The sequence below is a fragment of the Pleurodeles waltl genome, chromosome 2_2 (assembly GCF_031143425.1).
Source record: "Pleurodeles waltl isolate 20211129_DDA chromosome 2_2, aPleWal1.hap1.20221129, whole genome shotgun sequence".
Lineage (NCBI taxonomy): Eukaryota > Metazoa > Chordata > Amphibia > Caudata > Salamandridae > Pleurodeles > Pleurodeles waltl.
The window spans coordinates 88,159,745-88,231,833 of record NC_090439.1 but is presented as its reverse complement, the minus strand read 5'-3'; positions in this window follow the sequence as shown (position 1 = coordinate 88,231,833).

Sequence of the window (72,089 nt, the reverse complement as noted above, 5' to 3'; positions counted from 1 at the left end):
CTTCTTTATTCACTCTTCCGATTCTATTTTTTAACCTTGGCCCTGACCGTCCATTGGGTCCAATAAAATCTACTGTCTCAGTGGCGGTTCTGAGAGTAAATTTTAACCACATTCTCTTCTGATCTCCGTTGACACTTTAGTCACCTTTGGGGTCACGGCACCTCCATATATTAAGATCTCCGGCAAAGAGCCCCCCCACCAGGGGTGGTGCCCGTCAGACATTGCAGCGCCGGTCTGACGAGGAGCAGTGCCTATGATGAAGCATGACACCCTATGGGTGTGTGAGGCCTCTTGCTCCTAGAATTTAGGACCCCGGTCACTATTTTCTGTGTTTGGAACAGTGTATCACTTATTTTCAATGTTTACACCAGGAGGATATACACTGGACCATAACTCCTCCTGATCCCTCCCTTATTCTCAGTGGAGTCTGTGACAGCCAGCCTGGAGGGTATGCACACGTGCCTCGTTACAGCCAATGAACATTCTGAAGCCAAACGAGGCATACACTCCCCACTGTATGGAGTCTAGCAGTGTCTGAGGGACATAGGTGCTGCCATAAGAGAGAGGCCACAACAGCTGCCCTCCAAACTGGCAGCAGTGTGATTGAGAACAAGCTGGAATCCAGGCACTGGGAAGTGGCCTCCGTCAGGGCAGCCACGGCTGCCTACAACTGGAATGTTGCTGCTATCCTCAAAAATCAGCAGCTCCTCCTTGCTGCAGTGATGTCATATGTTGTTCCACAGATGGCTGCTGCTGGGAGTTATCAGTCCACATCTCCAACCACTGAAGTGTGTGTGTGGCCCCCTCTCCCTTCCCACCACCACCATCAAGGGCAGAGGAGACACCACACACATCAGAGGATGAAAATGCAGAACAGGTCATCTTCACTTGTAAGAGTTCCTATGTAGCACCGGCCTATGTCACATGTGCAGTGTGTTCCCTTTTTCCTGTGCTTGAGATCATGGCAGTGTTAGTACAGTTGGATATGTGCACTCCTCACTGACACACTGTTGACCTGTCTGCGATGGACTGTCAAGGTCTGTCACTTACCAGTTGGCAATATTTGTTCCTCTGCGTTTAACAACACTTACCCAAGCATGTCCCATGATATGTCCCTCAACCATGGACTTGTGTAGTGTCACAATTGTATGGATTTTACAAATTTGGTCAATCAATCAATGAGGGAATTTGAAAGCGCGCTACTCACCTGTGAGGGTCTCAAAGCAGTTGAAGGTAGCTAGGAAGTCATTGACCTGGACATTGTAAATATTGCACTACGACACTTGTAAATAAACACCTCCTACACAAACAGCATTTCTGTGTGTATTGTAACACATCTACTACGCTTAGGAATTGTGATGTGTTTCCATGTCACTAGTCACAGAGTGTCGGTACAAGAGTGCGGGAATATGTGGGCACATACCTACACACAAGGTTCCAACATGGCAAATGGCAATGCTAGTCTCATCTCCTACAAGCAATTCACTGAGTATGTAAAAAATGAAGAACACATGTATGCTTCACTCACTACATATGGCAGGCATAGCTGTGAAACAGTTCTCAGGCAACATTGTCGGCTGGGAGTACCAGTAGAACCCTTTGTGTGAAACAGAGGTATCTAACCTCATTAGTGATTGCCACCAGTCCCTTTTGCAGGTGAGAGGTCAAATGTAGGCTGTTGTCAGATGTGCCACAGTTCCCAACATTCCTACACAGGACCCCAACACTGACAGCTGAATTACCACACCTACCTGTCCAATACAAAGTTAATATAGTCACCTTTAATGGTGGGTACACTGGATGGCTGATGGATGGACAAGTAGATGTGTTGTTGCTGCCATCGTGACAGCTCAGTTGTCAATTGGTAATGCACATATCAAGAGAGGGATTCGGAGGCAGGACGGAATCCCTGGGCCAACACGCATTTTGCATTGTGCACTCATGGGAAGACCATGAGACACTAGCATATAACACAAGATATATAGGAGTAAGCAAAAATGTTTATTAAGTATAAAACTGAACTAATAAAATAAATAAAACCTACCCTAGTCTAATCTAACTATACTTAACCAACAACTACAGATAGCTACCCTAAGGTAAACTTAACTAACACATTAAACACCACACTCTAAAGATCACTTCCCTCCACCCCCCTTAAGTTACAAGACACATGCAGGACAACATATATTAATTCTACACATATACTAACTAAATCTAAACAAATATATATTTTTTTGTATTTTTTTAATTTTGTATGTTTTCCCTAAAAACATAAATACCCCAACATTACCCCCATTAACACATAATACGTAAATAACCTACCCCTCAAATCCACTTATCCTAAATAAACTACATACCTACACTAACCTAACACTAAAACCCACAATAAAACATAACTTAAAAGCAGAAGGAAGGGGGACAGAATTTGGAGGTGGCATTTCTGATGCAACTTAGAGTTTGGCCTTCTTCAGTTTTTTTTTATTAACTTTAGCCACTTGGTGTTGGCGGCTACCCCCTTCTCCAAACTGTCTAACCATTTGAGGACGTCCTTCTTCAGGTCCTGCAACAATTGGGTGTCCATGGCAGCAGGTGGTGTGTCATGTTGCACTGTTGATGTAGAAGTAGTTGCAGCTGAGGTTGTGGGAGTGGTGCCAGATGTGCCCCCTTGCACTGCTGGGGAGATCTGTGTTTGTGGTGCCTTCTTGCCACTTTGGGGACCCCTTGTGGTAATGCCCGCCATTCCTCCGTTACCCTCTCAGCACGGAAGCAGGGAGCCATCCTACGGAACCCAGATTCCACTGCCAGGATATTGCAGTACCTCATTGCCCTCTTTTGAAATGTGCGTAGCTCATCATTGCTCATGTTGGCAGCTGTGAAATGGAGACAGGCAACAATCATTGTCAGCATTGTGCAAAGTCTATACAGATTAGTAGCTTATACTGCTACATCCTATTTCACATGCACTCCAACTCAAATTCCAGAAAAGACAATGGCCCTGATAAATGTAACAACAACGCTGCCTTTGCATCATATTACTGATACTAAAGCAACGCAAAACGTGAAAATAAACCAAACATATAGAAGTGTGCATTGCTTTTGCATTGTAAAGAATAATGCAAAGACAGTGCAAACTTTACATAGATCAGGCCCAAACATCCTCATCATCTGTGTCTATTTACAATCATACATCACCAGGAAATTGGACATGTAAATGGGAGGATGAGATGCTGTTGGTAACCATAAGCGCTCAGAGCTGATAGGTACACATGCAAGCCTTATCAATATGACTGTCACCTACACTGTGAGCATCACATCTAGCTACAAATTTGGTATTCCACTCCCCCTGAGACTAAGGGGGGATGGCCATGCAATCCATCATCTCATCTGTCCTGGCATGCCCACTCATACATGGAGTCAAGGAGTGGACCATATGTTAGGAGGGCTGACAACTCGGAAGCTGTTATCCATAGGTCTATCACATCTACATTCATGTGTCCAGGAGTAGATACCCATGAATACCTGATGTGCCACTACTATTCCTTACACACCCATTTCCATGCCAGCACAAGTTTGGCCTTGACCTGCATGCAAGCCAATTAGATTCCACATAAGTGTAACATACATGAAGTGCAAAAGACTGAGCGCCATGCTGGGGGACAGTTCCAGTCCAGTCCTCTATCTTCATGACAATACAGGCATGCACCAAATTGGGTTCAATATGGTGCATCCATGTGTTGTGAGAATGATGGAGTGTGCCACTACCAATATTCTCACAGTGTTGCACTCTGTCATTCTTAATCACATATGGCCTTACATGTGGCTTGTCATCACCTTGTGTACACGTTGCTGGCCATGTGGACCATGAGCCTCAAAAGATGTGACCCTCTGGTGGTGCATGGGGATCCTTTAAATGGCCATAATGTCAGCATCCAGCCTATTTTGATATCTGATCATTGGACAGCTGATCACATCTGGCATTGTATTCCACACATGACTCACTCACACCAAACCCTGGATTACTTCACAGGACACACTTTGTCACACACTTACTGGATCCATCTGCGTCCTCAAATCACACCACTTCACAGATTGTGTAGGGTAAAAGTCCACCTGTAAGACATGAATGGAAAACCATGCTTAGGGGGTTATTCTAACTTTGGAGGAGTGTTAATCCGTCCCAAAAGTGACGGTAAAGTGACGGATATACCACCAGCCGTATTACGAGTTCCATAGGATATAATGGACTCGTAATACGGCTGGTGGTAAATCCGTCACTTTTCCGTCACTTTTGGGATGGATTAACACCTCCTCCAAAGTTAGAATAACCCCCTTAGTGTCATATCACATCAGTGCGAGTGGACAACACATTTTTGTGTGAACTAGTTGAGAGGAGTGAGCTAGTTATCCTAGTGGAAAACAGTGCAACAGACACACCACTATGATCACACAATTACACAGACACTCAGGTGAGTAAGAGCCACACATCTGAACACTAACACTGGTCCAGAGACTCATCTAGTGTTACACCCTGCAACAACCATATGTGGTACATCAATAGAAGATGAAATAACATGGTATAAGGGGGAGTTGTGTAAAAAAATGACTCTACCCTGGCGCTTTGCAAGACATATGACTCAGGTACTCAAGCTTGTCCTGCAGGGCATCCAGAGGCGCTTTGAGATAGGCATGTTGCTCAATGTGAAGTCTACAATGATCATGCGTTGATTAATCCATGACTGATGTGGCAAAGTTGTGTAATGGTATCCAATGCCCCCTAAAGCACGTAAACCCTCTTTGCTAACATAATTGTAGGGGTAATTTGCGTTAAATGATGACAAAGTTGCGCTATACATGATTGCCCAACTTTGTTGGCACAATCCAGGAAAAATATGGTAGGCTGACGGTGCTTTAGTGTTTCATACATGACACTATGTCGCGACACAGGTGTCTCTATGTCCTCTGAAATGTGTACCTTCATGATGGTTGTGCAGGACTCATCAGACATCTGACCTGCATTGGTATTACTGTTGGAGATGTGAACTCAAGGCTTAGACTGGTACAGATACACTTCATTCTGGTTGCATACAGCCTGTCCACGAGCATTGCATGCAGCACTCCAACTCATCTGCTACTGTCATTCAAGATCAGTGAACAGTAAATAGTATGCCAATGTGAGACTCTCCAACAGGTCCGCTGACCTCAACACCAAGGTGTCTGTACTGATCCTGCACCCTGGCCACCAGATCTGTCCAGCGATGCTTGAGCTGGTGCTCATTCCTGCCACTCCTGTACACGCTCTTCAGGTGGTGGAGCACCTTGCCTCACCGCAGCCACATGGCCTCGGTCCATTCGCCCTAGATTACCTGGCCACCCATCTCTAGCATCATGGGCAGGTAGAGGCATACCAGTCACACAAATCCACCCAGCACTTTCTCTGACTTCCTCATCAGCCTCCCCCTACAGGACATGTTGTACTTGGTCAAACTTGACCCCGAATGCAAAAAAATAAATAAATAAATAAACAGAAACGTAACCTCACTAAATAATTGAACTATCCCAAATGCGTAACTACCCCGAACAGACACCCCATAGTACAAACATAGACAAAAAACACACAAAATCACAACTACTGGGACAAAATGCTCACAATATATAAAAGGACATGACAGGAGGGACAGCACAAGTTTCAAATCACAGCCAAGACACAACTACCAAGCTCCAAAACACAACCACACAGTCAGAAAAGCAGAGAGTGTAAAGAGAAAGTGAAACTACACTCACTGTACCATCCTTGTCGACAGAATTTCCAATTACATCACTTCCTGTCTCTGTGCATCACGTTTTTCTGTTATGCATGTATTTATTTGACACATTTGACATTTGCGTAGGTTTTTTTTAGTTGCATAGCCCACATGCGTCATTTATATAGATGCATGACAGTTATGCGTCAATTTCACTGAAGGCAGCATTGAGAGGAGTGCGAAGGTAGAATTCACGCTAAGGGACCATGTGTCGTTGACTTTGCATTTGCGGATGTTTTAGACACATTTGCATCATATTTTTTGACTCAATTCCTGATTGTGTGTTTTTTTTAATTGTCCTTAGATGTACCCTGAATCAACATACATTTGACATGGGCTGTGCTGCAGTGTGGCATTTTGGGTATGGCCACATGTGGTAGTCCATGCAACAATGTGACAAGGGTGTGATTGGTCTGTTCCACCAATGTGTGTGTTGCAGACTCAACAGCATGCAAATTAGTGCACGGCGTGCATATATATGTCTATGTGACAACGGTGTATCCACATATGTTTGGCATTCAGTTCAATGCAAAAGTTCTGATTTGTGATTTTGTATTGTGTTTTTGTCTCTGATTTGTGATGTTGTCATACAGAGCATAATATTTAAAGCTACATGCACAGGTCAGGCATTGTTGATAATGGGTGAACCATTGCTACCTAGTAAACATTACCTGACAACTGTCTTCATATGTATATTTTGAGTTTACGGAGACTTGTGTGAATCCTGCATATTTGTCTGGCCTGTATACTTCTTTGGTAAATAGGGGCATATTTATACTCTGCTTGCGCCGAATGTGCGTCACAAATTTTGACGCACATTCAGCGCAAACCCTGCTCCATATTTATACTTTGACGCCCGACCCTGCGGATGTCAAAACCCCACCATGTGCGTCATTTTTTGGAAGGGGGAACCTGCCTTGCGTTAATTAAATGCAAGGTAGGCGTTCCCTTCCAAAAACTGACTTTAAGGCCTGTGCGCCTTATTTATACTCTGGCGTCATTTTGACGCACAGGAGGGGGTGGGCCTTAAAAAACAGCACACAGCCTGATGGGCGCCGTTTTTTAACGCCTGGTTCAGGGCAGGCATTAAGGGAGCCCAGAGGTGCCATCTCCTGCCCCCAGGGACACCCCCTGCCACCCTTGCCTACCCCAGGAGGACACCCAAGGATGGAGGGACCCATCCCAGGGAAGGAAAGGTAAGTTCTGGTAAGTATTTTTTCCCATTTTTTTTAAGTGGCATAGAGGGGCCTGATTTGGGCCCCCCTACATGCCACTATGCCCAATGACCCCTGGGCATGGCCATTGGGCAAGGGGGCATGACTCCTGTCTTTGCTATGACAGGAGTCATGTCAATGGGGATTGTGCGTCAAAAAAAATGGCGCAAGTCCGGTGTGTGGCCTGATTTTTGCCTCAGACCTGACTTGCACCATTTTTTGACGCACAACCCCCATTTTCACATACGCCGGCGCTGCTTGGTGAGAGTAATTCTTTTTAGGCGTACCAGTCCGCAGCGCCGGCTAAGGTCATTCCATAAATAAGGCGCCCGCATGGTGCGTTGGAATGGCGTTAGCCGGCGGTAAAACTTTTGACGCACAACTGCGCTGGGGCAGTTGTGCGTCAAAAAGTATAAATATGGCCCACAGTGTGTATGATACACTCTGCCTATATTCTACCCACAATATTTTTTGATCACAAAAGATTAATTATACTAATTGCAATTACCAATGGATGGTGGTTTACAGTGATGGACCTGCTGCCCTAGCTGCATATGGTCTCCTCCATGCTGATGAGCATTCCACAGACGTGTCCGTGCAATGTGTGGGGTCATGTGTACCCTGTGTCAAGATTGTGCCCCATGGCAGTGGCAGGAGAGTTTACTATGGATATTCTGCGCAGCCCCAACATCTACCATTGGTTATTATACCTGGGAAATCCTGATGACCATAGTTACTAATGATGTCTTCCCTTTCTCACACATGTTCCATGCAGCCATTGCAACTATCATACTGAGTTGTGACAGTGTCCAGTTCCAATATGACCTTATTTCTATTTTTTGGCATCCACTACGTCATGCGTGGGCCCCTGGCATACATCCTGTTTGGACATGAAGTAGTTGTGTCTGGTGATTGTAAGGAAATGGCTCCCTGTCGCAGTTACCCCCCACTTTTTGCCTGATACTGATGCTGACTTGACTGAGAAGTGTGCTGGGGCCCTGCTAACCAGGCCCCAGCACCAGTGTTCTTTCACCTAAAATGTACCATTGTCTCCACAATTGGCACAACCCTGGCACCCAGGTAAGTCCCTTGCAACTGGTACCAGTGGTACCAAGGGCCCTGAAGCCAGGGAAGGTCTCTAAGGGCTTCAGCATGTCTTATGCCACCCTAGGGACCCCTTACTCAGCACAGACACACTGCTTGCCAGCTTGTGTATGCTGGTAGGGAGAAAATGACTAAGTCGACATGGCACTCCCCTCAGAGTGGCATGCCAACCTCAAACTGCCTGTGGCATAGGTAAGTCACCCCTCTAGCAGGCCTTACAGCCCTAAGGCAGGGTGCACTATACCACAGGTGAGGGCATAGGTGCATGAACACAATGCCCCTACAGTGTCTAAGCAAAACCTTAGACATTGTAAGTGCAGGGTAGCCATAAGAGTATATGGTCTGGGAGTCTGTCAAAAACGAACTCCACAGCTCCATAATGGCTACACTGAATACTGGGAAGTTTGGTATCAAACTTCTCAGAATAATAAACCCACATTGATGCTAGTGTTGGATTTATTAAAAAATGCACACAGAGGGCATCTTAGAGATGCCCCCTGTATTTTACCCAGTTGTTCAATGCAGGACTGACTGGTCTGTGCCAGCCTGCTGCTGAGAGACGAGTTTCTGACCCCATGTGGTGAGAGCCTTTGTGCTCTCTGAGGACAGAAACAAAGTCTGCTCTGGGTGGAGGTGCTTCACACCTCCCCCCTGCAGGAACTGTAACACCTAGCAGTGAGCCTCAAAGGCTCAGGCTTCGTGTTACAATGCCCCAGGGCACTCCAGCTAGTGGAGATGCCCGCCCCCTGGACATAGCCCCCACTTTTGGCGGTAAGTCCAGGAGAGATAATGAGAAAAACAAGCAGGAGTCACCCACCAGTCAGGACAGCCCCTAAGGTGTCCTGAGCTGAGGTGACCCCTGCCTTTAGAAATCCTCCATCTTGATTTTGGAGGATTCCCCCAATAGGAATAGGGATGTGCCCCCCTCCCCTCAGGGAGGAGGCACAAAGAGGGTGTAGCCACCATCAAGGACAGTAGCCATTGGCTACTGCCCTCCCAGACCTAAACACACCCCTAAATTCAGTATTTAGGGGCTCCCCAGAACCTAGGAAAACAGATTCCTGCAACCTAAGACGAAGAAGGACTGCTGAGCTGAAAAACCCTGCAGAGAAGATGGAGACACCAACTGCTTTGGCCCCAGCTCTACCGGCCTGTCTCCCCACTTCTAAAGACACTGCTCCAGTGACGCGTTCCACAGGGACCAGCGATCTCTGAAGCCTCAGAGGACTGCCCTGCATCTAGAAGGACCAAGAACTCCCGAGGACAGCAGCTCTGTTCCACAAAGACTGCAACTTTGCACCAAAGAAGCAACTTTGAAACAACACATGTTTCCCGCCGGAAGCGTGAGACTTTGCACTCTGCACCCGATGCCCCAGGCTCGACTTGTGGAGAACAAACACCACAGGGAGGACTCCCTCTCGACTACGAGATCGTGAGTAGCCAGAGTTGAACCCCTGAGCCCCCACAGCGACACCTGCAGAGGGAATCCCGAGGCTCCCCCTGACCGCGACTGCCTGCTTCAAAGACCCGACACCTGGTAGAACTCTGCTTCCGCAGCCCCCAGGACCTGAAGGATCCGACCTCCAGTGCAGGAGCGACCCCCAGGTGGCCCTCTCCCTTGCCCAGGTGGTGGCAACCCCGAGGAGCCCCCCCCTTTCCTGCCTGCATCGCTGAAGAGACCCCTTGGTCTCCCATTGAATCCTAATGCGAACCCGACGCTTGTTTGCACACTGCACCCGGCCGCCCCCGTGCCGCTGAGGGTGTACTTTTTGTGTGGACTTGTGCCCCCCCGGTGCCCTACAAAACCCCTTGGTCTACCCTCCGAAGACGCCGGTACTTACCTGCTGGCAGACTGGAACCGGGGCACCCCCTTCTCCATTGAAGCCTATGCGTTTTGGGCACCACTTTGACCTCTGCACCTGACCGGCCCTGAGCTGCTGGTGTGGTAACTTTGGGGTTGCCATGAACCCCCAACGGTGGGCTACCTTGGACCCAAGTTTGAACCACGTAGGTGGTTTCCTTACCTGCAAAAACTAACAAACACTTACCTCCCCCAGGAACTGTTGAAAATTGTACTGTCTAGTTTTAAAATAGCTATATGTCATTTATGTGAAAACTGTATATGCTATTTTGCTAATTCAAAGTTCCTAAAGTTCCTAAGTGAAGTACCTTTCATTTAAAGCATTACTTGTAAATCTTGAACCTGTGGTTCTTAAAATAAACTAAGAAAATATATTTTTCTATACAAAAATCTATTGGCCTGGAATTGTCTCTGAGTGTGTGTTCCTCATTTATTGCCTGTGTGTGTACAACAATCGCTTAACACTACCCTCTGATAAGCCTACTGCTAGACCACACTACCACAAAATAGAGCATTAGAATTATCTCTTTTTGCCACTATCTTACCTCTAAGGGGAACCTTTGGACTATGTGCATGCTATTTCTTACTTTGAAATAGTACATACAGAGCCAACTTCCCACAGTGACCTATTGACTAACAAGTTGCCAACATGGATGTACAAAATATGTAGTGGCCCATAGATTGTGTTCTTCAGTTGTAACATACCAGTGATAAGGCTGTGAGTGATATGTGTGATGGTGGCAGTACAATCTTACACATCACATATGACGTTGTAACAGTACTTAGATTCCTGTTTTTAATATGATAACTTAGCTTTGCCTCACATTCCTATGCTATGTGTAGTGGAGATTGCAGAGACAAAAGCATGATTGGTGGTATTAGTGAAGTATTTATTTACAAAATTGACAAGGTTAATTTGGTGGTTCTTAAGAGTAAAAGTTCTCAACTGTGTGCTGTCTCTGCTGTACCCCAGCAGCTGTGTTGTGCTCTTACCCCTCCATATCGTCACCACCATCCTCTTACTCCTCCTCAGGCAGGTCATCTACCTGGTCATACAGTAGAACGTTTATCCGCACACATATGTTGTGCAGGATAGCAAGTCATGATGATTTTGCACACAATGTATGGGGCATATAGAAGGCTGCCTCCTGTGAGGTTCTAGCACCTGAATCTTGTTCTCAGTATGCCAAATGCCCTTTCCATGAAATTACGGTCCTACGGAGTCCCTCATTGTGTGCACGCTCTGCTGCTGTGCTTGGATTTGCAAATGGGGTCACAATCCACAGCTTTATGCCATAACCCTGATCCCCTGCAAAAGCTAAAAGATGTAGGCTGTTGTTTAGGCTTACAACAGGTTTGTCATGTAACATGGCAGTTGCTATTTCGATTTGGTTGTCACTCATACTTGTTTGTGCAATGGTGTGACTTCCTGGCCTTGTGCAAAGTTTTATTAGCACTGTGTTGTTGAACATGACAATCTTGAGTATTGGCTCAAGACCTGGGATCTATATTTTGGAATCCTAACTGATGCTCAGTATGTATGGACCATGTGTTGTGTAGTGCTCCTTTGTATCAGTGTGCTATCTCTAGAGGAGACATGACATATCCTCACAATAAAATGGGGTCAGATGTGGTGCCAACGTGGGAGCCCTACAGAGCCTGGACGTCCCATCCATTTTGACATGTGTCATTACAGATGAAGTGCAACACTTAGGCCCATTTTAATGAGTAAGTGACAATGCATAACACAGCTCAAACATTGGCACCAATGTGCTGCAAAATTTGACTGTTCAGAAATGCACCATGTATGACATGTTACTAGGCAACCCTTTGTTGTCCCCTGTGCTGGCTCCTAATATGCGCTGTGTACCAAGACTACCAACCTTGCACCAGGTTGCTTGGCTAGCTGCCCTGTGGAGGTGGATGTATCTATGCAGGAAGACACCTTCCTATTTATATAAATTTTTGATGGACAATTAGCTCTTTTTGTATGTGCAGCAGTATGCAGCATGCAGAGGTGGCACATTCATATGAGGTCAAATCACAGTCTATTTCCTTATTGCAACCTGCAAGCGGCACTCCTGGGGTGGTGTTTGATGTTGGTACTGCCTCAGGTTTTAGGTGACACCTACAGCTGTGTCAGCATAGTAATGCTATGTATCTTGTGGTGACTGACCGGCAGCTACACACATTGCAAGCCCCTTCCACACAAAGTGCTGCATGGGAGGGGGCCCGATTTCCAATGTGGCTTCAAGTCACAAAAGAGTGGTCAAACCCACAAACTTGGACATACAGCGCAGGCCATGACAATGGCACTGGGGCTCTTACAATGGACCCTTAGTGGTCGTGAGTGGCAGCTGAAGTTTGTGCAAGCCATCAGGTGTCGAAGGGTGTGTATCCCATTGTTTCAGGATGTTTAACTTCACTACCAGTGTCTCTCCTATCTTCTAAAACACAAATCAGCATTTATACTGTCCACACATGCACAGTGTAAGCTATTGGGTGGAGCTCATCTACTTAGGAAATGTGTCCCTTAGCACAGTGCATGTAAGGTCAGTGATGTCCTAATTACTTCTACAGGGTCCCACTATGGCATCCATGATCTGCACTGTCTAACAGGGACTCTGTCCCATGTTGGGCCATTTATTGTTTACGGTAAAGACATAGGGCCTCATTATGACCCTGGCGGGCGGCGGAGGCCGCCCGCCAGGATGCCGCCGTCCAAAATACTGCGCCGCGGTCAAAAGACCGCGGCGGGTATTACAAGTTTTCCCCTGGGCTGGCGGGCGGTTGCTGAAAAACCGCCCGCCAGCCCAGGGGAAAACGACCTTCCCACGAGGATGCCGGCTCGTAATCGAGCCGGCGGAGTGGGAAGGTGCGACGGGTGCAGTGGCACCCGTCGCGTATTTCAGTGTCTGCAAGGCAGACACTGAAATACTTTGCGGGGCCCTCTTACGGGGGCCCCTGCCGTGCCCATGCCATTGGCATGGGCACGGCAGGGGCCCCCAGGGGCCCCGCGACCCCCCCCTACCGCCATCCTGTTCATGGCGGCTTTCCCGCCATGAACAGGATGGCGGTAGGGGGGGTCAGAATCCTCATGGCTGCGGAGCCCGCTCCGCAGCCATGGAGGATTCACACGAGCAGCGGAAAGTCAGCGGGAGACCGCTGACTTTCCGCTTCTGACCGCGGCTGAACCGCCGCAGTCAGAATGCTCGTTGGAGCACCGCCAGCCTGTTGGCGGTGCTCCCGTGGTCGGTGGCCCTGGCGGCCACCGACCGCCAGGGTCAGAATGACCCTCATAATGGTGTTGTGAGTCAACAAGTGGCACATGTGATGTGGCACTACAGTAGGTGTGGTGCCACTTCTGACAAATCAGGCACATGGTATGTGATGGTCACTGATGTTGTATTCCTATGTGTGTGTGAAGTCAGGTATGTGTTAATGAGATGTAATTGGTATTGGCACCAGTTGCCTGGCATTTGATGTTTGTTCTGGCAGAGACTTGCACTGCATGATTTGAGTGATCTGTGCCTATGTGAGTCTTACATTTCATGAGCATGGTGTATGCCATTGACATTGCTGTGCTATTCTTTGTTTGGTGTACTGGGTGTGTGAAGTATGCGCAGTAGGCATCCTGTGGGCACTTGTAGTGGTTTGTGCACATCTTCTGACTGCAAAGGGTACATATCTGCACCTGTCCTTCACGTGGTGTGCCTGTCATGTTGTGTGTGTGTTACGTACATGTGGGTGTATGTGTTTGTTGTGTACACTGATTGTGCTGTACTGCAGCATGGTGCATATGTGTTGTTACCTGGACATCTGTGTTACTCTGGCCATGTGTTTTTGGAGTAGTGAATGTCTTGTGTGTCTTACAGGGTTAGTGTGTTGTGTGTAAATTGCTAGGTTTGTTGAGTTACCCACAAGTAGGCCATTTCCATATTGCCCATCCTGTTCAGTGTTCGTTAATCCTGTTGTGCCTGAATATAAAGGTGACATGGACACTCCCAGGATACTTGGCCATAATGCTTGTAAATAGTCCCCAGTGGTCCACCATGGCCTGCACATTTATGGAATGCATGTGTGTGCGATTCTGGTATGAATGCTCTGCTGCTGCAGGTGGACAAGTCCGACATGGGTGCAGTCAATTGCACTGAGCACATGCGGGAAGCCATCAAGTTCGTAGAACCCCTGTTTTATTTCCTGCTGCATTTGCTAGGTGTTGGGGAAGCTGATGTGGCGGGGTGTCAGAGAGATAATTGCATCTAACACCTTTGGCAGGATTACCGAGAATGATAGCTATGACACACCAGCAACCAGGGCACCAGTTGTTTGAAATGAGCCACATGCCAGCATGTGCAGGACAGCTAGCAGCTTTGTCACAGGTGGTATATTATGTGGGGTCTGCAGGCTGGCAGTGATCTGTGGCTCAAGGTGGTGCAGCAGGTGTACTATGGCTTGTCGGTTGAGTCTGTATGCTTTATAATATCTTGTTCCCTGAGGACAAGGAGGACTGTCCTCTTTCTGAATATCCTCTCCTTCCTTCTATATTGCCTTTCTGGGCCCTGTTGTGGTGGTGGTGGTTGCAGTTGTTGTTGCTGCCCTCTGCTTTGTCTCGCAAGCTGGAGCAGTAGCACTTCCATGTTGTCCAGTGGGTTGGAAATGTTTCTTCTGTGTGTTTTCCTTAAGCAGTGATGTGTGAGTCGCATTTTAATGCCTGGTTTAACCGAGGCGTTAACATTTTATTCAAATTGGAGTTAACGTAATTTTTTGGGTTCCCCTTCTCAACCGTACATTATTTTTGCCCAGGTGGATAAATATGGCGTTAGGGGCTTAGAGTAATTTTTTGAACGGGAACGCCTACGTTGCATCTCATTGGCGCAAGGTGGTTTCAAGCATCCAATAACTGACATTAACTCCAGTATTTTGACACTAGATGGGTCTATCGTCAAAATATAAATATGGAGTTAAGTTTGCATTTCAAGAAAAATGACACTAATTCAGCACAGAGCAAGTATAAATCTGGGCCATAGTTGTATACAACTTTGACCACAGATATGGTTGTTGGAAAAGGTGAAAGGAAAATGCTTAGAAAGCAGACAAAGAAGAAACTGAAAGAGCCTGATGACTTGAGTATCAATAGTGATGAAGACTCTGGAGGTAGTCTTCTAGATGTATTACCATCTGAACGCCCACCTCCATATAATGAGACCAGAAACAAGAGTGGAAATCAGGGTACTGGTCATAATGGTCCAATTATTTTTGCAACAGCCCCATCCAAAATGACTTGTAATCCTGTGGGAGCCATTTCAACTAGCTCGCCTAGTGAACCAAGAAGTGGGGGCTTGAGAGAGAGTGTCCCACCTGAGTACTGTTGATACTTTTACAGTTCTAGGAACAATTGGCCTGGGAGCTCCTATGTGTAAATCAGATGGTTCTAGCAAAAATACTCACAATTTGGCTGTAGCCAATAATGTTGGAGGGCAGTGTAGAGTTCCAAATATCCCAGGTGTTAGGGTATTTGTCCCTCAGATTCCAGCACATACTAGCACTCCATGTGGAGCAAGTGCAGATACAACTTTGAATATGTCTGGATGTACATTAAAAGGTACGTATCAGAAGGTACCCACCCGTAATACTCCTGTATGAGAACTGACTTTAAATTTGGGAAAAGGTGCTTAATGAAATGATTCTATACCTAAGGTTCCCTTAGTGACTCGATCCATTAGTGAGAAGGAGATCAATGACTGGGTGTATTTTTTTTATTGGAAGCACTCTATCTAGAAAGAGTACGAGTACAGAAATGAGTCAGAGAACTATTCCATTAACACCAAAAGAAATAACTCTAGGTGTGGCAAAGATTACAATAGAATTTGATACAATGAGTATTGATAATCTTGGTCTGGAGCACCAAAAGACTCATCAAAAGGAAGAGCTTGCATTTATGTGGAGGTATATCACTAAGCGAGTGGGCCAAGGTAATGTTAAATTGGCAGAGTTGGCTCAGAAATATGAAGTAGACCTAAATATAACTGAGGCTTTGTAGAGAAGCTATCAAGTGTGTTTCAGTAAAAAAGACATTGCTGATATGGGAACCAAAGGATCTAAAACTTGGATCAAAGAACTAAATCATAATATTAGGAAATGGAATGAATTAGATACGTGGATGACCAAATGGGCGAAAAAGAAGGAGATAAAGAAATATTCAGGTGACCCGCCTCTAAGTGGAGCAGAGGAGGTGTTACAACCTTTCCCTTGAGAAAATTGTCTAGTGGAGGTTATGTTCATGTGACATGGAGTTGAAGTGATATTGCATCATTTTCCACTGATTTCCTAAAATTACGAGAGAAGCCAATAGAGTGGTATTGACAGGTTGAAAGGTTTGTGAAAATTTCACAGGTGTTGTGGATTGATTTGAAAATGTTGTTTGACATTGTTGCTCTGTGTGATTTGTGGATGTAATGTAAGGTAGCAGTCCAGTGGCCCGACACTGAACCAAATAGGAATCCAATAACCCAGGGCTCATAGTGTTGAATACATATCAGCAGGTCATGACATTTCTGTAAGAGAAGGAGGCTCATTAAGATGTTGGTTGGGTCAAAATTGAAAGAACAACTCAAGAGCTGAAAGAGTCAATTCATACTTACTGTGAGAGGTTATTACAAGCATTCAAATAACACAGGAGTATGGCGACATTAGTGGCTAAGGATATTGAGCATTTTGTGTTGAGGTGTGTGACAGGATTGAGACCAGAAACCAGTATGATGATGAAGCAAAATTTGATTTGCTGGCAGAATAAGTGAATTTATGAAAATTTGCAGTACGGTAAGTACTGTCACAATGAAATTGAGAAGAAACAGAAGAAAATGAAGGAAAAGCTGATGCTTGCTCAGATGAAAGCAGCTCAAAAACTGAGCCAGATGCCGCCAGCTATAAGTAATTTATGTACAATGCAAAGTGTATATCACCAACTACAAAATCCAATGCAAGGTAGCGGTCAAGTAGTCCCTATAGACCCTGGTACAGGAATGGATGTAAATAATCTAAAGAGATCAACTCTCTGTCACGTCTGCAATAAGCTGGGACATTGGAGCCAGGAATGTCATTTACGTTCAGCTAATCAGATCCAAAATGCAGGGTTTGTGCTTTCTCTGAATAATACCCTAATCAGATGTAAGGTGTACGAAGACTAGGAGTCAAAAAATGTATGTACCACAAGCAACAATGATGCAAGTCCCCAACCTACGATGCCACAGCAGAATTCTGTTGGGTTGTGCCAGAACATAAAACAGGGTTTGAGAGTGAATGAAAATGCAACCCAGAATAATAGTTCACTCCAACAGTTTCCCCTGTTTGAACTGAACGAGAGAAATGGCTAAAGTCAGTCAGCCTGATGGTGCCTGAGAGGGGAGGAAGACTGCGTACTTGGCGCAGCCTTGGAGGTGACCAGAGTGGACAATTTGTAGATAGCGAGGTGGATGGCTATCCGTGCCATCCTTGTTTGTCACTGGTGTCACCCGTCCTATTCTGAGAACAGGAGAAGTTCTAATCCTTCCCCTTTCGGGAAAAACAGTCCAAGTTGTGGGTGTAGAGAATAGAATATGGCAGCCTAATAAACTGTCCCTGTCACAGTGAAAATAGGATCTTTTTGAGGCTATATATGTTTATAATATGTGATCGTAGTCCAGCAAATCTCTTGGGACGAGATTTGCTATCAAAGCTGAATTGTGTTATCTTTTGTACTGCAGCTGGAATAGAAGTACAAACCCAAGATGAGGATGCTGTCTTTAAGTTACTGAAAAATGAATCACATTTTACATTATTGATCTTCCTAACAGTTGATGATTTTTCCAGATTTGAGGGAGACTGTCAACATAAAGTGTGAGATTTTTGGGGAAAAGACTTAGGACTGATTAAAGGTGTATAACCTGTCCAAATTACTGTTAAACCTCATGCTGAATTCCCCAGACACCGCAGTACAATTTGACACCCAAGAAGATTGCTGGGATAACTCTTATATTTGAGTCCATGATACAGCAGGGAATTCTGAAGGGGCGAATGAGGTGTTCTTGTAACTCTCCTGTTATGAGTCTTAAGAAATCAAGTGGTAAATACAGAATTGTACAGGACCCTAGGAAAATAAATAACATTGCTATTCCTTGTTGCCATATGGTGCTGAAACCAGCTGTGATATTGTTTCAGTTTCCATGTGAGGCTGAGGCATTCACTGTCATTGATTTGTGTCAAGCCTTCTTTTCAATACCGGTGAGTGAGGACAGTCAGTTCCATTTTACATTTCGTCTCAGAAATAGAGTTTTGGCATGATGCCAAGTCCCTCAGTGGTATATTGAGTCTCCATCTAATTTTAATCAGATTGTAAAGAAAAATACTGAGTTTTTGGTTTTGCCTTGCAATTCAGTACTGATCCAGTACATCAATGACCTAATGGTGGCAATGAATACTCATGACGATTGTAAATAGAATACTATTGTGTTATTTGACCACCTGGCTGAAAATGGACATGAGGTATTCCCAGGAAAGTTACACTATTGCCAAAAAGCGATTCAATATCTTGGACATCACATTGAAAAAGTAGTGAGAAAAGCATTACAAGAGAGGATTTCAGCAATATTGACAATGAGTCCACCAACTACAGAAATAGAGGTAAGAATGTTTTCCGAACTGGGGGGCTACTGTACCTAACTTTTCCCTGTTTGCCTAGCCTTAACGGAGGCTGACATATAAGTAAGTATCTGATCCAGTACCATGGGATAGCAATTGCCTTGTTGCGAGCTGAGAGAATGTCGTTATCATGCCCCGGCTCTAGGGATGCCCAAATATAATAAATCGTTTGCACTTTTCTGCAGTGAGAGGGAGGGCTGTGCTCTCTCAGTACTCACTCAAATGCGTGGAAATGCCAAGCGACCCATGGTTTATTTTTCTGCCACATTAGATCCTGTTGCTACTACATTTCCTGGCTGCCTTAAATCTGTGGCTGTGGGGGCGTGGCCAAGACGTCAAGATGGAGGTCGCACTTTCGTAGTGTTCTGGACCCCTACGTCATCCACCTCAAGTAGGGAAAGACATCCGATCTCATCTGGTGACCTGGCGGCGATCCTTCAGGTGATCCAAGCCTCCCAAGTGGCGGTCAAGTCCAAGATCGGAGAGGTTAGGGTGGATGTCGCCCTGGTCCGACAAGACCTTCATAACGCCATGGCCCGAATCACAGAAGCCGAATCCAGAATCTCCACGGCAGAGGATGAGATAGCTGCCCTCAAATCCCAGGTCTCATTGCTAACTACGCGCACATCGGAGCTACACAGGAGAGCCGAGGACGCAGAGAACAGATCTAGACGCAATAATCTTTGCATGATGGGTCTCCCTGAAACCACTGCAGATCATCCCTAGCCACCTACCTGGAGGAATGGTTCAAAACCTGGGTGCCCACGGACCGCCTCACACCATGGTTCACGATTGAACGAGCCCACAGATCGCTGCGTGCCAGAACCCAGTCCGGGTCTCCGCCCTGACCGGTAATAATCCGCCTCTTCAATTTTAAAGACAGAGATATGGTGCTGAAGGAGGCACGCTCAAGAGGAGATCTTCTTTGTAATGGGGCAAAGGTCTTCCTTTTCCCAGACTACACATACAAAGTGCAGCAACAACGCCGGTCATTCATTGAAGTAAAGCAAAAACTAAGATCAATGGATATCCAATACCGCCTCCTGTTTCCAGCGAGACTCCGGGTGATCTACAGTAATAAGACATACTTCTTTGAGCAACCAGACGCAGACTGGACGTGGTTGGCAGAAGAGATCCCACTGAACACAGACAAACCAGGACGGCGGTTGCCGCACAAAACAATGCCAAACCCCCCAAAAGGGTAACCATCTGGCCGACGGCAACGCACGTGCTCTCGGCGACGAAGGGACCAGCCTGGATCTCGCTCGGACTCCCCTCTGGAGACCCGCCGACTGGGGCCACGGGACTCACAGTCACCGGAAAACACTCCGAAAAACCAGAGTCCACGAGATGCCACCCGATCTCAGCTGGAGACACTTAAGGACACAGACTTGTCCTGCAGCCCTGTTCTATGACCCCACAAACCGAAAATTGCTCCGGGGGAAAATTAACCAATGAGAATGGAAAACTATGCTTAACTCGAATACCTACTAGTTAGTCACTATACATTCATCTATGATCCGACATTATGGAGGGGTCCACCACCACTACCACAACCTACCAGTTGAAAACCACCTCACCAGTTGTAGAAGTGAGGTGTCATATATATGGGCAACGGAGTCTTCCGGGGGGAAGTATGGGGAGGGGAGGGAGTTGGGGGGCAAAGGGGTTCAGGCCTAGTTTCTAAGGCCATTGTTCAGATGATTCTGCTAATGCAAGGTTTATGTTTATATCTGTTAGTTAACACACAAAGCAAGGGACTTAGAAATACTGTTGACACAATTGGGGCACAAGATCAGCTAAAGGGAGATCAAGAGGCAGGCTCCCCAGAAATCCATGTCTCCATAGCTAAAAACAAGGATAGCCACTGTGAAACTCTACTCAAAACCATCCATCCCCCATGAGTCAGGCGCAGATTATTTCATGGAATGTTAACGGTCTCCTTGGCAAAATCAAGCGTACCGCAATATTCTCATATACACATAGATATCAACCAGAAATACCTATGCTACAAGACACATACCTTTTAGGTGACAATTGTCCCCTTCTGGCCCGCCGGGGATTTGATAGGGTGTATCATGCAGGATTTACACGCAGATCACGAGGGGTAGCTATATTACTACGCCGTACGTGCCCCATGACACTTATCAAGATACTGAGAGACAAACAGGGTCGATATAGAGCCCTCACCGGCAAGACTGAAGGAGCCACAATCAACGTAATCAGTGTCTACACCCCCCTCCTTGATCAACAAAACACTCCAGGCACTCACCACACTCCTTTCCAACCTACCCCCTGGATGTACTATACTAGGAGGCGATTTCAACGCAACCCCAGAACTGACCTTAGATATAACCGGGCCAATTTCAACACATAGGTCCACGTTAGTGATGGAAATCAATGGATGGCTCTCAGCGACAGGGCTTTGTGATGCCTGGCGAATATGGCACTCTAGAAAGCGACAATTCACTCACACCTCGGCAGCTCATGGCTCCCAAACTAGAATAGATCTGGTGCTTCTCCCAAGCACTGACAGCGCAGCCCTTACACACGTGGAAATTTTAGCTAGAGGGGTCTCTGATCACGCACCACTCCGGCTGACTCTGGGCCAGGCTCAACCCCGGCTCCACCCGACGTGGTGACTAAATGCATGGTACCTCCAAGACAAACAGTATAGTGAACAAATTCAACAGGCGCAAAAATAATATTTTCACTTAAACGAAAGATCAGTGTCCTCAACAGGCACTCTATGGGCAGCGGGTAAAGCGGTACTACGAGGTGTGGCCAAAAATCTGATACGAAATAAAGAACGCACCAAAACCCAACTAATCACACAACTAGAGCTACGGGCGATGGCCCTTGAAAACGAAAACACAACAAACCCAAGTGAGAAGCAGGAGAGACAACTCCTTATAATCCGGGAGGAAATCCCAGACCGCTCCTTAGAAGCTGCAAAACACATGTGGAGGGCTAACACAGGGAAAATATACGGGTAGGGGGACAAAACCGGCAAAATGCTATACTCGCTAATTTCCCATCAACATGCCTCCAGGATTGTCCCCAAAATCTATGATGAGGGAACTACCCTGGTTACAGGACATTCTGAAATTGCAAATGCCTTTGCCAAATACTACACCGCTCTATACCAGGCGTCCACACAAATAGATCTACGTCATGCCCGTCCAACACTAGAGGGGACTCCCCTCCCGCAACTGCCCACGGCAGAAATACAAATCTTGGAGGAACCCATCTGGGCAGAGGAAATTGGGGAGGCAATATCAGCACTGGGCACGGGCAAGACGCCAGGCCCTGATGGGTTTCCCTCTGAATACTACAAGGCATACAGAGAAGACCTGACCCCATACCTGTTGTGACTCTACACGGAAGTCGAAAAAGATGGGTCATTTTCCCAGGAGCTGGACACTGCCCCGATTGTAGTGCTCCCCAAAACCCAACCCCCCTTGCCACACTGCGCAGACTATAGACCAATATCACGGATTAACACTGAAATTAAAATCTTTGCCTCCATCCTTGCCACTCGTCTCAAAAGGGTCTTGCTGCAACTAATCCACCCAGATCAATGTGGGTTTATGGCAACCTGCAGTACACAGCACTGCATCCGTAGACTGCATGTGGCTTTGACGGAGAGACGCCAACTGCCCGAAACCTTGCCCTCTTGCTTATCGATTTCGAAAAGGCATTCGATTTGGTTGATTGGGGTTTAATTTTTCTGGTGCTCCAATGCGCAGGCTTCGGAGCACGATTCAGTCTACTGGTCCAGGTGCTGTACACTAACCCTATGGCTCGTGTGCAGCTCAACGGGACTCTGTCCTCTGCATTTGATGTTCGCAGGGGCACGCAGCAGGGATGTCCCCTATTCCCTCTCTTGTTTACCCTGGCCATTGAGCCTTTGGCTCAGATGATCAGGACCGACACAGCCTACCGCGGGTGGAGATGGGGTCCCTCCCGCGAGGACAGGATAGCACTATAAGCGGACGACGTCCTGCTATGCATGGAGGAGCCCAGTAAAACCGGCCCAAGAAGTCTTTGCCTTTTACGACACTATGAACAAATATCAGGACTCAAAATAAACTCTACTAAATCAATTTTGATCCCATTGGCAAACTCACGTGACTGCTTTGATTGGCAAAATACAATTACCCTACGTAGGCTAAGCTTCAAATATTTATGTATCTGGGTATCTCTCCTGCCTGAAATGACATGGGCTAAAAACCTATCTCCTTTGCTAACACAAATCAAATTAGACTCACAGAAATGGCAAACTATACATATTTTAAAACTTTCCCCTTCCCATTCCTCACTCCTGGTTCAAAAACCTCGAAGGTATCACAGGGGAATTTCTTTGGTGAGGTGCCAGACACAGAGTAGCGATACACCATTGCCGGAAAGGAGTATATGATGGGGGCCTAGGTGCCTCAGACTCCTACCTATATTACCTGGCCACCCAATTAATTGTGATCCATGATTGGTTCACCGGGGAATGGGACGGCCCGGCCTACAGGACAGAACAGGCAATCATGGGTTTCCCTCGTATTCTTGACATACTATACGGATCACTGCTTCCCCGTGATATGGAGGACGTAACTAAGGTGGTCTTCCTGGCATGGCGAGCAGCATTGCGGTACACCCTTTGGAATGCCATTGGCACCCTTCAGACTCCGTTATGGAGAGCGAAATGGTTGAGCGCCTCAGCTGCACTAAAGGGATTTACAGAATGGGACCGAATAGGCATTTCCTTGGTGGGAGACATATGGAAAGGGAAATCCATGAAATAATTTCAAGAACTCCAGACAGATTTTCAACTAAACCCGACACAATTCTTCAGATACCTCCAACTACGACATGCCCTGAGGGTCCACCTGCCCACCACAGGCCACATGCAGGAATTTAACCAACTTGAAGCCAAACTACTCATGGGAAACCTGGAGGGGAAAGGCATCTCTCAAATTTATAAGACACTAACTAATAATACCCCAGATAACTTAGCCGCAATTAGGACCAGGTGGGAGTCCTTGGTGGTCTTTCTACATGGCTCTTATTTTGATTGGGTGCTGATCTGTTGATATTCTTGCTGAGGGCTCATTACCAGACATGCACTTTGAGGGTACATTTGCTATGGGAAGCCTTCTATGTGCTTCCCTTTGTGGATCAAATGGCTTTTGGCACTTAACATCTGGCACTACACAGTATTTCCCCTGGTTGCTCCAAAAGGAGCACGATGCTCCAAGCCCTAATATCCCATTGTGTGCCAGTCAGGGCCTGATATTACCAGAGGAGGGGGGCATATCGCTCTCTTCTCCCCTAACATCAGCCTAGGGTCCCCGTTTTATGCAGAGGAGCACCAGGGGCACCCCTTTTCGGCATCTAGGCACAGGAAGTGCCTTCTGATCATAATGAAGGTACTCTTTTGGACATACTCTTTCTTAGCTTCCAAATATGGAAATTGGGGAGGGATATGTTAACTTTATGGGATGCTGCATATATGTACTGATGTTCTTTTTATTGCCCCTGACTTGCCATATGTTCCTTACTGTTCCTCTTATGGATATTTATGAAGTGTTTATGACAAGTGCATTTCCTTTCTCTGATGTAATTCTTGACTACTGCTTATGTTGCTGAAATCTGAGTACTTGCATGTTCTAATGCGACTAGTGCTTATTCTTTCAGAGTACTAGTAACCTGTGTAACATTCTGACAACTGCTAAGGTAACAGGATATTACTGACATAGAATTTTTGGTCTAATTATGTTTTGTGCAATATAGTTTATTTTTACATAGCTCAGTGTTGTGTTTACTTTGTGGATTATACATTGTGTCACGTGTGTTGTGTGTGTTGTGCAAAGCCTATACTCATTGCCTTCGGGTTAGGCCTGACTGCTCGTGGCAAGCTACCAAGGAGGTGAGCAGGGGTTCCCTTGGACATGTAACTCCCTTGCCCTGACTAGAGTGTGGGGGTTCTGCCTGCCTTAGGTGCATACCCTAGCCAACCAGAAACCCCATTTCTAACAGCTGTAGTATAGAACCTTAGTGGTGTAGGTAGGAATTCTGACACACTATGGTAGGACTTATCTTTTGTTTCACATTTTTAGACATCTTTCTGTTATTGTCACGTTTCATTATACTTATTTTTGCAGTACATGCCTTTTTATCTAGGATGCAGTTAATTCAATAATATTAATTGAACCAAGTCCTGCTTCTGTTTGTCTTTGCAAGTGTGAGACAAATGTAACTGAGAGAAATGGCAAGATCTATTTCACTGCGATTTCCTTGAGAAATGAGAATGTCATGCGCAGGCTGCCACAAGTCACCTCTACTCTTAGGTATTAGTGAGGCACTGCTAGCTGGCCAAAGGGTGAGGTAGACAGTTGTCACACGGTGTAGGATTAGACTCAGTTCCTCACAATCCTGTGTTTCTGCTGCCCAAATTCAGCAGTCTCATTGTTACAATGAGAGCCAACACAACAATATGTCATCAGAGGGAGGGTTGAGAGAGCATAACATCTCTGTGCTATTATGTCTCATAAAACATGAAATAAAGAAGTGGTTATCTCCTTAAGTAAACGTGTGAAATTGTCGTTTCATATAACATGGAACACCGAAATGCATACAAGTACAGTGCATTTATGAATATAACTTTTTTATGTAAACCACATTTTATCATTCTGCAAGTATGTTTGTGTTATAGTATTTTAGAAATAATATTTTCTTAAAGATTTTACATAATTCACCATGATAATTACCATGAGAAATGTGTAGAAATCATTTAAACTAGAAGTGTATTCAGGCTTATATTAACTTGGCAAGAGTGAAGGCCTGGGGTTATCATTGTATTTTTAACCTTCAAAATAGAAAGCTTGTTTTATTGCATATCTTCCCAAGCTGCAGGTATCAAAGTACATGTCTTTGGTTAATAAGAACTCTATTGTGCATGAGAGATACAAAGGCCTAAGAAGACGTGTTACCAAGATCGGGTGGAGTAACTTTAAGATAAAATTCAAATTCCCATCTGAAATTTCTGAGCACAGGAGTAAACCAAAGCGGAACTGGTTCAGTTCAAGGGCTCAATTGTCAATTAGACAAGTGATTTACAGAACTGTTGTTCAGTGGAACGTTTTTGTTGTGATGTCAGCTTCTGAAAGAATCAAAATGTAAGTGTGGTTTAGCTAGTGATAGATTCAGATTCCCCCTTGATTAAAGCGGGCCTCCCTGAGATTTAGGGCCAGATGTATCATGAAATGGCCTTGCGAATCGCAAATAGCGATTTTTAAGAAATCGCTATTTCCGAGTTGCAATAAGCCATGTACCATAATTGCGAATCGGAATTAGCGATTCCTTAAAATTCGCTATTTGTGTTTTGCGAGGCCCAAATACCGAATCTCAATTTGCATTCTCGCAATTTGCGGTTTGGTAATTGAAAATCGCAAACTGCGAGAACGCACACCTGGAGGAGCCTGATGACATCACAAGCAAGAAGTGAGTCATCCCAGGCAGTTTGCAGGTGCCACACCCAAACTAGCACTCAGAGAGAGTCAGCCCAGCAACACTGAGCAAGTCTCTGAAGAAGGCAGCACAGCAGAACCAACATGGACACCTCTGCCCAGGGAAAGGAGAAGGGAGAAAAGAAACTCAAACTGAAGTTTAGTGAGCAAGAGCTGGAGGTGCTCACAGAGGAGATGGTCAGGAGCCATGACTGTTTGTTCAGCAAAAGCTCACTCCAGGTGCCTGAGAGTGAAAAGCGCAGACTCTGGGCAGATATTCAGACCAAAATATGCACTGTTGGAGTGGTGCAGCGCTCTTTCGAGGAAATCAACAAGAGGTGGTACAGCCTGCGGTCCCGTGCCAAGGAGAGGGTGGCAAGACGACTGCAGTAGGCCAGGAGCACAGGAGGCGGACCACCCACAGAGACACCCTCCACCCCGATCTAAGACCTAGTGGAGTCCACACTCCTCCCAGAAGCAGTCAGTGGGGTCTCTGACATTGACACATCGGCACACCAAGTACAAGTAAAGGTAAGTGCAATATTGAAATGTAACCCCATATGTGTATGCACAAAACCACTTTAGGAATTAGCAAGTAGTAGAAAACATTGTGAGAAGTAGTCCATTCCACATCTTAGAAGAAGCACAACAAGGCCTTATGGGAGTGGTAGTCCACAACCTAGAGCTGAAAGTAGCAAATACAATGTAATAGGCAGAGCGACACACAGAAGAACACAACACCCACAACATAGTGATGAGAAGTAACTGTACCTTTATTACCATTGTGTGACCTCTATTGATACATACATAACTGACATGCTGCATATTGTCATTGCAGGTGGCCCAGGCCCAGCAGCTACAGCATGTGCCATTGCAGGGGAAACAGACACCCATCCTGCTTCAGACTCTAATACCAGCAAGTCACAGAACATCGCGCCAATCCGACGCAGGCCTAGGGCACTGCCACTTCCAGAACTGAGCCAGGACTCTGATGAGCAGCAGGAAGACTCACACACACCGTCCCCAAGTGGCAGATGCACTCGGATGCAGGAGCCACGTCCACAGCAGAGCACAGCACCCCGTAGGAGGCCTACATATGCAGGCGCAGAGGCTTTTGAGGCAGGTGAGGGAACACCATTATTTGGTGGCCTGGAATTGGCTATGTTAAAGCAGCAGCGCCTGCAGAATAAAAAAATCTCGGCGTTACAAAGGCAAATGCAGGCACATAATACAAACATGGGGGGGCTGCATCGCCAGCTGGAGTGTCTCAATGCCAACATCAAACAGCTGCATGAGGGACAGGTCCAAGCATCTCAGGATACAAGGGAGCTGACTACTGCTGTGAGGGAACTGTGTCAGGAGCTGCGCCACGACAGGGCAAGCCACCGCAGGCAGGAGTGACGCTTCATGGGTATGTTTGGCGGTTTCTATCGCTCTGTCCCTTGGGGGCAGATCAGCGGATTTTAGGTCAATCTGCCCCCAAGGGGGGGCAGAAACAACTAGGCACCGGGGATTTTATTTTGCGCCAATGTCACGCAAGGGGAGCGACCTTGTAGGCCAGGGTCGCTCCCCGGGGAGGGTTGGGGGGCAGGGGGGAAAATTTATTTTAGGCCATTTCTGCCCCCCCTGGGGGCAGATCGGCTTATTGTTATTAAGCCGATCTGCCGCCAGGGGGGACAGAAACCTCTAGGCGCCAGGGCTAATTTTTTTTTGTTTGTTTTTTTGGAGATGGGGAGCGACCCATTAGGCAAGGGTCGCTCCCCTGGGGGGCAAATTGTATTTAGACGATCAGCGGATTTTAGGTCAATCTGCCCCCAAGGGGGACAGAAACAACTAAGCACCGGGGATTTTTTTTTTTCCGCCAATGTCACGCAAGTGGAGCGACCTCGTAGGCCAGGGTCGCTCCCCAGGGAGGGTTCGGGGGTGAATTTATTTTAGGCCATTTCTGCCCCCCCTGGGGCCGGCTAAGCTAGAGGCCAAAATCCACAGGTAGGCACTCTGCAAAAAACACCTCTGTTTTCTGTTAAAAAATGGGATGTGTCCACGCTGTGTTTTGGGGCATTTCCTGTTGCAGGCGCTAGGCCTACCCACACAAGTGAGGTACCATTTTTATCGAGAGACTTGCGGGAACACTGGGTGGAAGGAAATTTGTGGCTCCTCTCAGATTCCAGAACTTTCTGTCACCGAAATGTGAGGAAAATTTGTTTTTTTAGCCAAATTTTGAGGTTTGCAAAGGATTCTGGGTAACAGAACCTGGTCAGAGCCCCACAAGTCACCCCATCTTGGATTCCCCTAGGTCTCTAGTTTTAAAAAATGCACAGGTTTGGTAGGTTTCCCTAGGTGCCGGCTGAGCTAGAGGCCAAAATCTACAGGTAGGCACTTTGCAAAAAACACTTCTGTTTTCTGTCAAAAAATGGGATGTGTCCATGTTGTGTTTTGGGGCATTTCCTGTCGCGGGCACTAGGCCTACCCACACAAGTGAGGTACCATTTTTATAGGGAGACTTGGGGGAACATAGAATAGCAAAACAAGTGTTATTGCCCCTTGTCTTTCTCTACATTTTTTCCTTCCAAACATAAGAGAGTGTGTAAAAAAGATGTCTATTTGAGAAATGCCCTGTAATTCACATGCTAGTATGGGCACCCCAGAATTCAGAGATGTGCAAATATCCAATGCTCCTCAACACCTTATCTTGTGCCCATTTTGGAAATACAAAGGTTTTCTTGATAGCTATTTTTTACTCTTTATATTTCAGCAAATGAATTGCTGTATACCCGGTATAGAATGAAAACCCACTGCAGGGTGCAGCTCATTTATTGGCTCTTGGTACCTAGGGTTCTTCCCCGCAGCCAGAGAAGTCCAGCTGACATAACAGTATATTGCTTTCAAAAATCTGACATTGCAGGAAAAAGTTACAGATTAAAACGTAGAGAAAAATTGCAGTTTTTTTCACCTCAATTTCAATATTTATTTTTTTCAGTCGTTATTTTCTGTAGGAAACCCTTGTAGGATCTACGCAAATTACCCCTGGATGAATTCAGAATTTTGTCTACTTTTCAGAAATGTTTTGGTTTCTGGGATCCAGCATTGGTTTCACGCCCATTTCTGTCACTGACTGGAAAGAGGCTGAAAGCACAAAAAATCGTGAAAATGTGGTATGTCCCAGTAAAATGCCAAAATTGTGTTGAAAAATTGAGTTTTCTGATTAAAGTCTGCCTGTTCCTGAAACTGGGAAGCTGGTGATTTTAGCACCGCAAACCCTTTGTTGATGCCATTTTCAGGGAAAAAAACACAAGCCTTCTTCTGCAGCCAATTTTTCCCATTTGTTTTAAAAAAACAAAGTTTTCACTGTATTTTGGCTAATTTCCTGGTCTCCTTCTGGGGAACCCACAAAGTCTGGGTACCTCTAGAATCCCTACGATGTTGGAAAGAAAGGACGCAAATTTGGCGTGGGTAGCTTATGTGAACAAAAAGTGATGAGGGCCTAAGTGCGAACTGCCCCAAATAGCCAAAAAAAGGCTCGGCACAGGAGGGGGAAAAGGCCTGGCAGCGAAGGGGTTAACTGCTTTTGTTTTTTGTCACAATTACTTTTGTTGGTACTAGTGGAACTGATATTACCTGACATTAAGGTAATAAATTTACTTACTACAAGTACATTTGTCAGTGGATCTGTGTTGTTCATACTTACATCTGAAATGGTTGTGTGTGATGTCAGCACGCCTTTGCCTGCCCTCTGCTGCACTGGTCCTGTCTGCTGGCTGTAGGGGTGGTATGGGATCATCATCCTCATCTGATTCAGAATCAGATATTTCCACAGGTACGCCCCTGGTGGTAGCGATATTCTGCAAGATTGCACAAGTAGCCACTATTCTACATGATGTCTCTGGGTTGTACTGTACTTGGTTTTGCGCGTCGCATTTTGTGCCTCGCAATTTCCTTCTTGGAATACTGCATCGCTAATTGCGATACGGTATTTCATGTCGCAAATTGTGAGACGCAAAATGCGACTTGCAAAACCAAGTTGCAACGCAAAAAATCGTAATTCTTGCCATTTCTTATTTTTGGTCTGCAAATGCCTTTCATGCATCGCAGACCACGTTTTTGCATTCGCAAACGACTAAATTTTGCGATTCGCACCGTTTGCGAATGCAAAAACTTTTGATAATTCTGGCCCGTAGACTGCACACTTTTTTTTCTATGTGGCTTAATGCTACTCACCTCTCTTGACAGAAACCTCTATAGAAGTTCTGTTGTGCTGAGTTTTTTCTCTGAATTTCAGAGATATTAGAATAATTAGGAATCTAATGCTAATGGTTAGGCAGGAAAACGTGAATTTGGAGTTAATGCATCTTATGTTTTCAGAATTTTTTGCATTATTGATATTGAAATATTGGTTCTGCATATGCTGATTACATTCAATGTTGTGGGATGCTTTAATTCTCCTGTCATGATTTTGCATATTTACACCATGGTTTTGAGCTCATTTATTGAAGCTTGACTTTTAGGCCCAGATTTATACTTGCTTTGTACTAAATTACCGATATTTGTTTCAGCGCAAACTTAACTCTATATTTATATTTTGATGCAAGACATGTCTAGCATCAACATATTGGAGTTAACGTCATTTTTTGGATGCGTGAAACCTCCTTGCGTCAATGAGATGCAAGGTAGGCGTTCCCTTTCAAAAAATGACTCCAAGCCCCTAGAGCCATATTTATCTACCTGGGCAAAAAAGACGCAATGTTGGGAGGTGGACCCAAAAAATGATGTTGACTCCGATTTGCGTCAAATTTTAATGCCTGGGTCCGGCCAGGCATTAAAATGAGGCCCACACAGCACTATTTAAGGAAAACTCACAAACGCAACATCACTAACCCACAGAACAAGATGGAAGTGCTACTGTTTCAGCTTGCAAGATGACAAAGAGGGGAGCAAAAACAACAGCAACCACCACCACTACAACGAGGCCCACAAAGGCAACGCAGAAGGCAGGAGAGAATATTCTGAAACAGGACAACCATCCTTGGCCTCAGGGAACAAGACATATTAAGGACATACATCCTCAACTGGCAAGCCATACTACACCTGCTGCACCACATTGAGTCACAGATCACAGCCAGCCTGCAGACCCCACACAACATGCCACCTGTGACAAAGCAGCTAGCTGTCCTGCTGTAGGAAAGTCCTCCTTTTTGCCCTGGTCGCCCCCAAACTTTTTGGACAGGTACTGGTGGTTACTGACTCTTGGCTGTGCCCTGGGAACTGCTTAGCAGTCCCAGGGCCAGTGCTCGGTGTAAAGTGGATATGCAAATTAGACTAATTATAATTGGCAAACAAAACCTACCTATAAGTCCCTAGTATATAGTAGGGCATGAAGGTTTAGGGACCCCAGCATAGACAGTGCCCCCCATAGGTGCACTGCTGAGGTGCCCAGTGTCATTTTAAAGGCAGGCCTGCCTTGCTGGCTGCTTTTAAATTAAAGTCACATGCACATTTGATGTTGGAATTAAAAATGGTTCCAAAGTCTTAAACTACCTTATTTTAACATATGTCACCCCTAAGGTGTGCCCTATGTGCCCCTAGGGCTGGGTGCCATGTAACTGTAAGCAGGGACCTTATAAAAATAGTTTTATAAGCCCTGGTGAGGTAAAACAGCCACATTTGTTTTTCCCTCATTGTATTGAATGGCCTTCATAGGCTAGAATGGGAAGACTATATTTTAATTTTAAAAGTCTCCTTAAGTAACAGATACTAGAAGTTTGGTATCAAATTAATTGTTATAATAAATCCCACAACTTCCAATTGTTGGATTTAATATAACTTGTTTAGGTAAAGAGTTTTAAACGTTACCTGAAAGGTTGCCAACTTCAGCCCTGCAGTGTTTTTGCTGCTGTGCTCTGATTGGCCAGCCTCTGGCAGCCTGGCCAGACTGCCTTGATGAGGTATGAAGTGGCCTGGCTCCACATAAAGAGATGTGCCTGTAGGAGGAGATCTCCCCTCAGCAGATGGTGAAGCAGGAAGGGGAAGGGCTGCCAAACTGGTCTTCAAAGGCAGAGAAGGACATTTGGAGCAACTCAGCAACACCCTCACATCCCGCACACCCAGACAATTAGCTGCCCCCTTGATTAGATTAGGAGAGGGCAGGAGAGGGGTTTGTTTAGGATTTTTAGCCACACCAGTGGATGGGCTCAGCCAGATGTAACCTCCAAAAAATCACTTTCAGTCATGATGGATTTTTGAGGAATGTTTTCCCCTGGGATTGCTTTTTGCCACACTTCCCACAAAGTGGTCATCACAGGGGGAAGGACCCTGCACCTGATTGGAGAACAGGACCCCCTGTTTTTTCACCCAGGAGCAGGGATAAAACTGGCAGACCTGCACCCACACCTCAGATCCCCATCAGATTCCAACAAAGAAGAACTACAGGAGAAGAAGGACTTCCCTGGTGGACCCCTGGCCTGCACCTGGACCCTGCACTCTGAAGGACTGCATCAGCTGCAAACTTGGGCTTCACCACAAGAAGGACTTTGCCTGGCTTCAACTGGTTCAAGGAGGGTATCTCTATTTGCTACAGGTAAAAACTTGCTAACCAGAGTCCCCTACACCAACTCCTGAAGAAACCAACCAGCTGACCACTGTCCAGTGGCCAAAAAGGAGTTTGTGCCAGGTGCATTTTGAGAGTTGTAGTCCACAGCCCCAAGGAGCATCTCAGAGCTTCTGGAACCTAGGGGTGAGCTGTGGACCCCAAAAGAACCTTAAAAGAACATCTGGAAGAAGATCCAGAAGTTTGGAGAACTTTGGAGAACTTTTGGAAAAAAGCTCTAAAGAGGGATGGACCCGCCGCAGCAACTCTAGCCGGCTTGCCTCAACCGCGACCCGGCCTGACTTGCAGGTTCGTCCCGGTGAAGAAAATCTCCAAGTAAGAGACTATGTCCGAACGTAGAAAGTTGACCGGGATTTCCCAACCAGCGTATCCGAGGAGGGCTCCAAGGACCTCGGATCAAGATCCAGGTGTGCCCCGGACCAAGGATTTTCACCTCGAAAAAACAACTAAGTCTGAAGGTAAAAACCTCCACGGAGGGCTCCCACGATGCGAATCCGAAGAAGAGTTCCAAGAGGTCGGATTGGACAGGCAGGTTCGTCCCACTGAAGAATATCTTAAAAAAAACGACTAAGTCCTAAGGTAAACGTTTAATGAGGCCTCCCGCGGGCTGTAGCCAAGCCGGGCTCCATCGCAGTCGGCCTTAAACTTTGACTTTACCCCGTTTGAGGTACGACCAGAGGACCAGATTGGCGCTTTTTGTTTATATGCACTAGAAAGCAATAATTCTTTAAAAATTCATATCTCCGGTTCCCCTTATCCGATCTTATTTGTTTTGGTGTCATTTTAAAGATAAAAATATAGTCTATTTTTATACATTGATTTTGGATTTTTAACCAGTTTCCTGTGTTTTATTTAATTACTGTTTTGTGATATTTGAATGCTTTACGCTTTGTCTCCTAAGTTAAGCCTTGTGGCTCATTGCCAAGCTACCAAGGGTTGAGCTAGGTTTAATTTACTGAGACCTAACTGGACCTAAGTGGAGGTTAGTGGCCTCTTGCTAAGTGTAGGTACTTACCTGCCCTTACCAATAACGCATTTTCCAACATTTTTGGTGGCAGCGGTGGGATCCTGTACTTGTGTTCAGTATTGCATTACAGTTTTAAGTAAAACAAATCAAAAATACTTTAAATTGTCCTAGTGCAAAAATTGTTTATAATTTTTAATTTGGATTAATTTCAATTATTACATTTTTGTGATTTTTTCTAAATTCTTGTTTCCAATTTTTGCAAAACGTTTTTGTTGACTTGGGAAGGGGATCCCTTCAGGAAAAGAGAACCTGTCCCTCAGGGAAAGAGAGCTGGAGGCCCAGCTAGCGTTTATAGCTATGGAGGCAGAAAAGCTGGCCCTAGAAAAGAAAAAGTGGGCAAGGGAAGAGAAAAGAGATGGTAGCAGCGACAGAGAAGCTGATGTGTCCATGGGTGGGGATTTTTGCCCCAAATTACCCAAGGGGGTGGTTCCTGCCTATGTAGAGGGGGATGACAAAGATAAGTGGCTGGGGGCCTTTGAGAGGGCCCTCCAGATGAGGAGAGATACGCCTCAGTACTGGGGTTCACTACTTTGGGAGTTGGTCCCCAACTCTGGGAGGGATAGGCTCCTAACCTTGAGGGGGGAGGAGGCCGATTCATACCCCAGTATGAAGAGAAGCTTGACTAAAAAGTTTGGTCTGACCCCTGAGCAGTTTAGGCTCAAGTTTAGGGACACCCAAAAGACAATCACCCAGTCCTGTGAGGACTTTGTGAACATCTCAGTTAAAGCACTAGAGGGCTGGATACAGGGCAACAAGGTAAGTACCTTTGAGGGGCTGTACAATTTGATTATGAGGGAGAACCTTCTAACCAATTCTGTCCAAGAGAAGCTCCACCAGTATCTAGTTGATTCTAAGTTGACCAGCCCCAGAGAGCTGGGGGAGGCAGCAGATGACTGGTTAAGAACTAGGGTTAACCAGAAACCCCTAGGGGGTGATCAGAAAAAGGGAGAACATGGTTCTTCTCAGGGAAAGAACTAAGGGAAAGATGATAAAAAGCCCAAGGAGTCCTCACAAGAGTCTCCAAAAACTTCTCATGGTGGGGGAGCCCCGAGCCATTCTACTTCTAAGGGGAAAGGGTATCAGGGGAAGCAATATGATCCTGTTAAAGCAGGAAAGTTTCAGGAGCTTGCTAAGGCTGGCAAGTGGATTGAGTGTCATCAACCTGGACACAAAAGAGGAGATGCTATCTGCTCCAAGACGCCCCCCACTTGTGGGCAATCCCAGGGGATTGCTAGTGTAGGGATGGGGTGGAAGTTAGCTCAGGGCTGGGATCAGGGTGCACAGAGGTCATCTTAGTATCTGTGGGTGGGTTGGACATTGCAACTATGGCCACCTTACCTCCTTGCATGGAGAGGTATAGGCAGAGGCCTAAAGTCAATGGGACTGAGGTGGAAACTCTGAGAGATACAGGAGCCAGTGTGACAATGGTCACAGAGAAGCTGGTTTCTCAAGAACAGGTCTTACCTGGTGTCTTCCACCAAGTGACTTATGCAGATAGCAGAACCAAACTCCTACCCATGACCATGGTAAGCCTGGAATGGGGAGGTGTGACTGGCCCTAAGAAGGTAGCTGTAGCTCCTACCCTCCCAATAGAGTATCTGCTGGGAAATTATCTTGAAGCATCTGAATGGTCAGAGGTGGAGAGAAGGGTCCATGCACAGATGCTGGACCTCCCTGAATGGGTGTGTGCTGTGACCAGGTCACAGGCAGCACAACAGGGAAGTGCTGGACACTTGGACCCTGGAACACTGAGCCAAGCCTCGAAGAAGAAGAGAAAAGGGCACTGTTTCTGGCTTGCCAGCCCCCACAAGTACAGAGGATCAGGAGGAATCCAAACCTGAGGGGGAGGATCTGACCTCTGAGGGAGGGCCACTTCCCCTGCAAGCTCTGTCTGACTTGGCAGAACTGCAAGGGGCAGGTGGGCCCACCAGAGAAGAGTTGTGCCAGGGACAAAGAGAGTGTCATCATTGATAGGTTGGGGGCTGCCAAATTCCTGAGCACATTTGATCTGAGCTCATGATACTGGCAGATTGCCTTAAGTCCAGGAGCGAAGGAGAGGTCAGCATTTTCCACACCAGAGGGCCACTTTCAGTTAAGGGTGATGTCCTTTGGCCTGAAGAATGCTCCTGTCACCTTCCAACGGCTGGTGAATAGAGTCCTGGCTGGGTTGGAATCTTTCAGTGCAGCTTAACTGGATGATATAGCTGTATTCAGTTCCACCTGGGAGGACCACCTGATCCACCTGAAGGAAGTGCTTCAGGCTCTGCTTCAAGCAGGCCTGACTATCAAGGCAAGCAAGTGCCAGATAGGGCAAAGCTCAGTTGTGTACCTGGGTCACCTTGTTGGTGGAGGCCATGTACAACCTCTCCAGCCCAAGATCCAGACTATCCTGGGACTATCCTGGATTGGGAGGCTCCTCAAACCCAGACTCAGGTCAGGGCCTTTCTTGGCCTGACTAGGTACTACAGGAGGTTTGTTCGGAATTATGGGACCATAGTGGCCCCCTGAGTGAGCTTACCATCAAGAAACAGCCCAAGAACGTCATTTGGACCCCAGAGTTTCAGAAAGCTTTTGACACCCTAAAACAGGCTATGTGTTCAGCACCAGTATTACTGGCCCCTGACTATAGCAAGGAGTTTATAGTGCAAACAGATGCTTCAGAGGAAGGGACTCTGGCAGTGTTAGCACAGGTTAATGAAGAGGGCCAAGATTAATCAGTTGCCTTCATCAGCAGGCGACTACTCCCTAGAGGGAAAAGATGGAGTGCCATTGAGAGGGAGGCCTTTGCTGTGGTCTGGTCCCTGAAGAAGTTGAGGCCATACCTGTTTGGCACTCACTTCAGTTTACAAACTGACCACAGACCTCTCAGATGGTTGATGCAAATGAGGGGGAAGAACCCAAAACTGTTAAGGTGGTCCATTTCCCTACAGGGGATGGACTTTCCACAGGAGCACAGACCTGGGACTGCCCATTCCAATGCAGATGGCCTTTCCAGGCTTTTCCACTTAGCTGATGAGGACTACCAGGGTGTAGGTTAGTACCCGTCACCGTCCGTTCATCTGGGGGTGGGGAGGGGGGGGCAGTGTAGGAAAGTCCTCCTTTTTGCCCTGGTCACCCCCAAACGTTTTGGACAGGTACTGGTGGTTACTGACTCTTGGCTGTGCCCTGGGTACTGCTTACCAGTCCCAGGGCTAGTGCTCTGTGTAAAGTGGATATGCAAATTAGGCTAATTTTAATTGGCAACGTTAACCTACCTATAAGTCCCTAGTATATGGAAGGGCATGGAGGTTTAGGGACCCCAGCATAGTTAGTGCCCCCCATAGGTGCACTGCTGAGGTGCCCTGTGTCATTTTAAAGGCAGGCCTGCCTTGCTGGCTGCTTTTAAATTAAAGTTACATGCACATTTGATTTTGGAATTAAAAGTATTTCCAAAGTCTTAAACTACCTTATTTTAACATATAAGTCACCCCTAAGGTGTGCCCTATGTGCCCCTAGGGCTGGGTGCCATGTAACTATAAGCAGGGACCTTATAAAAATAGTTTTATAAGCCCTGGTGAGGTAAAGGAGCCAAATTTGTTTCTCCCTCATTGTAGTGAATGGCCTTCATAGGCTAGAATGGGGAGACTATATTTTAATTTTAAAAGTCTCCTTAAGTAACAGATACTAGAAGCTTGGTATCAAATTAATTGTTATAATAAATCCCACAACTTCCAATTGTTGGATTTAATATAACTTGTTCAGGTAAAGAGTTTTAAACGTTACCTGAAAGGTTGCCAACTTCAGCCCTGCAGTGTTTTTGCTGCGGTGCTCTGATTGGCCAGCCTCTGGCAGCCTGGCCAGACTGCCTTGATAAGGTGTGAAGTGGCCTGGCTCCACATAAAGAGATGTGCCTGTAGGAGGAGATCTCCCCTCAGCAGATGGTGAAGCAGGAAGGGGAAGGGCTGCCAAACTGGTCTTCAAAGGCAGAGAAGGACATTTGGAGCAACTCAGCAACACCCTCACATCCCGCACACCCAGACAATTAGCTGACCCCTTGATTAGATTAGGAGAGGGCAGGAGAGGGGTGTGTTTAGGATTTTTAGCCACACCAGTGGGTGGGCTCAGCCAGATGTAACCTCCAAAAATCACTTTCAGTCATGATGGATTTTTGAGGAATGTTTCTCCCTGGGATTGCTTTTTGCCACACTTCCCAGGAAGTGGTCATCACAGGGGGAAGGACCCTGCACCTGATTGGAGAACAGGACCCCCTGTTTTTTCACCCAGGAGCAGGGATAAAACTGGCAGACCTGCACCCACACCTCAGATCCCCATCAGATTCCAACAAGGAAGAACTACAGGAGGAGAAGGACTGCCCTGGTGGACCTCTGGCCTGCACCTGGACCCTACACTCTGAAGGACTGCATCAGCTGCACACTTGGGCTTCACCACAAGAAGGACTTTGCCTGGTTTCAACTAGTTCAAGGAGGGTCTCCCTGTTTGCTACAGGTGAAAACCTGCTAACCAGAGTCCCCTGCACCAACTCCTGAAGAAACCAACCAGCTGACCACTGTCCAGTGGCCAAAAAGGAGTTTGTGCCAGGTGCATTCTGGGAGTTGTAGTCCACACCCCCAAGGAGCATCTCAGAGCTTCTGGAACCTAGGGGTGAGCTGTGGACCCCAAAAGAACCTTAATATAACATCTGGAAGAAGATCCAGAAGTTTGGAGAACTTTGGGGAACTTTTGGAAAAAAGCTCCATAGTGGGACCGACCTGCTGCGGCAACTCTAGCCGGCTTGCCTCAACCGTAACCCGGCCTGACTTGCAGGTTTATCCCAGTGAAGAAAATCTCCAAGAAAGAGACTATGTCCGAACATAGACAGTTGAACGGGACTTCCCAGCCAGCGTATCCAAGGAGGGCTCCAAGGACGTCGGATCAAGATCCAGGTTTGCCCCGGACCAAGGATTTTCGCCTCGAAAAAACAACTAAGTCCGAAGGTAAAAACCTCCACGGAGGGCTCCCACGATGCGGATCCGAAGAAGAGTTCCAAGAGGTCGGATTGGACAGGCAGGTTCGTCCCACTGAAGAAAATCTTCAAAAAACCAACTAAGTCTTGAGGTAAACGTTTACCGAGGCCTCCCGCGGGCTGTAGCCAAGCCGGACTCCATCGCAGTCGGCCGTAAAATTTGACTTTGCCCCAGTTGAGGTGCGACCAGAGGACCAGATTGGCGCTTTTTGTTTCTATGCGCTAGAAAGCAATAATTCTTTAAAAATTCATATCTCCCGTTCCCCTTATCCGATTTTATTCGTTTTGGTGTCATTTTAAAGATAAAAATATAGTCTATTTTTATACATTGATTTTGGATTTTTAAACAGTTTCCTGTGTTTTATTTAATTACTTTTTTGTGATATTTGAATGCTTTATGCTTTGTCTCCTAAGTTAAGCCTTGTCGCTCATTGCCAAGCTACCAAGGGTTGAGCTAGGTTTAATTTACTGAGACCTAACTGGACCTAAGTGGAGGTTAGTGGCCTCTTGCTAAGTGTAGGTACTTACCTGCCCTTACCAATAACCCATTTTCCAACATTTTTGGTGGCAGCGGTGGGATCCTGTACTTGTGTTCAGTATCACATTACAGTTTAAGTAAAACAAATAAAAAATACTTGAAATTGTCCTAGTGCAAAAAAAATTTTTAATTTTTAATTTGGATTAATTTCAATTATTAAATTTTTGTGATTTTTTCTAAATTCTTGTTTCCAATTTTTGCAAAAAATTTTTGTTGACTTGGGAAGGGGATCCCTTCAGGAAGAGGGAACCTGTCCCTCAGGGAAAGTGAGCTGGAGGCCCAGCTAGCGTTTATAGCTATGGAGGCAGAAAAGCTGGCCCTAGAAAAGAAAAAGTGGGCAAGGGAAGAGAAAAGAGATGATGGCAGTGACAGAGAAGCTGATGTGTCCATGGGTGGGGATTTTTGCCCCAGATTACCCAAGGGGGTGGTTCCTGCCTATGTAGAGGGGGATGACAAAGATAAGTGGCTGGGGGCCTTTGAGAGGGCCCTCCAGATGAGGAGAGTTACGCCTCAGTATTGGGGTTCACTTCTTTGGGAGTTGGAACTGGCAGATTTCCTTAAGTCCAGGAGCGAAGGAGAGGTCAGCATTTTCCACACCAGAGGGCCACTTTCAGTTGAGGGTGATGTCCTTTGGCCTGAAGAATGCTCCTGTCACCTTCCAACGGCTGATGAATAGAGTCCTGGCTGGGTTGGAATCTTTCAGTGCAGCTTAACTGGATGATATAGCTGTATTCAGTTCCACCTGGGAGGACCACCTGATCCACCTGAAGGAAGTGCTTCAGGCCCTGCTTCAAGCAGGCCTGACTATCAAGGCAAGCAAGTGCCAGATAGGGCAAAGCTCAGTTGTGAACCTGGGCCACCTTGTTGGTGGAGGCCATGTACAACCTCTTCAGCCCAAGATCCAGACTATCCTGGATTGGGAGGCTCCTCAAACCCAGACTCGGGTCAGGGCCTTTCTTGGCCTGACTGGGTACAACAGGAGGTTTTTTCTGAATTATGGGACCATAGTAGCCCCCCTGAGTGAGCTTACCTCAAAGAAACAGCCCAAGAAGGTCATTTGGACCCCAGAGGGTCAGAAAGCTTTTGACACCCTAAAACAGGCTATGTGTTCAGCACCAGTATTACTGGCCCCTGACTATAGCAAGGAGTTTATAGTGCAAACAGATGCTTCAGAGGAAGGGACTGAGGCAGTGTTAGCACAAGTTGATGAAGAGGGCCAAGATCAACCAGTTGCCTTCATCAGCAGGCGACTACTCCCTCGAGACAAAAGATGGATTGCCTTTGAGAGGGAGGCCTTTGCTGTGGTCTGGTCCCTGAAGAAGTTGAGGCCATATCTGTTTGGCACTCACTTCAGTTTACAAACTGACCACATACCTCTCAGATGGTTGATGCAATTGAGGGGGAAGAACCCAAAACTGTTAAGGAGGTCCATTTCCCTACAGGGGATGGACTTCACAGTGGAGCACAGACCTGGGACTGCCCATGCCAATGCAGATGGCCTTTCCAGACTTTTCCACTTAGCTGATGAGGACTACCAGGGTGTAGGTTTTTTCCCATTACCTTTCACCTGGGGGTGGGGGGCAGTGTAGGAAAGTCCTCCTTTTTGCCCTGGTCACCCCCAAACATTTTGGACAGGTACTGGTGGTTACTGACTCTTGGCTGTGCCCTGGGTACTGCTTACCAGTCCCAGGGCTAGTGCTCTGTGTAAAGTGGATATGCAAATTAGGCTAATTTTAATTGGCAACGTTAACCTACCTATAAGTCCCTAGTATATGGAAGGGCATGGAGGTTTAGGGACCCCAGCATAGTTAGTGCCCCCCATAGGTGCACTGCTGAGGTGCCCTGTGTCATTTTAAAGGCAGGCCTGCATTGCTGGCTGCTTTTAAATTAAAGTTACATGCACATTTGATGTTGGAATTAAAAGTATTTCCAAAGTCTTAAACTACCTTATTTTAACATATAAGTCACCCCTAAGGTGTGCCCTATGTGCCCCTAGGGCTGGGTGCCATGTAACTATAAGCAGGGACCTTATAAAAATAGTTTTATAAGCCCTGGTGAGGTAAAACAGCCAAATTCGTTTTCCCTCATTGTAGTGAATGGCCTTCATAGGCTAGAATGGGGAGAATATGGGGGTCATTCGCCGGGGCCAGGGTTGGCGGGAGCACCGCCAACAGGCTAGCGGTGCCCCGCAGGGCATTCTGATCGCGGCGGTTTGGCCGCGGTCAGATGCGGAAAACTGGCGGTCTCCCGACGGTTTTCCGCTGCCCAAATGAATCCTCCATGGCGGCGCAGCTCGCTGCGCCGCCATGGAGGATTCTGACACCCCATACCGCCATCCTGTTCCTGGCGGTTCGCCCGCCAGGAACAGGATGGCGGTATGGGGTGTCGTGGGGCCCCCGTAAGAGGGCCCCACTTTGTATTTCAGTGTCTGCTTTGCATGGAGGTTTAGGGACCCCAGCATAGTTAGTGCCCCCCATAGGGGCACTGCTGAGGTGCCCTGTGTCATTTTAAAGGCAGGCCTGCCTTGCTGGCTGCTTTTAAATTAAAGTTACATGCACATTTGATGTTGGAATTAAAAGTATTTCCAAAGTCTTATACTACCTTATTTTAACATATAAGTCACCCCTAAGGTGTGCCCTATGTGCCCCTAGGGCTGGGTGCCATGTAACTATAAGCATGGACCTTATAAAAATAGTTTTATAAGCCCTGGTGAGGTAAAACAGCCAAATTCGTTTTCCCTCATTGTAGTGAATGGCCTTCATAGGCTAGAATGGGGAGACTATGGGGGTCATTCTGACCCCGGCGGTCATGGACCGCCGGGGCCAGGGTTGGCGGGAGCACCGCCAACAGGCTGGCGTTGCCCCGCAGGGCATTCTGACCGCGGCGGTTTGGCCGCGGTCAGATGCGGAAAACTGGCGGTCTCCCAACGGTTTTCCGCTGCCCAAATGAATCCTCCATGGCGGCGCAGCTCGCTGCGCCGCCATGGAGGATTCTGACACCCCATACCGCCATCCTGTTCCTGGCGGTTCGCCCGCCAGGAACAGGATGGCGGTATGGGGTGTCGTGGGGCCCCTGGGGGCCCCTGCAGTGCCCATGCCAATGGCATGGGCACTGCAGGGGCCCCCGTAAGAGGGCCCCACTTTGTATTTCAGTGTCTGCTTTGCAGACACTGAAATACGGGACAGGTGCCACTGCACCCGTCGCACCTTCCCACTCCGCCGGCTCAATTCTGAGCCGGCGTCCTCGTGGGAAGGGTGTTTTGCACTGGGCTGGCGGGCGGCCTTTTGGCGGTCGCCAGCCAGCCCAGTGCAAAACCCAAAATACCCTAATCTTTCGACCGCGGAGCGGTATTTTGGAGGGGGGAACTCTGGCGGGCGGCCTCCGCCGCCCGCCAGGGTGAGAATCACCCCCTATATTTTTATTTTAAAAGTCTCCTTAAGTAACAGATTCTAGAAGTTTGGTATCAAATTAATTGTTATAATAAATCCCACAACTTCCAATTGTTGGATTTAATATAACTTGTTCAGGTAAAGAGTTTTAAACGTTACCTGAAAGGTTGCCAACTTCAGCCCTGCAGTGTTTTTGCTGCTGTGCTCTGATTGGCCAGCCTCTGGCAGCCTGGGCAGACTGCCTTGATGAGGTGTGAAGTGGCCTGGCTCCACATAAAGAGATGTGCCTGTAGGAGGAGATCTCCCCTCAGCAGATGGTGAAGCAGGAAGGGGGAGGGCTGCCAAACTGGTCTTCAAAGGCAGAGAAGGACATTTGGAGCAACTCAGCAACACCCTCACATCCTGCACACCCAGACAATTAGGTGCTCCCTTGATTAGATTAGGAGAGGGCAGGAGAGGGGTGTGTTTAGGATTTTTAGCCACACCAGTGGGTGGGCTCAGCCAGATATAACCTCCAAAAATCACTTTCAGCCATGATGTATGTTTGAGAAATGTTTCTCCCTGTGATCGACTTTTTCCACACTTCCCAAGAAGTGGTCATCACAGGGGGAAGGACCCTGCACCTGATTGGAGAGCCAGGACCCCCCTGTTTTTCACCCAGGAGCAGGGATAAAACTGGCAGACCTGCACCCACACCTCAGATCCCCATCAGATTCCAACAAGGAAGAACTACAGGAGAAGAAGGACTGTCTTGCTGGACCTCTGGCCTGCACCTGGACCCTGCACTCTGAAGGACCGCACCAGCTTTGTCTGGCTTCAACTGGTTCAAGGAGGGACTCCCTGTTTGTTACAGGTGAAAACTTGCTAATCAGAGTCCCCTGCACCAACTCCTGAAGAAACCAACCAGCTGACCACTGTCCAGTGGCCAAAAAGGAGTTTGCACCAGGTGCGTTCTGGGAGTTGTAGTCCACACTCCCCAGGAGCATCTCAGAGCTTCTGGACCCTTGGGGTGAGCTGTGGACCCTTAAAAGAACCTTAAAAGAACATCTGGAAGAAGATCCAGAAGTTTGGAGAACTTTGGAGAAGTTTTGGAAAAAAGCTCCATAGAGGGACCGACCCGCTGCGGCAACTCTAGCCGGCTTGCCTCAACCGTAACCCGGCCTGACTTGCAGGTTCGTCCCGGTGAAGAAAATCTCCAAAAAAGAGACTGAGGGGCATATTTATACTCTGTTTGCACTGAATTAGCGTCATTTTATTTTTACTCTAATTCGGTGCAAAACTAACTCCATATTTATACTTTGGTGCTAGACCCGTCTAGCGCCAGATTTATGGAGTTAAAGTGATTTTCTGGAAGTGGAGACCTACCTTGCCTTAATGAGATGCAAGGTAGGCATTCCCATGCAAAAAATTACTCTATGGCCTTAATGCCATATTTAGAGGCATATTTATACTTTGCGGCATATTTATACTCTGTTTGCACCGAATTAGTGTGATTTTTTTTACTCTAATTCGGTGCAAAACTGACTCCATACTTATACTTTGGTGCTAGACCCGTCTAGCACCAAGGCCGATTTATACTTTTTTTGCGCCGCATTAATGTCATTTTTTGACGCAAAAGTTGCGCAAACCTTTAAAATATTGGCCCTTATTTACACTTTTTGCTGCAAAACTGCACTAACTCAGTTTTTGCACCAAAAAGTTTAGCACCTGCTTGCACCTTTTCTGTGCACCAGCCGGGCACCATATTTATGGAATGGTGCAAGCCGGTGCAAAGGGTAGGCTAGAGTCAAAAAAAGACTTTAGTCGGGTGGGGCTGGCAGTATAGAAGAAGAGGGTTTAGCACCAAAAAATGACTTTAGGCAGGTTAGAGTAAAAAAAAAGGACTCTAACCAGATTAGCGTCATTTTATGGTGCTAAACCTACCATGTCACATGACTCTTGCTTTAGAAAAAGCAGGAGTCACGCCCACCACCCCAATGGCCAGAACGGAGGACAAGGGTCCCCTGGTCATGGCCATTGCACCCTGTGCCATGTATGGGGGCCCATTTCAGGGCCCCATATGGCACTTTCAAAAATAAAATGCAATCTTACCTGTACTTACCTGAGATGGGGTCCCCCATCCTCCGCAGTCCCTCTGGTGTGGGTGGGGGTGCCCCTGGGGACAGGGGAGGGCACCTGTGGCTTATTCCATGGTGTTCGGCCATGGAAATAGGCCCACAGGTCCCCTAACGCCTGCCCTGACCCAGGCTTTAAAAAATGGGGCAAAGCAAGCTTCGCCCCATTTTTTTACCCCTCCTCCCTCCCTTGCACCATTTTTGCAGGGGGGTATAAATATGGAGATAAGGCCATAGAGTCATTTTTTGCATGGGAACGCCTACCTTGCATTTCATTAAGGCAAGGTAGGTTTCCACTTCCAAAAATTTACTTTAACTCCATAAATTTGGCGCTAAATGGGTCTAGCACCAAAGTATAAATACGGAGTTAGTTTTGCACTGAATTAGAGTTTAAAAAAAGTGACGCTAATTCAGTGCAAACAGAGTATAAATATGCCCCTTAGCATCAAAAAATGACGCTAATCTGGTTAGAGTCATTTATTTTGAATCTAACCTGCCTAGCGTCTTTTTTTTTTTACGCTAGCCTACCCTTTGCACCGGCTTGCACCATTCCATAAATATGGTGCCCAGCTGGTGCTAAAAAATGGTGCAAGCCGGTGCAAAACGTTTTGGTGCAAAACTGCGTTAGTGCAGTTTTGCATCAAAAAGTATAAATAAGGCCCTAAGTCCGAACGTAGGAAGTTGACCGGGACCTCCAAGCCAGCGTATCCGAGGAGGGCTCCAAAGAAGTCGGATCAAGATCTAGGTTTGCCCCGGTTGAAGGATTTTCACCTCGAAAAAACGACTAAGTCTGGAGGTAAAAATCTCCACCGAGCGCTCCCGCCTCGTGGATCAGAGGAACAGTTCCAGAAGGTCGGATTGGACTGACAGGTTCGTCCTGCTGAAGAAAATCTTCAGAAAAATGACTAAGTCCTTAGGTAAACTTTTGATCGAGGCCTCCGACTGGCTGCAGCCAAGCCAGGCTCCATCGCGGTTGGCCTTAAACTTTGACTTTGCCCCCGTCGAGGTGCAACCAGATGACCAGATTGGCGCTTTTTGTTTCTATGCGCTAGAAAGCAATAATTTTTTTTAAAGTCATATCTCTGGTTCCCCTTATCCGATCTTATTTCTTTTGGTGTCACTTTAAAGATAAAAATATAATCTATTTTTATAAATTGATTCTGGATTTTTAAACTGCTTCCTGTGTTTTATTTAATTACAGTTTTGTGATATTTAAATGCTTTACGCTTTGCCTCCTAAGTTAAGAATTGTCGCTCATTGCCAAACTACCAAGGGTTGAGCTAGGTTTAATTTCCTGAGACCTAACTGGACCTAAGTGGAGGTTAGTGGCCTATTGTAGGAAAGTACCATCTTGCCTGGCATGTTACCCCCAATTTTACCGTATGTATGTTTGTTTTGCCTATGTGTCACTGGGATCCTGCTAGCCAGGACTCCAGTGCTCATAAAGTATGCCCTGTATGTGTTCCCTGTGTGGTGCCTAGCTGTATCACTGAGGCTCTGCTAACCAGAACCTCAGTGTTTATGCTCTCTCTACTTTTAAAATTGTCACTGCAGGCTAGTGACTAATTTTACCAATTCTGATTGGCACACTGGAACACCCCCATAATTCCCTTGTATATGGTACCTAGGTACCCAGGGTATTTGGGTTCCAGGAGATCCCTATGGGCTGCAGCATTTCTTTTGCCACCCATAGGGAGCTCAGACAATTCTTACACAGGACTGCCACTGCTGCCTGAGTGAAATATTGTCCACGTTATTTCACAGCCATTTTACACTGCACTTAGGTAACTTATAAGTCACCTATATTTCTAACCCTCACTTGGTGAAGGTTAGGTGCAAAGTTACTTAGGGGGTCATTCTGACCCCGGCGGTCTAAGACCGCCGGGGCCAGGGTCGGCGGGAGCACCGCCGACAGGCCGGCGGTGCTCCCAAGGGCATTCCGACCGCGGCGGTAAAGCCGCGGTCGGACCGGCAACACTGGCGGTCTCCCGCCAGTGTACCGCCGCCCTTTGGAATCCTCCAAGGCGGCGCAGCTAGCTGCGCCACCGAGGGGATTCCAACCCCCCCTACCGCCATCCAGTTCCCGGCGGTCCGCCCGCCGGGAACCGGATGGCGGTAGGGGGGGTCGCGGGGCCCCCGTAAGAGGGCCCCTGCTGTGCCCATCCCACTGGCATGGGCACTGCAGGGGCCCCCGTAAGAGGGCCCCTACAAGTATTTCACTGTCTGCTTGGCAGACAGTGAAATACGCGACGGGTGCAACAGCACCCGTCGCACCTTCCCACTCCGCCGGCTCGATTACGAGCCGGCATCCTCGTGGGAAGGGAGTTTTTCCCTGGGCTGGCGGGCGTTCTTTTGGCGACCGCCCGCCAGCCCAGGGAAAAACTTAGAATACCCTCCGCGGTCTACTGACCGCGGTGCGGTATTTCGGAGGGGGGAACTCTGGCGGGCGGCCTCCGCCGCCCGCCAGAGTTAGAATGACCCCCTTAGTGTGTGGGCACCCTGGCACTAGCCAAGTTGCCCCCACATTGTTCAGGGCAAATTCCCCAGACTTTGTGAGTGCGGGGACACCATTACATGCATGCACTATATTTAGGTCAATGCCTATATGTAGCATCACAATGGTAACTCCAAACATGGCCATGTACATGTCTAGGATCATGGAATTGTCACCCCAATACCATTCTGGTATTGGGGGGACAATTTCATGCATCCCCGGGTCTCCAGCACAGAGCCCGGGTACTGCCAAACTAACTTTCCGGGGTCTCCTCTGCAGCTACTGCTGCTGCCAACCCCTCAGACAGGTTTCTGCCCCCCTGGGGCCTGGGCAGCCTCGTCCCAGGAAGGCAGAACAAAGGATTTCCTCTGAGAGAGGGTGTTACACCCTCTCCCTTTGGAAATAGGTGTGAAGGGCCTGGGAGGAGTAGCCTCTCCTGGCCTCTGGAAATGCTTTGAAGGGCACAGATGATGCCCTCCTTGCATAAGCCAGTCTACACTGGTTCAGAGAACCCCCAGCCCCTGCTCTGGCGTGAAACTGGACAAAGGAAAAGGGAGTGACCACTCCCCTGACCAGCACCTCCCAGGGAAGGTGCCCAGAGCTCCTCCAGTGTGTCCCAGACCTCTGCCATCTTGGATGCAGTGGTGTGAGGGCACAATGGACAGCTTTGAGTGGACAGTGCCAGCAGGTGACGTCAGAGACCCCTCCTGATAGGTGCTTACCTTTCTCTGTAGCCATTCCTCCTCTGTGGGCTATTTAGGGTCTCTCCTGTGGGTAACTCACCAGATAACGAATGTAAGAGTTCCTCTGCACTTCCCTCTTCAACTTCTGCCAAGGATCGACTGCTGACTGCTCCAGGACGCCTGCATAAATGCAACAAAGTAGCAAAAAGACTACCAGCAACCTTGTAGCGCCTCATCCTGCCGGCTTTCTCAACTGTTTCCTGGTGGTGCATGCTCTGAGGGCTATCTGCCTTCACCCTGCACTGGAAGCCAAGAAGAAATCTCCAGTGGGTCGACTGAATCTTCACCCTGCTAACACAAGCACCAAACTTCTGCATCACTGGTCTTATGGGTCCACTCTCATCCTGATGAGCATGGTCCCTGGAACACAGGAGCTGGGTTCAAGTGTCTTTGACAGTCTAGTGGCCCTTCTGTCCCAATTTGGTGGAGGTAAGTCCTTGCCTACCCATGCCAGACAGTAATGCTGTGTACTGCGTGAACTGCAGCTGCTCGGGCTTATGTGCACTTTTGCAAGACTTCCTTGATGCACAGCCTAGCCCAGGTCCCCAGCACTCCGTCCTGCATTGCCCAACTCGCTGAGTTGGACTCCGACATCGTGGGACCCTCTTTTGTGGCTCTGAGTTGACCATTGTCCTCAGATCTTCTAAGTGCCTGTTCAGGTGCTTCTGCGGGTGCAGCCTGCTTCTGCATGGGCTCTCTGTGTTGCTGAGCGCCCCCTCTGTCTCCTCTTCCAAGGGGCCACCTCCTGGTCCTTCCTGGGCCCTAGCAGCACCCAGAATACTCAATTGCGACTCTTGCAGCTAGCAAGGCTTGTTTGTGGTCTTTCTACATGAAAGCAACTCTGCATCCTCCAGCACGCTGTGGGACATCTTATGACCAAAGGAGAAGTTCCTGGCACCTTCCATTGTTGCAGAATCTTTGGCTTCTTCCACCAGGAGGTAGCCCTTTTGCACCTTCATCCGGGGTTTAGTGGGCTCCTGCCCCCCCTGGACACTTGCGTGACTCTTGGACTTGGTCCCCTTCCTTTACAGGTCCTGAGGTCCGGGAATCCGTCTTCAGTGTTTTGCAGTCAGTTGTTGTCCTTGCAGAATCCCCTATCTCGACTTTACTGTCTTTCTGGGGTAGTACTCCTACTTTTCAGGGTCTTAGTGTGGGGTATCCTGGACACCCTGAGTGTTTTCTTACTCTCCCAGTGGCACTCTACACACTACGCTAGGCCTGGGGTCCATTCGTGGTTCGCATTCCACTTTTGGAGTATATGGTTTGTGTTGCCCCTAGGCCTATTGTCTCCTATTGCTTTCTATTGTGTTCTACAGTATTTGCACTACTTTACTAACTGCTACTTACCTCATTTTGGTTTGTGTATATATTTGGTGTATATTACTTACCTCCTAAGGGAGTATATCCTCTGAGATACTTTTGGCATATTGTCACTAAAATAAAGTACCTTTATTTTTAGTAACTCTGAGTATTGTGTTTTCTTATGATATAGTGCTCAGTGATATAAGTGGTATAGTAGGAGCTTTGCATGTCTCCTAGTTTAGCCTAAGCTGCTCTGCTATAGCTACCTCTATCAGCCTAAGCTGCTAGAACACCTCTATTCTACTAATAAGGAATAACTGGACCTGGCACAAGGTGTAAGTACCACAAGGTACCCACTATAAGCCAGGCCAGCCTCCTACACCTATTGCTAAGTGTAGGTACTTACCTGCCCTTACGAATCACCCATTTTCCACCACCTGAACATGCTGGCAAGAGGCTAATTTTAAACAATGGGTGCCCTGGTTGCTGGTGTGTCACAGCAGTCATTCTCAGTGTTCCTGCCTAAGGTATAAGACACAATTATCTCTCTGCTACCCCACCACATCAGCTTCCCCAACACCCAGTAAAAGCAGCATGAGATAAAAAAGGGGTTCTATCAATTTTGATGGCTTCCCATATGTACTCGGTGCAACTGATTGCACCCATGTCAAATTTGTTCCACCTGCAGCAACAGAGCATCTATACCGGAATGGCAAACACATGCATTCCGTAAATGTGCAGGACTTAGTGGACCACCAGGGACTATTCACAAACATTTTGCGCAAGTATCCAGAGTGTGTACATGATGCCTACATATTCCAGCACAGCAGGATTAACGAACACTTCCAGGATGGGCAATTTGGAAATGGCCTACTTGTGGGTAAGTCAACAAACCTAGCAATTTATACACAACACAACAAACCTGCAGGACACACAAGGCATACACACTCCAAAAACACATGGCCAGGGTAACACAGATGTGCAGGTAACAATACATATGCACCATGCTGCAGTACAGCACAATCAGTGCACACCACAAACACATACACCCACATGTACATAACACACCCACAACTTGGCAGGTACACCACATGAAGGACTGGTGCAGATATGTACCCTTTGCAGTCAGAAGATGTACACAAACCACTGCAAGTGCCCACAGGTTGCCCACTATGTACACTTCACACACACAGTACACCAAACAAAGAATAGCACAGCAATGTCAATGGCATACATCATGCTCATGTAACGTAAGTCACACATAGGCACAGATCACTCAAATCATGCCTTGCAAGTCTCTGCCAGAACAAACATCACATGCCAGACCACTGGTGCCAATATCAACTACAACTTATCAACACATACATGACTTACCTGTAGTGTGCATATACAACTGCCTGATGCATTGGGTTACACACAATACAACATCAATGGCCATCACATACCATGTGCCAGATTTCTGAGAAGTGGCACCACACCCACTGTAGTGCCACCTCACACGTACCACTGACTGACCCACAACACCTTCATGTCTATACTGTAAACAATAAATGGCCCACCACGGGGCAGAGTCACTGTTAAACGGTGCAGATCATGGATGCCATAGTGGGACCCTGTAGGAGTTAATAGGACATCACTGACCTTTCATGCAAAGTGCTAAGGGACACATTTGCTAAGTAGCTGAGCTCTATCCCATAGCCAGCACTGTGCATGTGTGGACAGTATAAATGCTGATTCATGTTTTTTGAAGATAGGAGAGACACTGGTAGTGATGTTGATCATCCTGAAAAAATGGGATACACACCCTTGGATACCTGATGGCTGACATAAACATCACCTGCCACTTAGGATCACTAAGGGGCCTATGTCAGAGCCCCCAGTGACATGTCATGGCCTGCACTGTATTTACAAATTGGCGGATGACCACTCTTTTGTGACTTGAAGCCACAATGAAAATAAGCTACCCTCCCTTGCAGCACTTAGCGTGAAAGTGGCTTGCAATGTGTGTAGCTGCAGGTCAGTCACAACAAGATACTTAGCATTATGATGCTGACACAGACATAGGTGTCAGCTAAAACCTGAGGCATTGCCAACATCAAACACCACCCCACGGGTGCCATTTGCAGGTTGCAGTTAGAAAATAGATTGTGATTTAAGCTCATATGAATGTGCCACCTATGCATGCTGCATATTGCTGCACACACAGAAAGAGCAAATTGGCCATCAAAATGTATATGTATAGGAAGGTGCCCCTACCTGCATGGATACATTCACCTCCACAGGGCAGCTAGCCAAGAACCTGGTGCAAGGTTGGTAGTATTTGTACACCGCTGCATATTGGGCACTGGTGCAGGGGACAACAAAGTGTTGCCTGGTAACACAACACACATGGTGCATTCCTGCATGGTCAAAATGTTGCAGCACAGTGCCAATGTTGGAGCTGTGTCCTGCATTGTTATTTACACATTAAAATGGGCCTAAGTGTTGCACTTCACCTGTAATGACACATGTCAAAATGGCTGGGATGTCCAGGGTCAGTAGGGCTACCACATTGTCACCACATCTGACCTCATTGTGTTGTGAGGATATGTCATAACCCCCAAAGTGATAGCACACTGATACAAAGGTGCACTAAACAACACATGGTACATACACAATGAGCATCAGTTAGGAATACAAAACATATGTCCCAGGTCCTTGAGCCAATACCCAAGATTGTCAAGTTCAACAACACCATGCTTAGAAACTTTGCACAAGGCCAGGAACTCACACCATATCACAAACACATATGAGCACAACTAAATCAAAATAACAACTGCCATGCAACATGACAAACTTGATGCAAGCCTAAACAATAACTTACACCTTTTATCTCTTGCAGGGGATCAGGGTTATGGCATACAGCCCTGGATGATGACCCCATTTGCAAACCCAAGCACAGCAGCAGAGCATGCATACAATGAGAGACACCATAAGACATGCAATATTGTGCAAAGGACATTTGGCATAGTGAAGACAACATTCAGGTGCCTGGACCTCACAGGAGGCAGTCTTCTATATGCCCCAGATATTGTGTGCAAAATCACCCTGACATGTGCTATCCTGCACAACATCTGTGTGCAGATGAACATCCCGATGTATGACCAAGTAGATGACCTGCCTGCGGAACACAGCTGCTGGGGTACGTCGGAGACAGCACATCGTTAACAACTTTTACTCTTTAGAACGACTGATTTAACCTTGTCAATTCTGTAAATAAACACTTCACTAATACAACCAATCCTGCTTTGGTCTTTTCAATCTCTACCACACATAACATAGGAATGTGAGTCAAAAGTCAGGGGTCATGGTACAAATAGGAATCTGACAAGTACTGTTGCAACATCATTTGTGATGTGTAAGGTTGTACTGCCACCATTACACACATCACTAACAGCCTCATCACTGGTATGACAACTGAAGGACACAATCTATGGACCAGTACATATTTTGTATATCCACTTTTCCAACTTGTAAGTCAATAGGTCATCAGACACAACTACATCATGTCCAAATGGGATGTATGCAAGGGGCCCACACATGAGATAGTAGATGCCAATAAATAGAAATTAAGTCATGTTGGGAATGAACACTGTCACAACTCTGTATGAGTGTTGCAAAGGCTGCATGGAACATGTGTGACAAGGGGGGGACATCATTAGTAACTATCGTAATCATGATTTGCCCAGTGTATAGTAGAAGTTGGGCCAGCGCAGTATATCCATGGTAATCTGTTTTGCCACTGCCATGGGGCACAATCCTGACACATGGTACACATGACCTCACATATTGAACAGACATGTCTGTGGAATGCACATCAGCATGGATGAGACCATATGCAGCTGGGGCTGCAGGTGCACCACACAAAACCAACAGCAATTGGTAATTGCTACAAGTTCAATCAAATGTTTTTAAATCAAAATATATTCTGGGTGTAATGTAGGCAGAGTGTGTAATGCACCCTATGTACCAAAGATGTACACGTCAGACAAATATGCAGGCTTCACACAAGTTTCCATAAAGTGAAAATCTAGATACAGAAACAGTTGTCATGTAATTATTCATAGGTAACAATGGTTCACCCATTATCAACAATGGCCGACCTGTGTATGTAGCTTCAAATATTATGCCCGGCATGACAACATCACACATCACAGACAAAAACACATTACACAATAATAAATCAGAACCATTGTATTGAACTGAATGCCAAACATATGTGGATGTACTGTCACACATTCATATTTATGCACGATGTGCAACAATTTGCATGCTGTCTGTAACACAGTGGTGGAACAGACCTATCACACCCGTGTCACATTGTTGCATGGACTACCATATATGGCCATACCCAAAATGCCACACTGCAGCACAGCCCATGTCATATGTATGTTGATTTAGGGTGCGTCTAAGGACAATGCAAAAAACTAAGCAATCAGGAATTGAGTCAAAAAGTATGACACAAATGTGTCTAAAACATCCGCAAATGCAGAGTCATTAACACATGGGCCCTTAGCATGAATTCCAGCTTTGCACACCTCTCAATGCTGCATTCAGTGACATCGACGCATAATCTTCATGCATCTATAGAAACGACGCACATGCGTTATGCACCTAAAAAAGCCTACACAAATGTCAAATGCTTCAAATAAATACATGCACAACTGAAAACGTGACGCAGGGGGCCAGGAAGTGATATAATAGGAAATCCTATCTACATGGTAGCATGGTACAGTGGGTGTAGTTCTGTCTCTTTACAGTTTGTGCCTTTCTGACTGTGTGGTTGTGTTTTGGAGCTGGTGGTTGTGTCTTCGTTGTTGATTGCAGTTTGTGGTTTCCCGCCTGTCATGTCCTCTTATTATTTGTGACCATTTTGTCCCAGTTAGTGTGATTTTGTATGTTTATTATCAAAATTTCTATTTGTTCTGTGGGGTGTCTGTCTGGGGTAGTTTAGCATTTGGGATAGTTGGGATTCGCCAGTGGGGTTAAGTTTCCATTTATTTTTCCCTTTTATCTTGTTATTTGTGGTCTTATTTGACCATTTCAAACATGTCAGGCAGAGAGAGGCTGACAAGGATGTCAGAGGAGGAGTTGGGTGGATTTATGTGGCTGGTATGCCACTACCTTCCCATGATGCTCGAGATGGGTGGCCGGGTCACCCAAGGATACTGGGTGGAGGTCAGGTGGCTGTGGTGGGGCAAGGTGCTCCACCACCTGAAGAAAGTCTACAGCAGTGTCAGGAATGAGCACCAGCTCAAGCATCGCTGGGCAGGATCTGCTTGATCACCTTGGTGTAGAGATTGGCGGACCTCTTGGTGAGTCTCCCATTGGCATACTATTTACTGTTCACTGCTCTTGAATGACAGTAGCAGAAGAGCAAGGGTGCTGCGTGCAATGCTTGGTGACAGGTTGTATGCAACTAGAATGAAGTGTATCTGCGCCAGTCTAGGCCTGGATTTCACATGTCCAACATTGATACCAATGCAGGTCAGATGTTTGGTGAGTACTGCACAAACATCACGTAGACACACATTTCAGAGGCCATGAGGACTCCTGTGCCCAAGCATAGTGTCACGTATGAAACGCCAAGGCACTGCCAGCCTACCATGTTTTCCCTGGATTGTGTCAACAAAGTTGGGCAATGCATGTATAGCACAACTTTGTCATCATTTAACACACAGGACCCCTGCCCCTGTCATTATATTAGCAAAGGGGGCTTACCTGCCTTATGGGGCAATGTATGTGGGACATTTGATACCATTTGACAACTTTGCTACATCAGTCATGGACTAATCAATGCATGATCATTGCAGACTTTAAATTGAGCCACATGTCTATCAGAAAGCGCCTCTGGGTGCCTTTCAGGACAAGCTTGAGTACCTGAGTCATATGTCTTGCAAAGCGCCAGGGTAATGTCATTTCTTTTACACAACTAACCCTTATACCATGTTGTTTCGTCTTTTATAGATGTGGTACATATGGTTGTTGCAGGGTGTAGCACTAGATGAGTCTCTGGACCAGTGTTAGTGTTCAGATGTGTGGCTCTTACTCACCTGAGTGTTTGTGTCATTGTGTGATCGTAGTGGTTTGTCTGTTGCACTGTTTTCCACTAGGTATAACTAGCTCACTCCTCTCAACTAGTTCACACAAAAATTTGTTGTCCACTCGCAGTAACTGTGATATGACACTAAGCATGGTTTTACATTCATGTCTTTCAGGTGGACTTTTCTCCTACACAATCGGTAAACTGGCACAATTTGAGGACCCAGATGTATTCAGTAAGTGTGATAATGTTTGTCCTGTGAAGTAATCCAGGGTTTTACGTGAGGGCTGTGTGTTGAAAACAATGACAAATGTGATAAGCTGTCAAATGATCAGATATCAAAGAAGGCTGGATGCTGACATTGTGGCCCTTTTCATGGATCTCCATGCACCACCAGTAGGTCACATCTTGTGAAGCACGTGGTGCACAAGGCCAGCATTGTGTACATGAGGTGATGACAAGCACATGTAAGGCCATATGTGACTACAAATGACAGAATGCAATGCTGTGAGAATACGGGTAGTGGCACAATCCATCATTCTCACAACACAGGGATGCACCAAATTGAACCCAATTTGGTGGATCCTTGTATTGTCACAAAGATGGAGGACTGTGCTGGCAATTATCCCTCAGCAAGGCGCTCCTTCTTTTGCACTCCATGCATGTCACATTTATGTGGTATGTAATTGGCTTGCATGCAGGTCAAGGCCAAACATGCGCTGGCATAGAAATGGGTGTTTAAAGAATAGTAGTGGCAGGTCAGGTATTGATGGGTGTCTGCACCTGGACACATGAATGTAGATGTGATAGTCCTATGGATACCAGCTTTCTAGTTGTCAGCCCTCCTAACATATCGTCCACTCCTTGAACCCTTATGGTTACCAAGAACATCCCATCCTCCCATCATCATGTCCAAGTTCCTGGTGATGTTTGGTTATAAATAGACACAGATGATGAGGAATATTGGGCCTGATCTATGTCAAGTTTGCACTGCCTTTGCATTATTGTTTATAATGCAAAAGCGATGCACACTTCAATGTGCCTGGTTCAGTGTTCACATTTTGCATCACCTTAGTGGCAATAAAATGAGCTAAGGCAGAGTTATTGTCACAATTATCAGGGCAATTGTCTTTTCTGGAATGTGTGTTGGAGTGCAAGTATAATTAGATGTAGCAGTGCAAGCTACTAATCTGTACAGACTCCACATAATGCTGACACTGATGGTTGCCTGTCTCCATTTCACAGTTGCCAACGTGAGCAATGATGAGCTACGGGCATTCCAAAAGAGGGTGGTGAGGTACTGCCATGTCCTGGGAGTGGAATCTGGCTACCGTCGAATGGCTCGCCGCAACCGTGCTGATAGGGCAACGGGGGAATGGTGGGCATTACCACAAGGGGTCCCCACCGTGCTCCTCAGCAGTGAAAGGGGCACATCTGCCACCACTCCCACTACCTCGTCTGCAACTTTTTTGACGACAACAGTGCAACAGATCACACCACCTGCTGCCATAGACATGCAATTGTTGCAGGATCTGAGGAAGGATGTTTCCCTGGTTCTGCCACATTTGGATAGTTTAGAAACTGAGGTGGCTGCCAACACCAAGCAGCTGAAGTTCATTAAGAAAAAGCTGAAGGAGGTAAAACTCTGAAAGACTTCTGAAGTGCTAACTCCAAGTTCTGTCCCCTCCCTTCTGCTTTTAAGTTGTGTTTTACTGTGGGTTTTAATGGGATATTGTTAGGTTAGTGTAGGTATGTAGTTTATTTAGGTTAAGTGGATTTGGGGGGTGGCTGTTTACTTATTACGTGTTAAGTGGTTGGTGGGTGGGTGGTTGGGTGGGGTCATGTGTTTAATAAAATATTTTAAAAAAATACATTTTTAAGAATACAAAAAATATATTTGTTTAGTTTAGTTAGTATATGTGTAGTATTAGTGTATGTTGTCTTGCATGTGTCCTGTAATTTAAGGGGGGTGGGGGGCAATGTTTAGAATGTGGTGTTAAATGTGTTAGTTATGTTTAGCATAGGGTAGTTAGCTTTAGGTTTTGGTTAAGTATAGTTAGAATAGGTTAGTTTAGGTTATGGTAGGTTTTAGTATTTTTTTAGTTCAGTTTATTACTTAATAAATAAATTTCCTTACTCCCATACATTTTGTGTGAAATTATAGTGTCCCATAGTCTTCCCGTGTTTGCATAGTGCAGATTGTGTGTTGGCCTAGGGATTCTATCCTGCCTCCAAATACCTCTCTTGGCATGTGTATCACCTATTGACAACTGAGCTGTCACATTGGCAGCAACAACACATCTAAATGTCCATGCATCTGCCATCCAGTGAACCCACTACTCAGGGTGACTATGTTAACTTTGTATTGGACAGGTAGGTGTGGTAATTCAGCTGTCAGTTTTGGGGTCCTTTGTAGGAATGTTGGGGACTGTGACCCATCTGACAACAGCCTACATTTGCACTCCATCCTGCAAAAGTGATCAGTAGCAATCACTAATGAGGTTAGGTACCTCTGTTTCATACCAATGTGTTCTATTGGTACTCCCAGCTGACGATATTGCTAGAGAACTGTTTCACAGCACTTCCTGCCCTATGTAGTGAGTGAAGCATACATGTGTTCTTCATACTCAGTGAATTGCTTAAAGGGGATGAGACCAGCATTTACATTTATCATGTAGGAATTGTGTGTGTAGATATATGCTCCCATATTCCTTCACTCTTGTCCCGACACTCTGTGACTAATGAGATGGTTACACACATCACAATTCCTAAGTGTAATAGATGAGTCACAATACACAAAGACATGCTGTTTGTGTAGGAGGTGTTTATTTACAAGTGTTGTAGTGCAATATTTACAATGTTCAGGTCAATAACCCTTTTTTTGAAATCCATACAATTGTGACACAACACAAGTCGAGGGTTGAGGGACATGTCATGGACATGCTTGGGTGAAGAGTCGTTAAGTGTGGAGTAGCATGATTTACCTATTTGTAGTTGAGAGACAATGACAGTCTGTAGCAGACAGGTCAACAGTGTGGCTTTGAAGAGTGCACATATCCAACTGTGCTAACACTGGCATGATTTCAAGCACAGGACAAAGGAAAACACTGCCCATGTGGCATGGGCTGATGCTACTGGGAACTTTCACGAGTGAAGATGATCTGTTCCACATCTTCATCCTCTGATTTGTGTGGTGCCTCCTCCGCCCGTGATGGTGGTGCAGGGGAGGTGGAGGGGAGGTAGAGGGGGCCACACACACACTTCAGTGGTTGGAGATGTGGACTCCCAATTACCGGCAGCTGCCATCTGTGGCACTACATATGGCATCATTGTAGCAAGGAAGAACTGTCGATTTTTTAGGATAGCAGCAACATCCCGATGGTAGGCAGTGATGTCTGCCCTGAGGGAGGCCAGTTCCCAGTGCATGGAGTCCATCTTGTTTCCCTCAGACACTGCTGGTGGGGAGAATGTGCCTCATTTGGCTGCAGTCTGTACATTTGCTATGATGAGGCACATGCCCACACCCTCAAGGCTGGCTGCCACAGTCTCCATCCCCACCCACACCTCCTTTGCCGGCTCCCACTGGACTCCTACCACTGTCCTCTCAAAGCTGGTCCCTGTGTCCTCAGAGTCCTCAGCTGTGTTGGTGCTGGCAGGTCGTACTATTGGAGTGTTGGGTGGGGCATCTGGGATGGCAGCTACATTCTTTGGCCTTCTTGTGACTGGAGGTGGTATCTGGAGGGATACCAGGACTTCTTGGAGGATCTCTTGGCTGATGGTTGTCATCTGGTCATCCAGGTCATCTGAGAGCTCCAGGTCATGCAGATCAGCAAGTGAGCCAACATCCTCTGCAATGAGATGATGTAAATTCAATCTTTCTGTGTTGTGGCAGTTGACATGTTACATCACTGATTTGCTTTTAGAGGCTCATTGTCATCCTACTTCCAAAACATTGTTCGTGTACATCAAGGGTGCAGTCTATCAGTCATTTGCACCACCTGAGTGTCACATGAGGGGAAGCTCAGGTATCGTAATTGGCTGCGTCATATCTACTAGGTGTGATGTAAATCCATTTTGTGGCTCAACACCATCTTTTTATTGTCAATCCTCCCTATGCATCCATTTGCATTGTGGGGCCTTGCAATGGGTGTTGCAGTGGTAAAGCCACAGCGCCACACATGGCAATAAGCCCCTGTCCCTGTCTTACATGTTTCACATACATCTGTGTGGTACTGAAACCTTGCACCACTCCAGGGATGGCATTGCCAAGACACTCTGCTGTTGTTTCCTTTGATAGCTCCTCAAGTTGATGTATGTCTATGTGTGCCACATTGGACAACACACATGGACCTATCAGATTTCCATTATATCTTCTGTCTGTGCTGGAAGGTGTGCCTTCCTGCACACCTATGATCTCCCCCACAATGCATCCATCCTTGCACTAAGATGCAAGATATGCAGCATAGCAGCAGTGAAGCTTAATTGACACTGGCACAGGGGTAGACCCAGGGATGCCCAGCATAGGTGTCATTTTTTGCTGTGTAAATCATTTTGTATATGACAATGCCTGTTGGTAACTTAGTTCATGGACATAGTCAGTTAAATGGAGTTGCACTTAGATCAGGGCCTCAAGCTTGTTTGATGGAGATTTTGCAGGTAGTCACAGTGGTCCCTCATTACAAGTGTGACAGTCCTATGACCACCTGACTGCCATTGTCTAAATGACTACCCCCAACAGTGCAGGTGGAAGTGGCACAAGTTGTCAATGTAGAATGCCCCATGGGTTAATGGCCTGACATTGGCAGGTTTCCAGCAGCTTACAGACTGGCAATGCCACCTGTTTTGTGACACCAGACCAGTATTATGATCAATGCTACCCTCCAGATCTGTTCCCGCTTTTCCACCAGCCTTTGCATGGTGGTAAAACCCCCATGCAAAGGTTGGTGGTGATGTGGTGTGGTATGCTCCTGGGTGCCCCTGAACAGCCCATGCCCCTGGCATGGGCAGTGCAGGGGGTCCCATGCCCTGCCCCTTTTGCCCTTTCCACTGCCTGATTTGCAGGGCTAAATACACCCAATGCACCCCAAGACTGGCACTGACTCTATTTGATCCATCAGAAATGTTGTGCTAAGTGCCACACAGAGCTACCATGAGCAGACAGATTTCCACCTGCCATCCCAAAATGTGACTCATACTGCCAACCGCAAAGGGTACACTACACTGACAGTCTTACCAACACCAGACCTGCCCATGAACCATCCCCGCCCGCCATTGTGGAATTATACACCATTATGTTCACAGTCACACACCTTGTGTTTGTATGTGTGTGTTTATTTCCCCATTCCTATGTGTCTCACATGGGTGTGTCAGAGTAGTTGTGGGCTCTGCCTGTAACTGTTGTGACTTACAGTTTGCTATCTGAGGTACATATTTTCTGTAGTGGCACATTTCTGTTCAGCATGAAGATGTGTGGTTCCACCCTACACCAGTTTAGTTGCTCTGGGTAGTGGCATGTTTCTAGTGATACAGGACCAGCCTGCTATTCTCCCAGCACCTGCTCTGATTATTGTTCCCTGCACCATGGGGGCATCCTCACTGAATGATGGAGTGGTGGCTGCCTTATGTGGATTTGTTGTAAATTTGCGGGGTGGTGGTGCTACCTGCACATGTCTGGGTACTGTTGGGATGGTTGAAATGAACTGTGTGCTGTGAGGTGCAGCACACGTGTGTTTGGGCAATGAGGCAAGGCAGTCAGGTGGTGTTACTGCAAGGGACACCACTATGATGTAAACCCAGTTATGGTATTGACTGACTGCCTAATCTTTGAAGTCTTGAACATGTTGGTAGGGTTAATTTGACTATATGCAAGGGATGTTATGATGACACAACCAGAGGCACAGTCATTATACATGCCATCCATCCAATGTTCTGTATATGTACATGTCAATATTTATCCCTGGGGATTGACATATGTCCAGGTTGTGTATGTGTTGTGGTGCATGGCACTACTAAGGTGTAGGTACATGTGTAGCTTATGTCAGTATGGTGCAACTTGCTTCATGTGCAATGTGTCCCTTTGCAATCCTTTGACATGCATTGTGTGGGTCCTATGTGCCTCCCCTTTCCTTTTTTGCACTTGCCAATTTAGCATCAATTTCCTCCATGCAACCTACCCTGCATTTGTGGTGTTTCTTGGTAGTCTATGCTGTCCTGCGATTCCAGTGACCAGTTCCTCGAGGATGACTGCTCCAACCATCTCCTCCATCTCATCCGAGTCCTCTTGTGGTGCTGGACTACCACCTCCATTGTGCAGTGCTACCTTCCTGTTCCTTGCCATTTTTTTCCTTTGTCCTTCGCTTACAATCATACCATTGTTTCTTGCACTCTGTCATGGTTCTCCTCTGCTCTGCAACACTGTCAATCTTGTCTACTATGTGCTACGAGATTGCCTCTCTCCTGCCAATTGGCAATTTGGAGGTGATGAACAGTTGATGTGGATGCTCAGTCACCTCTCTCACCAGTATTTTGTGTTCCTCCGCTCTGAAACAATGCTTTCTCTTTTTCTTCTCCCTTCCCTGGGCCTTTTCTGTGTCCTCCTGGCTGGTTCCTGGTTGATTGGGGTCACTCTCGGGTCTCTCCTGGGTTTCTGGCTCCTTTTTGCCTCTCCTTTGCACTGTTTTCTCCATTAGCGTCTGTATTTGCTGCTAATGGTGCATTTCCGTTTTGCTACATGTTTATGTGTCGTAAAACAGGTTAAAGTAATTTTTCCGGTGTTAATGTAATTTTGCCTTATGACAAGGCACAATAGTTACATCAAAAAGTTTGACTCTAACCTGTTTTTAGCGCCACCCAGCATCATAGTATAAATCTGACGCCCAGATGGTGTTAAAAAGTGGTGCTAGTCAGCGCTAAACGTTTTGACGTAAAACTGCTTTTGTGCAGTTTTGCATCAAAAACTATAAATCTGATCCCAAGTCTTCAATACAGCCCTTTGAATTTTAATTAGGTTTCTGGGATTCAATAAGTAAGCATCAGGTTGCCCTGTAATATGCATTGAGAATTTGTAATTTGTGTCTCTTCACCTCTGTGAATTTAGGAAAGGATTAATTGAGTCCCAGATTTAGAAATAGTACCCAGAGCCAAATCATGTGCATATATTTGTATATGTGTGTGAGTGGTTGTGAGAATAAGTTCTTGGATCAGTGGAGTCAATGTGTGCATGCATTGGTGGATAAATGGCTATGTGAGCCCCCACCCATTTAATTTTTCTCTGCCAAAGACACTGTAGATAGCACTTTTGTGAACACGACTGGTGGGGCACTGAGCTTAGCTCCCCCACACCGCAGCAAGAATACCAAAATAGCTACCTCCCCGTACACAATTCTCATAGAGACTTACACATTGCTTCCTATATACGACCCTAGCATTGGGTGATGCAGTCAGTTTGCAAGAGAGGGGAGAGAGGGTAATGTTTACACTGTGTTCTCTTACATTGCACTGTATATCGAGATTTATGCTTGTATCATTGGTAGAAACGTATTGTATTGCATTTTCATATGATGCATAATGTCTTGCTCTAAGAGTAAATTGAGATAGATGCATCACTTATTGATAAAATGCAATAAAGTTTGTATTAAAGCAAATGTGATGATGCAGAAATGGACACCGATAATCAGATAAATGGATTAAATGGATGAATTGATGGGTATATGAGTTGATGGTGAGTGGGTTAATGAACAAATGAGTGCATGATTAAGTAGACGTACGAGCGTTAGAATTGTTGGGTGACATTACAGATAAGTGTGAGCAGATGGACGACGAATGGTTGGATGGATGAGTACAGGCATAAAATATTCTTTCTTTCCAAGGTAGAAAACTGCTTCTAGGACCCTCTCAGTGCTTGGAATTGATGCCACATGACTCTGACAGGTAAGTCATCATGGTCTAGCTCCCCCGAACAGGCAGACTGACAAAAGAGACTTTTCTTCTAACAATGGTGTTCTTTTTTGGTCTATCCTAGAAATAAATAAAGGTGGGTCTCAATATGTTCATACAACATCTCACATTTTGAAAAAAAGTGTAGAGCATCTGAAGTCAAACCTTCTGAGATTATGGTAGAGTAGCATCCTCAACCCTGACCCAGAGAGCAGTAGTGGCCTTCGAATCTGGCAATGTAACTGCTTACAGTTAAATACATCCACTCCTTGGACAGATGCTAGAACTACTTTCATGCTATGATTACTAATATGGGGACACCTCAATATACTGGAAGATTGGGACCCATATTTAAACTTTTTGTTAGCCCAGTTTTGCACCAAAAGGTTTAAGGCCAGCTTGCGCCATCCCTGAGTGCCAGCCGGGTGCCATATGATGGAATGACACAAGCTGGCGCTAAGCTTCGGCTACTGTCAACTAAAATGATGCTAGCCAGGTGGGGGTGGTGTGAGAGGAGACGGAGGTTGAACGTAAAAAAAAATGACGCTAGGCCAGTGAGAGGCAAAAAAAATGCCTCAAACCAGCCCAGCGTCATTTCCTGATGCACAACCATCCATAACACATGACTTCTGTCTAGGAAAAGATATTCATGTCCACCACCTCCAATGGCCAGCACAGGGGACCAGAATCTCCTGGGCATGGCCATTGCATCAAGTGCCATGCAGGGGGCCCCAATTTAGACACTTAAAAAGAAAAGGCTTACCAATACTTCCCCTACTTACCTTGGAATGGGGTCCCCCATCATCTGGTGTCCCTTTGGTGTGGGTGGGGGTATTCCTGGGGCTTGAGGAGGGCATCTGTTGACCCATTCCATGGTGTTTTCCATGGTGCACCATTATTTAGCCCCTCCTCCCACCAGTGTGTCATTTTAGCACGGGGGATAAATATGGGGCTATGGGGACAGCAGGTAGGTAGGTGCACACATCCAAAAAATGGTGCAAACTCCAATATTTTGATGCTAGACATGTCTAGCTCAAAATATAAATATATAGTTAAGTTTGAGCCGAATTTGTGTTAAAAAAAGGTGCAAATTCAGAGCACACATGATATAAATATGCCCCTCGGTGTACTAACAAGCCAGCAACAAGCTCAGGACCAGATGGTCATTGTTGTTTATATGGTACATGTTGCTACAAGTGTCCCCTCTCAGTAGTGTTTAGGCAGTGTTACCCAGAATGAAAAATAGAATGGGTTTCATGCATTAGAGGTATGCTCTGATCCTGTTGTGGTGAAACTGAGCAATAACAATATGTTGTGATAAGGGACATAAGGGTCACTTATGCAGTTTGCAACTGTTGAAAACAGTGAATACATGCATGCCAGAGGACTGGGGATGTCCTTTGACCAAAGTGTGGAGAATGTGGTCTAGCACTTATTTGATAGAGTAGGTCTTTTACTTTTAATATATATCTTTGCTACAGGTGTTTTGCTTACAAGTGAGGCACCAGAGTTCAGCCATGAGAGAATCTCTACCCAGAAGGAATGGATAGTTTCACAACAAACTTTGTGATATATGACAGGACATCATCTGCTGTCTTATAAAGGTCAATGTCTCTTAAAGGCAGACAAAGAAATATGACCATCTACTGCATGGAACGGTGTCCTGCAAACAAAATCTCTTACAATATGGCAATTTCTCTGTTGTAACAGGAATTGTGTCAGGAATCAACCTTTTATTAATATAAAATCACAAGGCAAACCTGACCACACATCGGTTAGTAACTAAAATGTACAGTGTATCCTATGGGCCAAATGGTGCATCACATATTAGACACTTGCACACAAGCCCTCTGCTCTATTGGGATGTTGTGCAGAGGGTGCCCCATATGCTTTTAGTGTGCATTTAAAAGCACAGCTGCACTTACATTAAATTATATTTATTTATAGTTTTGACTATTAAAATTAGCTTTTTCATTTAACATTATTTCCTGAGGGGTTTTATTTTAATTCCCTAAAACCATTGCTTTCCATAGAAAATGTATGAATCATAATACTGATCATTAACATGAGAATGAATCGCTAGGCCTAAAATCTGTTGTTGCTTGATTGTTTAACCCCCAGGATGCCTGAGGTGAGCTGGTCTCGTCCTCTCACATGGTTCCTGTGTGCCGGGGACAAGACCAGCTCGTCCTGCACCCAGCCGACGGGGGAGCGCTAGCGATCCCTCGTGGGCCTCCCTTCCACACCCACCAGTTGGGGATGGAAGGGGAATCGCTTCCCCTTCCACCCCGATCCCCCGTTTGGCAATCTGATGAAGTGGGCGCACTCACAGCACGTCGATGTCATCAAATGCTGCAGAGTACTCGCTGGAAGCCATTTGCTTCCAGCGCGAGAAGAGAGAGGACGCAGCAGAGGTGAATCCTTTTCCTGGGGGTTGGTTGGGGGTGGAAAACAAACACAGGGGGAAAGGAAGGAGTTTTTAATTTCCCCTGTGCCTGTTTTCAATGGATTCCTGCTCCACGATCGCAGGCGAGGCCCGCGATTGTGGAGCAGGACTCCACCACTAGGCACTATGGATGTTCTCTTTGTTTATTTTGGGGAGCGACCCTGGGGACAATATTAAATTCATGTTACGGACCCCCCCCCCCCCCCAGGGGCAGATCAGCCATTTTTTCAGCCGAGCTGCCCCCGGGGGGGGGGGGGGGGTCAAAACCCACTAGGAACCACGGACAATGTTTTGCTATAACGTTTCTGGGCAGCGACCCCTTAGGGAAGGATTGCTGCCCTGGGGGCAATATTTTTTTATATGTTTCGGCCCCCATGTTTTTGGCCGAACTCATCCCCGGGAGAGTCAAAACCCACTATGCCCCAGGGATTGTGTGTTGTGTGTGTTTTGTGTCTTGGGGGCAGCCCCTGGAAAAGGGTCGCGCCCCCCCCCCAAAGGGGAGAAATTAGTGTTAGCCATTTCTGCCCCACTTGGGGACAGATTGGTGTATTTATTTAGGCCCATCTGCCCCCAAGGAGGGCAGAAGCCACCAAGACACCAGGGAATTTATTTTGTTTTGTTTCCTTTTGTTTTTTTGTGCTGGGGGCACCCCCTTTGGCAAGGGTCGTCCCCCAAAGGGGCACAGAGCTGTTGACAATTTCTGCCCCCCTTGTGGATGGATTGGCCAATATTTTTAGGCCCATCTGCCCCCAAGCGGGGCAGAATCCACTTAGGCATCAGGGATCTTCTGTGTGTGTGTGTTTTGTGGGGGGCGGCCCCTTTGGCAAGGGTCACCCCCCCAATGGAAGCACATTACTGATGCCCATTTCTGCCCCTCTTGGGGGCAGATTGGCCTATTTTCTTTTTAGGCCACTTAGGCACCAGGGAAAATTTGTAAGTTCTTGGTGGCGGGGTGTTTGTCAACTGGCAAAGTATTTGTGATTATAACAGTCTATTTCTGCTTTTTGTTCTAGCTCAATGCTTTTGCTTCCTTTGCCGTGGAGCCTTGCAGTTTTGGCAGTAGTTGACCTGCGGTTTGCATAGTTGCATGTTTTAGGAAAGTAAAAGCAATTTACTCCAAAGGAGTATTTTTGACATGCATGAATGACATGTTTGTAGGTGGTGTATTAAATGCAGGATTGTGTGTGAAATTGTCCCTAGATTTGTGCACAATGATATTTGTGTTGTCTTATGTCTAATTTGCTTTTCTTTTTTTTTCTTTTTAGTGGGATATCATTGGTGATTGCTGTGTCTGTGCAGAGTAGTTTCTGGTGAGTCTGTCTTTTTAAGGCAAGTGAGTGGTTAAGTTTTTAATACATAACTCTTTGTGATGAAGCCACATTTTGTTTATTACTTATTTTAAACAGTGCTGGTTGTTGTTGGCAATCCATTTGTTGTTAGAAAGGATCATGGCTAGCCGCAGAGTGACTGCTCAGCAAGTTGTTGACATGCTTTTTGAGTCATCTTCTGACCATGATTATGAGACTGACTTTGCATCTAAGGCAGGGGAGGAAGTGAGAGATTCTGGCAGTGAGTTTTCTGGCCGAGAGGATTCTTCTGATGAGGAAGCCACTCTCAATGCAGATGAAGAGCCTGGTTTAGAGGAGGACATTACTGTGCCAAGAGTGCAGCAGCAGCCGGGGGCTGAAGGGTCTCCCATTGGAAGACCTGACACCTGGATTGCCTCAAACATGGAGCAGCCACAGTTACCTGCATTTACTGGTCTCCCAGAGTGTAGAGTCAATATGGGAAACTAGGGATTCCAGTATTGACCCCCCTGGTTGTCCTCCCACTTTTGGAGTTAGCGAGAACATTGTGTGGGAACTTGGTAGACGACTGTTTAACAAAGGTCCCCATTTGTACGTAGATAATTTCTACCTTGGATTGCAGTTGTTCAAGGAGTTGTTCAGAGTGGACACTGTTGCTTGTGGCACAATCCGTTCTAACCAGAAAGGCTATTGAAGGGAGCATGTCTGTAAAAAACGTGAGAGGGAACAGTGCAGTGCCTTGCGGAATAATGAGCTGCTAGCTCTGAAATTTTCAGACAGGAGGGATGTGTACATGCTAACTGTCATCCATGATGAGAGTACTTTCCCTGTGACTGTTTGGGGTTAGGTTGCTGAAGTGCGCAAACCTGCGAGCATTTTGGACAACAATAAGCAAATGGGTGGTGTTGGTAGAGTAGATCAGAGGTTGGAACCTTACACTGCTCTTCGTAAGTCTTACATGTGGTATAAAACATTGGCTATACATTTATTTCATTTGGTAACTTTTAATGCTTTTGTTGTGTTCAAGGATTGTTCACCTGAGTCAAGGATGAAATTTGATAAATTTCAGGAGTCAGTGATAGAGTGCCTTATTGTGGTGGAACAGGCAAGAGTTCCTAGAGCAGCATTGGTGCAGGATGTGGCTAGATTGAAAGATTGCCACTTTGCTGATCACACTCCTCCCACTCCCAAAAACGACTTGCCCACTAAGAAATGTAGAGTTTGTGCCCTAAGAGGTATCCAAAGGGAGAGCCGGATGAACTGCCTGTTTGCCCTTCAAAGCCTGGGCTATGTGTGGCAGGCTGTTTCAGGGGTTACCACACCAAACAAAATTTCTGGGAAATACTGTGAGCGTAAACTACCTGTTTTATATTTTCAGATGTTCAGTTTCACATTTCTGTCATGTTTTCAGTAAGAGCTTTAGTGTTTGTAGTTTTGTACTTATTTCATAATTAGTTAGTGGTTTCTTTGTTGTTTATAAAAAAAAGTGATGGTGGTGTGCGTGGAGTGGCGCTTGGCTGACGGTATGTGTAGAGTGGCACTTGGCTGGCGGTATGTGTGGAGTGGCATTTGGCTGGCGTTGTGCATGGGGTGGCACTTGGCTGGTGGTGTGTGTGGAGTGGCACTTGGCTGGTGGTGTGCGTGGAGTGGCGATTGGCTGGCAGTGTGCGTGGACTGGTGCCAGCCAAACATCAGTCCACATACTCCCATCAGCTAGTGTGATTGCTGTATCAGGCATATGGGCGTATGCAAGTGATGGGCCCTTGAGTGGCGCGTCCGTAGATGCAAGTGTTGTAATGTGCTGGGCCCATGGCTGGCGGCGTGAATGGTCTTGTGCATGTCATGTGTGAAAGGTGTGTGAACGGACTGTAAAGCGGTTGGTGGCTTGACGTGACTTTACAGCTCACGAGCTGTGAGTCATTGGTTCAGTTTTTTGGCCTTTCAGTTATTAACAGTGCATTTCATTTTTGTGAAATCTCTTGTTAATAAAATGTGATCTACTGAACCATCACTCACCCTCATGCCAAATCCAACCAGTATGTGTGGTAAAAATTACAAAACCTGCTCTGCTGTAATCAGGCGTTGCAGCACACCCGTGACATGATAGGTGTCTCAGGTGGGATCCCGATGATGAAGCATGCCACCAACTTGGTTGGTGGGTGAGGGGTCTTTTTAGCATAACCTAAGTGCATTTCTTTTCACAATTTTAGTGTGTGGAACATCACAGAAGTACGTGGACACATCAAAATGATCTATTACAAAACTACCTGTGTTTGGGATGGAGGGGGCACCTATGTTTTTGGTCCTGGGTGTAGCCTTCACCTAGGGAAACCTACCAAACCCAGACCTTTTTTTAAACTAGACACCCCAAGGAGTCCAGGGAAGTATGGCTTGCGTGGATCCCCCAAACAACTTTTACTTACTTTTTCAGACTCCTCTGCCAACCTCAAAATTTGCTTAAAAAAGCATATTTTCCTCACTTGTCTTCGTAGGATCACCGCTCCGGCACAAATTTCCTACTCCCCAGCTTTCCCCTCAGTCTCCCAAGTAAAATGATACCTGACTTGTGTGGGTCCCCAAAGCAGAGTCAGCCTAAAGATATAAAAAATAAAAATATGTGCTTTTCAACTCGCTGTGCTATCCCCTCAATCTCCTTTTTCTGTTGCAGGCACCTGGGCCCCCATGAAAGTGAGGTATCATTTGTAACGGGATACTTGGGGGAAAGCTGGGTGGAAGGAAATTTGTGGCTCCTCTCAGATTCCAGAACTTTCTGTCACCGAAATGTGAGGAAAAAGTTTTCTTTTAGCCATATTTTGAGGTTTGCAATGGATTCTGGGTAAGAAAATTGTGGGGGATCAACGCAAGTCACACCTCCCTAGACTCCCATGGGTGTGTAGCTTTCAGAAATATTTGGGTTTGCTAGGTTTCCCTATATGGCTGCTGAGCCCAGGACCAAAAATGCAAGTGCCCCCCCTTCCACAAAAAAACAGTTAGTTTTGTACTTGAAAATTTTGATATGTCCACAAAGAGTTTTGGGGCATTTCCTTTCAAAGGCACTAGGCCTACCCACACAAGTGAGGTACCATTTTTATCGGGAGACTTGGGGAACACTGAGTAGAAGGAAATTTGAGGCTCCTCTCAGATTCCGGAACTTTCTGTCACCGAAATGTAAGGAAAAAGTGTTTTTTGGGCCAATTTGTGATTTTTGCAAAGGATTCTGGGTAACAGAACCTGGTGAGAGCCCTACAAGTCACCCCATCGTAGATTCCCCTAGGCGTCTACTTTTCAAAAATGCACAGGTTTGGTAGGTTTCCCTAGGTGCCGGCTGAGCTAGAGGCCAAAATCCACGCTAGGCACTTTGCTAAAAACAGGCCTGTTTTCTTTGGGAAAATGTGATGTGTCCATGTTGTGTTTTGGGCAATTTTCTGTTGCGAGCACTAGGCCTACCCACAGAAGTGAGGTACCATTTTTATCGGGAGACTTAGGGTAACGCTGGGTTAAAGGAAATGTGTGGCTCCTCTCGGACTCCAGAACTTTCTGTCACCGAAATGTAAATAACAAGTGTTTTTTTAGCCACATTTTGAGGCTTGCAAAGGATTCTGGGTAACAGAACCTGGTGAAAGCCCCACAAGTCTCCCCACTTTGGTTTCGCCTAGGTGTCTAGTTTTCAAAAATGCACAGGTTTGGTAGGTTTCCGGTTAGGAATGGCATCTTTGGTTGGCAGTCAGATTACCCCCTGTTCAACCAAGGACCCTCATTCTAGTCAGGGTAAAGGAGAATCACCCTCAGCTAACCACCGCTCACCTCCAAGGTATCTTGGCGTGAGCAGGCAGGCTTAACTTCAGAGTGCTAGGTGTAAAGTATTTGTACCAACACACACAGTAACTTAATGAAAACACTACAAAATGACCCAACACAAGTTTAGGAAAATAGAGAATATTTATCTAAACTAAACAAGACCAAAACTACAAAAATTCACAATACACATGTCATCAATTAAAAAACAAAGAATCTTCATGTAATTTTAAACACAACGCTAATGCTGTTAGCGTGGAAATGTACCTAGCTGCGTCAAAAATAACCCCGCACGGGCGAGTGTGCATTCAAAAGGGCTTGCTATGCGTTGATATCACTCACGAGCGAGACTGTGCGTCGTTTCTCCTTCAGTCGAGTCGGCGTGCATTGTTTCTTCTCTCTGCAGGAGAACGATGCATCGATTCAAACCACACTCTCAGGTCCGGGCAGGCCTTGCGTTGTTTTTACACACCCAGCGATGTTTGTGTTGGAAATCCTGCCGCACGATGATCCAAAAACCACGCAGCACGGGTTATGATCTCACCATCCTCTGTCAGTGATGCTGCGGGCCGTTTCTCTAGCTTTGATTTTTCAGCCGCGGATCGGAGACACGTCGATCGTACCGCCGCTCGGCAGTCGGTGTCTGGATTTCTCACTCTTGGTCTGCCAGCTTCTCCTTTCAGGGTCCCAGGAACTGGATGGGCACCACTTGGCAGAGTAGGAGTCTCAGCAGAGGCTGCAGGTGCTGGCAGAGAAAAGTGTTTGCTGTCCCTGAGACTTCAAACAACAGGAGGCAAGCTCTAATTGAAGCCATTGGAGAGTTCTTCACAAGAAGGAAGGCACACAAAGTCCAGTCTTTGTCCTCTAGCACAGGCAGAAGCAGCAACTGCAGGATAGCTCCACAAAGCACAGTCACAGGCAGGGCAGCTCTTCTCCTTCAGCTCCTCAGCTCTTCTCCAGGCAGAGGTTCCTCTTGGTTTCCAGAAGTGTTCTAAAGTCTGTAATTTTGGGTGCCCTTCTTATACCCATTTTGCCCTTTGAAGTAGGCTTACCTCAAAGAAAAGTCTTTCTTCTTTGTAAAATCCTGCCTTGCCCAGGCCAGGCCCCAGACACACACTAGGGTGTTGGAGAATGCATTGTGTGAGGGCAGGCA